The 58,461-nt window shown below is 34.1% G+C and overlaps 1 protein-coding gene across 2 annotated transcripts; it reads left to right on the top strand.

Annotated features, from left to right (window-relative positions):
• The first annotated feature begins 9,215 nt into the window (after positions 1-9,215).
• Positions 9,216-40,515, top strand: LOC143240288 (aldo-keto reductase family 1 member B10-like). Of its 2 annotated transcripts, none has more exons than XM_076482497.1 (10): positions 9,216-9,670; positions 12,476-12,643; positions 14,266-14,382; positions 17,134-17,211; positions 18,537-18,653; positions 27,025-27,131; positions 28,212-28,293; positions 29,010-29,093; positions 38,021-38,103; positions 40,169-40,515. In XM_076482497.1, exons 1-10 carry the CDS (start codon positions 9,596-9,598, stop codon positions 40,206-40,208), a joined length of 951 nt encoding a protein of 316 aa, XP_076338612.1. In that variant the 5' UTR covers positions 9,216-9,595; the 3' UTR covers positions 40,209-40,515. The 2 variants fall into 2 exon arrangements, with proteins under 2 accessions (XP_076338612.1, XP_076338614.1); XM_076482499.1 differs by lacking the exon at positions 9,216-9,670 and adding an exon at positions 9,905-10,154.
• Positions 40,516-58,461: the final 17,946 nt, after the last annotated feature.

The following is a 58,461-nucleotide window of genomic DNA, read 5'->3' as shown; positions in this document are numbered from 1 at the left end:
TTGTCAAATTAAACTTTTAACTTTTTGTAATGAATTGTGTGATATTTCATTAATAACTCGCGATAAGCTATTATAACGAGTTATTATAGGTTTCTTTATACAGGTTAATACCTTTATTTATAAGATGTATTATCCTATCGAGTGCTCAGATGTGAATCTGGCCCGACATGACCAGCTGGTTAAGGCACTCAACTCGTAATTTGTGCTAACCGTCCGTAATTTTAAAACAGTACACTAAAAGAAAGGCTGTTAGCTAACATCACTCATCGCCCACTCTTGGGTTACTCTTTACCAATGAATAGTGAGCTTGATCGTAACATTATAACGCACCCATGGATGAAAGGATGAGCATCCTCGGTGATAGAATTGAATTCCACGATCTGCGAATTGAGTACCCTAACCAGCCAGCCGCTACTACGTAAACATCTAGAGAACAACACCAACTATTTACGAGAGAAAAACGATTATCCTTTTTAGAAGCATTATTTGAAAAAAACAAACTATTCCCAATTTGACCAGAGGGCGTTTTGCTAAATCACTCTGAGCTAGTTAAATCAATGATTTTTTTTTGTATTTCCTGCAAATTTGTCAATTTTCAAGAAGAGTACTATTCACCAAGATTCGTTATTTTGTAACATGCGCAGTTTGTCTCTGACTTTAGCCATCACTTGTTCTGATGAAACTGTACTGATAACACATTGCTTCTATTCAAAAGCACTGACGTCAGCATTAAATTACATAAAGATGAATATAAATACCAAAAAAATGTATTGCAGGACCAACATACCCATGATTGTATCCTATTTGTTAAAAACACAACAAATCCGTTTCGTTTGTTGTTGTTTATAAAGTACGTTTTATTTGTTTGTTGCTAAGCGCAAAACCACCCAGTAAGCTTTCTGTGCTATGCCAACTGCAGATATTAAAAACTCAATTGTCTTAGTGTCTAGTGTCTTCAACTGTCAGAAATGCCTTTAAACCAATGGATAGTTACAATTTTAAAAAACACGTTTACTCATTCTGTTTATTGGAAAGTATCTGCGACGTCTGGGGAAAGACATACACTGCTGGCCAAAATCTTAAGGCCAATGAACATAAAGCAAAAAATATGCATTTTGCGTTGTTAGACTCAACCACTTGTTTGATTAGAGCTTCGAAAGATGAAAATAAGAAAAGGGAAAATAAAAATTAAAAAAAAACGTTTTTAGCATTTAGTAGGGAAAATGTGAATACTATGAAATTAACCTAAATACTAGCTGGTCAAAAGTTTAAGACCATATTGAAACGAAGCGTTAATCGGTAAACACGTAACGAAATTTAGTCATTTGTGTTCAAGCATTAGCGTTGTCAACATCTCTCACTGAAATCTCCTGTGTTACACTGGGTAAAAACATGGCAAAGGCTAAAAAGTTGACAGAGTTTGAACGTGGCAGAATTATCGAGCTGCAAAAGCAAGGTCTCTCTGAATGCGCCATCGCTGGTGAGATTGGGCGTAGTAAAACTGCTGTTGCAAATTTCTTAAAAGGCCCTGAGAGATACGGAACGAGAATTTCAAGTGGTCGGCCCAAAAAAATTTCACCGGCGTTGAGCAGGAGGATTCGACGGGTTATCCGGCAAGACACCAGTCGATTGTCGAACCAGATCAAGGCCCTTACGGACGCATAATGCAGCCCAAGAACAATAAGATGGCATCTGCGAGAGAAAGGCTTTAAAAAATCGTAAACGTCTTCAAAGGCCACACCTCTTTTCACATCACGAAACAGCTCGGTTAAACTTTGCTGAGACGCACCAAATATAGAACGTAGAAAAGTGTATGAAGGCTTTGTTCTCTGATGAGAAAAAAATTAACCTGAATAGTCGAAGTGGCTTCCAACGTTACTGGCACGATATGGATATCCCATCAGCAATATTTTCTACACGACACAGTGGAGGAGGTTCCATCATGATCTGGGGTGCTTTCTCCTTCCATGGAACAATGGAGCTTCAGGTAATACAGGGGTGTCAAACAGCAGCTGGCTACAATGACATGTTGGAGAAAGCATCCTTGTTGACTGAAGGCCTTCGCTTGTGTGAAAATAACTGGATCTTTCAGCAGGACAATGTTGCAATCCACAATGCCCGCAGGACAAAGGACTGTTTCATGGCGAATAACGGGATTCTTTTCGACCATCCAGCGTGTTCGCCCGAACTGAACCCCATTGAAAATGTTTGGGGGTGAATGGCAAGGGATGTCTATAGAAATGGACGCCAATTCCAAACAGTGCATGATCTTCGTAAAGCCATCTTCACCACATGGAATAACATTCCATCCAGCCTTTTGCAAACGCTTATATCGACCATGCCAAAGCGAATGTTTGAAGTTATTCGCAATGATGGCCATGCAACTCACTACTGAGACCTCTCGTTGGGAATTTCATACCCTGTTTAGGACTTCTTTTTTGGTATAGTCTTAAACTTTTGACCAGCTAGTATTTAGGCTAATTTCATAGTGTTCACATTATTCCTATTAAATGCTAAAAAAGGTTTTATTTTTATTTTCCCTTTTCTTATTTTCATCTTTTGAAGCTCTACTGAAATAGGAGGTTCAGTCTAACAACGCAAAATGCATATTTTTTCTTTATGTTCATTGGCTTTAAGATTTTGGCCAGCAGTGTATATTATATATATGTTTCACTATGTCTCATATCCTGTTTAGTGTAGTAACTGAAATAGTGATTAATGTCTCCCTTTCATAACGAGTGTAGAGCATGTGTATCTTTCGTCATGATAAGACATTCGTCATACAATCATTAGATTACTTATGTTAGTGACTATTCCAAATAACATATGAAAGAGAGAGAACTTCAAATTATCACTATTTTCACAAGCACATGTGTCGCCCCATAAGATAAGCCAAATACAAAAGACGTAGGTTCAAGGTGTTACAAGCTTCTATTTGGACAGCTGTTACAGTTGAAATAATTGCTGATTTAACTATTCATTAAATATTTTATAATATATCTTGAGAAAGACATATTCAGGTATTTTTTTCCAAATTTTCATGCAGATGCTTAATACAATTATTGCAATAATACGACATTTATCTCCCTTAGTTGAATGTTACATGATATAGTGCTCATCCATACAAATCAATGCAAACGTGGAAATATTTCTTTATTAGAACTGCTATATCTTGACCCTTTTTTGTTGCAAGGGGTCGGGTTTGATTCCCCGTCACACCAAACATGCTCGCCCTTTCAGCCGTGAGGGCGTTATAATGTGTGGGTCAATCCCACGATTCGTTGATAAAAAAGTAGCCCAAGAGTTGGCGGTAGGTGGTGATGACTAATTGCCTTCCCTCTAGTTTTACACTGCTAAATTAAGGACGGCTAGCGCAGATACCCCTCGCGTAGCTTATGAAATTCATAACCAAACCAATATCAAGAGGCAATTACGAAACCTATAGAAGTTGCTATGAATTGTGTATTTATCTCCTTGAATATATTATTTAAAACAATTCTTAATTTACTAAATATAAGGAGTGTGGGATATTGCACTGTAGTTCGAACCAGATTATAAAAGTGAGGTATTCATACAACTTACTATCTTTTCCATTCTTAAATCTTTTATTTCGAAATGCTTCTGTTACTCCAGCAGCCAATGAAAAGTTGCAAGAGAAAATGAAAACTATTTAAGTTAATGCAAGATATTCACTTTGTAAATAAATATTTTGTGTTATGTATTCATTTGTGTTCACTTATTTTACGTTTCTGTTCAAAGGGCCCCCCGCTAGTACAGCGGTATGTCTCCGGACTTACAACGCTAAAATCAGGGGTTCGATTCCCCTCGGTGGGCTGAGCAGATAGCCTTTGTGGCTTTGTTAAAAGAAAACACACTGTTCAAAGGTACCACAATCCTCCACGTAACATTATGCAAATAATTTGTGTATATTTAATGTATTTCTGCCAAGTGTTTGCAGAAACAGATTTAACGGTCTGTTAGGTCATCTAAAACTGATCAAGTCCCCTATTTGCTTTCGTTTGATGAATACTATTGGTGAGGATAGAGCCCTATGGCTCGCTTCTTTTTCTTTTAGTTGAATATGCATTTAGGTTTACATCTACTTCTGGATATTAGTGTACTTGACCACAAAATACATTCGATAAACCTTATCTTTATGGTCACGGCCTTTGTACATCTCGTTTAAAGGAATGTCATAACTACGTGCAGAACATGTACGCAAAACTACTTAATGAGGTATTTGTATACTGTCCACTTCGGGCCCGGCATGGCTAGGTTACGGCGCTCGATTCATAATCAGAGGGTATCGGGTTCGAATCCTCGTCGCACCCAACATGCTCGGACTTTTAGCCGTGGGGGTATTATAATGTGGCGATCAATCCCACTATTCGTTGGTAAAAGAGTAGTCCAAGTGTTGGCGGTGGTTGATGATGACTAGTTGCCTTCTCTCTAGTCTTACTCTGCTAAATTAAGGATGGCTAGCGCAGATAGCCCTCGAGTAACTTTGTGCGAAATTCTAAAAAACCAAACCTGTTCACTTTATGGAAATCAAACTCCAGGTTTTAGCTTACCACCGACTCAACAAGTGACACGTGAAAAGGAAAAACTAGCAAAAACTCGTTTTCAAAATTAGTGTTAACGTAGTATCTCATTAAAATACATCAAATAAATGAAATTTTTGGCATGAATTGCAGATCAACAGGATCAACAGAAGTAAAGTGAAATATATTACCACGTTTTCCTGACAGAGTGCTGGGTAAGTAGTACATGGTCGTACTATACGCTTTTGAACCCTTTAGTTAAAAAGTAAAATATTCAAATTATTTTTTCTTTCATAATTTCCTGGTTACACACACAGTAGCGCTCAAGTGAGTTGCTAATATCCACTTATATTAAGGTTAACAATACAGAAATCATTATAGGAATGATGCTGTTTTTAATTATTAAGCTGAATTATTCTTGTCGATGAAATGCTCACAGGCCAACTGATCTAACAAGCACGAACAACTCACGTTATGAATTTGAGGATTTATTTACGTATATAAGATAAATGTTTATTTGCTTGTTTTAATTTCGCGCAAAGCTACTCAAGAGCTATCTGCGCTAGCCGTCCCTAATTTAACAGTGTAAGACTAGAGGGAAGGCAGCTGGTTATCACCACCCACCGCCAACTCTTGGGCTACTCTTTAACCAACGAATAGTGGAATTGACATGTTACATTATAACGTCCCCACGGCTAAAAGGACGAGCATGTTTGGTGCGACGGGGATTTGAGCCCACGACCCTCAGATTACGAGTCAAACGCCTTAATCCACCTGGCCATGCCGGACCTTAAGATAAATGAACTCGTAAAATAATTTTACCTCATTAGGCGTTTACTTTACATGAAAGAAGTTAACTTAATTTCTTACTTACCTTCATTTTGTCTTCGAATAGCATTGTTTATGTTCGCTATAAGCGCACAAGTTTGACTTAGTTCCAAATTAAGTGTAAAACACAGTTAATAGTGTTGGTTCTTCCATTATTAGAATCGTTCGTAAGTGAAGTTGCTTTGTTGGTGAAGTATGAAGTTATTGTATTTAACGATTTCATTCTGCTCAATCTAACTTACTAGGAAAAGAAGCAGACAGACGAACAGAAGTAGTAATCTATTATGGTTTTTATTAATTCTTGCTGGTCTTACATTTTCAGTTAGAAACTTCAAAGCGCAGATGCTCGCTTGGCTATTGTACAGGGTGGCCCTTAAATCGGCCATATTTCTCTGAAAACAAAGAAAAAAATTATAATACATGCGTAATTGAATATAATATGATAACATATGGATGGGAAGGGACTTACGGCCCACCCGCAAAGCAGAAAAGGTAGGCCTGTTAATAATTGAAGGTTCCTGGATCTTGACATGGATGTGTATTTCTCAATGAATTGTGACAGTTAAGTTATAAAGAAACAAATAAGACAGATTATTAAAAACATCAAATATTTAACGATTCACAAATAACAATACAAACAAACAGCACTCCACCTATACAATACATAATTGTACAAGGTGGCTCGTAAGTCCCTACCCATCCATATATCTTATGTATCAAGTGTATCTGTGTGCTGTCCATCCGCAAGCTACCAATTGTACAAAAAGTGTTTTGGGATTGATATAAAATTATTATAAAAATGCCGTTTCAGCATGTTTGAATATTATAATTATATGAAAATGTATGTATATTTTAAATCTGTTTGTAATTTCTTTCCATTTTGACTGCTCACAATATCATTTCTGAAAGAAAAACATCCTACTGATAAACTCTAGAAGTACCTTAACATTTAACATAATGCAATATATTCTATTTTAAGTGTCTGTTAATTTAATATAATGAAATAATCTTTATCTCAAATACGCAAAAACAACTAAAGAAAAAAAAAGAGTATTATGTCAGTGTTTCTATCAGAAAGCTCAAATGTCAAATATCTATTTGTAGCAAAACCTAATAATATTACACTATAAAATCATGTTTTAAACTGAGAAAACGTACATTATTTACCAAAACCATCAGTGCCATTATTATCACGGTAAATATGCTACCCACATAAATGATAGTTGCTATTATTTCAAAACAGAAGACGTTGCAAGATTAAGTCATAATCTGACTTGCTAATGGAAAACATCGCTATCTACTTTTATGTAGTGTACTCTACTTTAAAAGAATTTTCCTCAAGAGAAAGTACGCGTGATGCTTAGATTGAGTGATCCAGTTAAGTAAATAACTTTATCACATAAAATCCAATTAACATATCTCGTGTATTGGTCAAGAACTTGAGGTAACGTACTGCTACAAAACACTTATATCATGTTGATATTTTGCACGTGACCAGAATAGCCTGTTTGCTAATGAAGATGGTATTTGTTTATTTGTTTTTTAATTTCGTGCAAAGCTACATGAGGGCTATCTCCACTAGCCGTCCCTAATGTAGCAGTGTAAGACTAGAGAGAAGGCAGCTAGTCATCATCATTCACCGCTAACTCTTGGGATACTCTGTTACAAACGAATAATGGGACTGACCTTCACTTATAACGACTGTAAGAGCGAGTCTGTTTGCATGGGGCGAAGATTCGAACTTGCAACCTCTAAGTACAGTCCGAGCGCCTTAACCTCCATGCCTAGCTCAGGAGGAGATACTTGAGAAGTTTCAATCTTAGTCTGAAAAAAGTCGTATCTAGACTGAGAGAGCACGGAATTACAAATATGATATATGAATTAATTGAAGAAGACTCTAGCATTATCACAGTCAGGAATTAGAGCTGTGTTTATCATCTTGTACTTTGTTTAATTTAAATGTTAGCTATAGGACACATGACATTATAATCAGGTAAATTTATAAAAGTATTCCTAGAATACCTAGGATGTTCGGGAATGTTAAGGATTTGGAGATTTTGCAAATTATTGAAAAGTAAGGATACACTATAAATACGAGAATTGGTAAAGCATTGAGTTTCATGTTAGCAGAATATCAGTCGAAGTAAAGTATTCCGAACAGAGCTGGTTAGCGCGTATATTCAACTAATTGACCAATTATTCATTAAATGGTAGAAGTAAATCTACCTGTACGTTAGTTGAAGGGGTATTAATGACTGAAACTTCTGTTCAAGAAAAAATATTATTGATTATCTTAGGACTCGAACTGTGTAAAAGCGATAGCAGTTTGTAGCATATTAAAAACATTTGTTACCACTATGTGGAATAGACTTTGCACCATTTTTTAAGATAACTTGGAAATGACCTTTCCATCGAAATAACACATTATAAAAACGTATACAAAAATATAACATACAGATAACCCTCAGCTCCAGGTTAGTTGTGAAAATAGGGCACACTAGAAGGGTGTGTTTTTCATATAGCAAAGCCACAAAGGGCTATCTGCTCAGCCCACCGAGGGGAATCGAATCCCTGATTTTAGCGTTGTAAATCCGGAGACATACCGCTGTACTAGCGGGGGGCCACTGGAAGGGCCATGCAACAATAAGTCCAAACTTGGAGCCCCCCAGTGGCTCAGCGGTATGCCTGCGGACTTACAACGCTAAAATCCGGGTTTCGATACCCGTGGTGGTCAGAGCACAGGTAGTTTATTGTGTAGCTTTGTGCTTAATTCAAAACAACAACAACCAAACTTGGATTTGAAACATCGTCTCACTTTCTCTGTCCAGCAAACAGTGTCACCTCATGATATCTTTTCTTTGACAACATTAGTCAGCTACGAGGTTCAGGAGACGTAAAAGTGGGTGTTCCAGTTTTAATTAAGTACTTTAACCCAGGCGCAAGATAAACTGAAATATCCTTGTAAACAGAAAATCGCAAGAAAAGAACAAATGGTTGAAGTGACTAGAACAAGATAACGTTACAGTGTGGACAATTTGGAAATAATAATTTATAGAACAAATATATTATACCACTTTTCAAACTATTTTAAAATTGTATGCCCGCATTCTACAAAAGAACAATGTCACAAAGATATTAAACTTATCAATTAAACATTAACATGATTAATATAAGGGGTATTTAACTAATAACTTATTTTGAATTTGTTAATTGTTATAGGCTGAGCTTGTCGATGGTAACTATTCTACTTGGCTTTTTGAACATGTTCTGCATTTAAAATAATTATATGCATATACATTTCTCAAAATTTAAACACAAAGCTACACAATTACTACCTGTACTCGCGCAATAATGGTATCGAAACCCAGTTTCCAGCGTTATAAGTCTGAAAACATTCCGCTGAGTCACTAGGGGTGTGTGTATGTGTTTTCTTATAGCAGAGCCACATCTCGCTATCTGCTGAGTCCACCGACGGGAATCGAATGCTAGGGGTGTCATATGTGTGTGTGTACATATAGCATTAAATTAGTGACCATTTACAAACTGCTAAAACTTTAAAAAAACAAATATGCTTTCTATTTACTTGTATGTTAATAACCTTATTGAATGTAATTATATACGAATATCACATATATGTATTTGTAATAAAATTGAATTATTACTAATAATTATATCACACTGAGTTATCTACTAATTACAAACTGGGAAAAAGTAAAACCTTGAAAGTTTCCTATCTACTTGTAATGTGAGATTTTGAGTGTGTATGTGTAAATAAAATACCATTTCATATGATTACTTGGTCAAAGTTTTTTTTTAATACTGAAATATATCATATATAACAGATAGTTTGTTTGTTTTGGAATTTCGCACAAAGCTACTCGAGGGCTATCTGTGCTAGCCGTCCCTAATTTAGCAGTGTAAGACTAGAGGGAAGGAAGCTAGTCATCACCACCCACCGCCAACTCTTGGGCTACTCTTTTACCAACGAATAGTGGGATTGACCGTCACATTATACGCCCCCACGGCTGGGAGGGCGAGCATGTTTTGCGCGACGCGGGCGCGAACACGCGACCCTCAGATTACGAGTCGCACGCCTTACGCGCTTGGCCATGCCAGGCCATAACAGATAGTCAGTGTATAAAATCCTATAGCGTATCGGTTGATAGTATACAAGAAGTGTTGAGCAGTTTGACAGGATCAGCGATAAGCTTTAGTGATAGTTTGTCATGGTCTCTCACGAGAAAATAGTGCTTCTTGCAAGTGGTCAAAAGGTGCCTATTATTGGACTAGGAACATGGAAGGTATTTTTTATTTACTCATTATGGATTGTAGCATTTATTTTTGGAGGGAAGCTGTGAAGCTTCTGACATAATTAAGTGTTCAATCATGAATGGTTAATTAATGAAGCTAAAATATATGGAGTTGAAGTGAAATTGTAATAAAATGTGTAAATGGAAAGTTATATATATCTCATGAAAAATAGCTGATATGTTAAAACTATTACGCATATTAGCCTTCAGAGTTCATATATCTCAACACAGTTGGTATGGGGATTGGAAGATTATTCTCTACTTTATTTCTTTAAAAGTTTTAATACCCATACCAGCCGTCTTGAGATACATTTTTACTTTAAGTGAGTTTCTCGTCATCGCGAATAGAGCATTCCGAAAAATTTTGTTAAAAAGGAAAGACTGCTTTACAAGCAATGATACAGTCTAGTAACATTTTCAGAACCATTTTAAACATCTAATTACAGCAAATCTACGCATCTTTTCTTTCGTCCAGGTAATATTAACCTTTCAGAAAGATAATAGATTAATAAATTAAGATTTTCCCTAATGATTCGATCTTAGTTTTCATTCATTGTAACGTATTTTACTAAATGACTTTGTGGGGTTTTATCAAACTTTCCAGAATTTTCACATTACAAAAGTGTCAATAACTGATCTATAATTTATATAGCAAGTCCTATCACCTTCTTTAAAAACTAAGTAACATTATTATATCCTTCAGACACCTGCCATTATCTCTTGACCTACCTACCGAAATAATTCTTATGGTTACAAAACATATAAAACCTCAGTCATGTCATAGTCTTGAATAAAAAAAAACAATAAAAATGTTTTCGTCAGTATCTTTTAAGTGTATGTGCAAGCCCCATTTTAATATTTTGCTTATCATTAGAATTCTTGGGAAAAAATTCAATTAATTTTACTTTTGTATTGCTAACAACTGGATTTTGATGCTTGTGGTAGATATAGCACAGATAGCTTGTTGTAGCTTTACACTTAAAAACAAACAAATAAATAAAATCAGAAACCACATGAAAAATAAACCTAGAAAATCAGATCAGTAGAAATTGTCTGTTTCCATTTTCTTATTAACAAAATAATATTGGTATAAGTGTAGTTAATAAATTTTTAAAGTTTGATCATATTAAACACTGGCTTTTCTACCTCTGTTTAAGATGTTTAGGATTAAAGAATGGCTTGTATAATTGAAGAGATGTGTAGCAAATGACATTTAATTGTGGTAATTACAAGGTAGTACATGTAGGTAATTAGTTTTAACATTCCATCTGTTTCTCAACTGCTTTGGGTTTCCTAATTTCCTTTTTTGAAATAGTCCATTACTTTCATTCACTTGAAAATCTTCCAACCTTTTTGTAACTAGAAACTTAAGGTCTTATGATAACTTCCCAATTGAAGTGAAAGGGGTTAAGGATTGTGCATAGAAGACTGGAAGCTAATGTTACATATATTTTTTTTTTGGAGGTGAAAAATAATTGATCATGTAATTGTAGGTCATTTGACATTACTTCTGTAGTGGTAAAAGTTTCAAAAACACTGATTAAAGTCACCTAGCAAAGTTCACTGGACAGCCAGCATGGTTTCATACGAGGAAAATCTTTTAAATCATCTTGCTCTCTTCAAAAATGTTACGTGTTAGAGATGAAGGATTGGGTTTGTTATACATTGGTTATCAGATGGCTTTTGATAGAGTGGTTATTTTTATAAATTGCTTATATTGAACTAAAACTACTTTTTGAAATTTCCTAAGTCTGCCCCATATCTTTTTTTTAAACTTATTTTCCCAATTCTTTAGCAAGTATAAGAAAAAATATTTATTGCTAAATAAAAAAAACTATGTAAGACTGGCTATTGAGCTTGAAAAAAGGAATGAAACAAAGTGGGGATGGAGTTTGATGCATCACTTGGTCAGCAACTAAACCATCTCAACTTTACATGGAGAATAAAATCCCCACATTACTGGCTTCGGCCTGGCATGGCCAGGTGGTTAAGGGACTCGACTCGTAATCCAAGGGTTATGGGTTCAAATCCCTGTCACACCAAACATGCTTGCCATTTCAGCTGTGGGGGCATTATAATGTGACGGTCAATCTCACTATTCATTGGTAAAAGAGTAGCCCAAGAGTTGGTAATGGGTGGTGATGACTAGCTGCCTTCCATCTAGTGTTACACTGCTAAATTAGGGACAGCTAGTGCAGATAGCTCTCATGTAGCTTTGCACAAAATTCAAAAACAAACCAAACAAAACAAACATTACTGGCTTCCCCACTGTGTATATAGAAAGCTTGGTGTTTAAATAAAATCCCATCTTTCATCATTATACTTGTCCTTTAGTTAATCTTAGGATACAACATTTATGATTATTTTACAGTAGAATAATATTTTATTATTGGAAAGTCTAGTTCTCTTTGTTTTGGTAGTGAAGAAGCCAGTAATGTAGGGATTTTATTCTCCATGTAAAGTCCAGATGACTTAGCCTACTACATGATCATTAGCCAATCAAGTGGTATGTCCTCTTTCATCCATATCTTGTTTGGTTCAGTAACTAGCCATATGTAACTTTTTTTTAGTGATAATTTTTTCCTAATACTTGCTTTTTTAATTTTTATAAGATGACATACATTGGTTACAAGTTATAGTGTATTCTAAAGCTTTAGAAATTTTCATAGAATAATAATAAAACAGCTAATCAAAGATCATACAGACTGTTTTACTCTGCCAGTAAATGTGTGAAACATGCATTTAATAAGATATGCTGCAGTAAATTATTTATATTTTTTAAAATTTTCTCTTCAGTCTGAACCAGGGAAAGTGAAACAAGCTGTCATAGATGCTATTGATGCTGGATATCGTCATATTGATTGTGCATTAGCGTACATGAATGAGGGTGAAGTGGGTGCTGGGCTACAGGAGAAGCTAACTGATGGAACTATAACCCGCAAAGATGTTTTCATAGTTGACAAGGTAAAAAGCTTCTTTGTCAAAATGGTATCTCAGGGATTAAAGTATATTAAACATTTTAAACCATACAAAATTATGCATTTTTTATTTATAAATTAGGTGTAAGAGTCTCGTGTTGCAAGTGTAATTTTTGTGAATAATTCAGTAAAAAATGCATTCTGTGAACCTTTTACATAAAGATATATTTGCAATGAATTTATTCCATTACCACTCACTATAAGAGGAACACTTGTCATATAATTTAAAACTGAAAGGTAAAATTTAAAGAAGGTTAGAAGTTGAATTCTATAAGACACTAAATTTCACCAGAGTAAAAAACTCTTCACTATTAAGTGGCTGTGTTTAAACCACATGATCTCCTTTCTTGTCAGTTTGTTTTTGTTATCAAGAAATATGTAATTATAAAAAGTAACTTTCACTTTAAGAACATTTATAATGATTATGTTAACATTAGGTTAGAGCAATATCCCAAGATTAATAGTGTTAAACAAATGGATTTAGAATGAGTAACAAAGATACAGATTATTAGCTACAGACAGTGCAAAGTGGTCACATCATGAACATAATATACAATAAGCTTAATCATTATTTAAAACTCAGAATTAATAACAATATGTATATAAGTGAAGTAGTGAAACAGTTATTTGGATTTAAATAACACTGTTGCTATTATTGAAAAGAAAGATAGGTCCAGTGGACAAGTGTATTAAAATTTGATGGATAACTATGAGTGAATCTTTGTAATGTAAGGATAGTCTTATAATTTCTGAGGTAAAGGCAGACTTCTCCAGAATTTTCCAGTGAATGCAGTAACTTTTGAAACACTATATTTACATTACACATTCCTATTGTTTATAAACAACATAAACCAAGAAATATGTTTACTGTGACTGTTATATTGCATTGTTTATTTGTGTTATAAAAATGAACAAGAATGTATAAAGCAGAATGTTCTAGGGTAGAATTGAACATTATATATGTTACCCTGAACAAAAATAAAAAAGGGGTGATGTGTGAAATCCATGTACATTTGACTTTCATTGTCATTAGTTCAACAGTTACACTGGTTAACATTCTATCCATCTTATCTTGTGAAGGTTACATACTTGTTTTTGGAAGAGTGCCAGAAACATCCATGGACAGATAACCTAAATAGATTACTGTGAAGAAGATACTGGTATTTAATCAAGTAGACAGCCTACTTCTATAACTTATAAAAACAGTACAGTAAATTAATTGACTAGTTAAATAAAGTACATACACCATAAACTGGTTACATTGAAAATCAAGTACAAGTATTGGTATAACATAAACAATTTTTTCATGTGTAGAACACTTGTTTTTATATTCATACATTCAGTATGAAATTAATGGCAAAATAATTGCAGTTTTCAAAAAGATTATGAAAGACGGATAGTTTTATTTAAAAATGAGTTGTTTTTAATATCAGGTCAGAATTTGTCCACTTTCTAATTTAAGTGTGTAAGACAATATTTAACTAATTTAACTTTAATGTTTGTTGGATTTTGGATAACTAGGGATTTGATTATTTTTCTAGAGCTATTGAAGTTTATTGAATTTAGAGTCAAGTTCAAATATATAACAAAAAATTATTTTTACTGTAGTGTTGGAATACCTACCATAAGAGAGAACGTGTAATTGAATGTTGCAAATTATCTTTGAAGAATTTGGGGCTAGAGTATCTGGATCTATATCTTATACACTGGCCATTTGGTTACAAGGTATGGTTTATATAGAGTTATATTTAATATGTGGTTCTGTATCTTACACACTGGCCACTGGTATTGAGAGTTTTTAGGTTTTGTTTCAAATAGTTCTGGTTTGCTTTAGTGTGTGGGACAGCCTACATTGACCACAAAGTAAGCCCTTGTTGTCTCAAAATATTATATTAGTTCAATTTAGAGTATTTGCCTGGTACATGTGAAGTTTTAGGTTTGATTTCAGTGTGTGTAAAATAAAGACAAATTATCACAACATCATCTACAAAATCATTTAAGGTCTAAACTAAGGCTGTGTTTTAATCATTTAGAGCTTATAAAGCCATATCCAAAACTATTACAAATTATATCTACATTGTGTAATATTTTCACTGATTAAAACTTAAAGAAGTGACAAGACTGTATTTGCTTTCTGTAATAATTTATGTTCAACTTAGCTGGCAAGTATTCCATCCAAAGGCAAGAAAGATCTATTCAAGTAGTTTCTTTTTATACATTTTTTTGCAACTTTTTCAAATGCCATAAATTTACAAAAGTAAGTTCTCATTCTACTTATCTTTCAAACAGTTTACTCACAGTTGTTTAAAAAAAGTGAATACTCTGATATAATCCTCAGTTAATTCATCTGTAATGCTGAGTGATCAGTTATAGTTTGATTTAATCACCGAGCCTATTGATAGATTATATTATCCTAGTTGGTTATTGGCACGTGAGATTTGCATAGTTGGAACAACCAAAAACAGTAATAATTGATTAGAATTAGTATATAATATTTGTTACATTGATTGAATCAGAATTTTGATTACAGGACTTGTTTTGATTAACACTGGTAATTGATTAATTAAGTTAATGACTCAGCTGTGTCTGCATGTCTTTTATATTTTAAAACATGCTAATGAATTTGAGAATAAACTTTTTTCCAGTTTTTGTTATAAGTTGATGGTCACATGAAAAATGAGGTATATAATACAATGAAACATTGACTGTTAAGTCTAGTTTACACAAGGAGCTAGCTAATACACCGTGCTATTTTACCACTGATGAAACACTAGTTAATACACTGTGCTGTTTTACCACCAATGAAACACTCACTAAAATGTCATTCTTTCTCTATAAACAGTAAAACATTGAATTTTATGATATATACTTTGCATGCTTATTGGACAGATTGGTTGTAGATGATCTGGTTAATATACCATATTAATTCACCTTTGAAACAATAATCAAAGTTTCTGTTCCTTTTTAAAACCAAAATTTTCTTGAAATGTGCTTTTCCTAATTTAAATAGTAAGATTATAGATTTTAAATCTAAATGCTTAGATGACCCTGTGTGGTGCTGGTGTTGTATGTCTGTCACAAACACCAGAATGTTTTCTGTTTGTCCTTGTTGACCTCAACAGATACCAGCAATGATGATATTCTGTTTAGTATTGCTTTTGTATTTTTGTTTCTCATAATTGCACATGAGAAACATTGTGGCATGTAATAGATGTTGAGGAACATTGGAATAATTTTAATACAGAGAACACACATCCTAAGGATTCCATAAGTTCACATGTGATGTTATTTTAACATAATATGTAGAACACACCCCCTAAGAATTCCATAAGTTCACATGTGATGTTATTTTAACATAATATGTGGAACACACACCGTAATGATTCCATTAGTTCACATGTAATGTTATTTTAATATAATACAAATCTTCTATATTCTTATATAATTTTGGTTCAGGTTATTTGTCTGTATGCTAAAAATAACATTTCTTTGGTACTTTATTTTACTTCATTTCCTTAGTTTTTACATTAGTGTCTTGTCTTGGTGACAAATGGCATTGAAACTTGTGTGTGAAAATATATGAAAATGGATAAATATGTGAGATGATTTTCTGGTAATTAGAGTGAAGATGATAGTATAAATATTACTGATAACAAAATGGTTTACAAATAACTGAAGAAGTCAAAGAACAAAAAGATTGGAAGATATGATGTTAAAGTCAAACCAATAATTTGATGAAAGCCTAAACTGATAACTAAAGGCTGGTTTTCAAACTGGTGAGGCTACAGAGATGTAGACATGAACAAGTAAATTAACTAAACTGTAGGTGATCCTTGGACAAGAGTCTACCCTCTTACATGGTTGAAGTATCAGATAACTGTGTTCACAGTTTGAGAGTATCTTTGTGTAGTTTAAAGAGTATAAACATAAGAAGAATCCCAAACTATCTGTTCTGTATGATGGTCAAAACCAGTACAAAACTGTAGGTAAGTGTTTAACTAGTTGTGCAATAGAAAGTAATTCTTCAGGTTAAACGTAGCACAGCATCTCAGTCAAGTTTGGTCTGTTCCAAATTATAACTTTGAAAATTAAAAATTTTTGTCAGTATGAGATGTATGGGTATTAACTGTAGAAGATTAAGGTGTGTAAAAATGTCCTATTTGCAAGGATAACTATAAATATAGTTGTTTTTTTTGAGACTCAAAACTGCTGCTAAAGTAACCATGGTTTGTTACTTTTTTTCATTTTTAAGTTTAGTAGGCCTGAAAATGTGTTATTTGCTCATCTGAGATATTCAGAGTGCAAAGGTCATTTAACTTAGGTTTTGGCTTTGTTGTTTTTATGAGATGGATGAGTATGGTTTACTAAAATAGAAGTTTACCAATCTTTTATTTGAAGTCTTTTTCACAATCTTACACTTACATCATTCATTATAAAACTGTTAAATATTGTTTATTTAAATCATGGAATTTACAGGAAGGTGATGTACTCTTTCCTAAAGATGAGGAGAACAAGCTTATAATAACCGACATAGACTATTTGGAAACTTGGGAGGTAGGAATGGTATTTGTAACTGATAATATCATAAATATTCTTGATCAACTTCTTATGTATATTTCTTTTTACAGTATTTAAATAATTGACTTAGAGCTCTTAATTACATTATCAATTGTTATGATGCCAGAAAAACATGTAGGCATTCCCAATTTACCCATGAAGAAGAAAGGTCCACCGTTTGAAAGAGCTTGAGTTATAGGGCTTTTATCACTTATTATCAGCAGTTAAGTATTTTTAACAAAAACACTATCTACATATGTATGTGTGAAATGTCTTGTTGGTTATTTCTACCTGTGAAAGTACATTTCGACCAGACCTTAGTTTTAATTTTTACGTTGAAGTGCTAATTATACTGAAACAAAGTAAAATGTTTTGTGTCAAATTTCCATAAAAACTAGATTATTATAACTTTTCTTGGAGTAGGAGTTGACTAACAGACCTTCTTGCACACATTCACAGATACTGTTGAATACATAAATGCTTTTTTTTTTTTTTTATAGTTTGTCCTTCCATGATGGACATTGTGTACAGTTGGGAATAACTAATTTGGTTATTGTGATTGTTTAAATAAAATGATCAATCATTAAACAGAGAGGTGCTGCACTACAGATGTCGTTATGTGCCACTAATTACTTATCATAATATACATACATTATTTAGAAAAAAGTGAGTATTTTCTAAAAAAAAAGTATTTATTCTGGGAAGTTCTGGACAAAGAAAGTATTTGTTTTGTGTGCTCTTTAGTCATATACAGAGCTTGAAATTTTACTGATATAAACTGTAATGTTCTTGTATATTAAAATTGCTACTCTTTATTGAAAAATAATAGTTGTAAAAATTTAATAAAACAACATCAATAAGGATATAATCAAACACTTCTGTACAGTCTGTGTGAAAGTAATGTCCTCTGTGAGGAGACTAGTTTTATTTAAAACTATATTCTGTTATAAAGAAATTGTTGTTTTACATACTACAGTTGTTTTTCTAATTTTCTGAATTTTAAATACCTAAATAGTGAAATTTTTTATGTATTGTTTTTGTGGTGCCATTCAATAGATTTATGATTATTCATTAATTTAATATACTGTATGTTATATTATTCATGATGTTAGAAAAAATGTTGGTTCAAGAGATCTTGATAGAAATGAAATAAAAAAAGCCCCTATAACCTGAGCACTTTCTAAAGATAGACCTTTCTTCTTCAGAGGCAATATTCAGTGCTTTTGAGAAAGTGGACTTCTTAGTAAAAACATAAATGATGTGAATGTCAGATTGCTGGTATAATAACTTTGTTTTGATTTTTTATCATGATAAATCCACAGGGCATGGAGGACTGCGTTAAGCTAGGACTTGTCCGATCTATTGGCTTTTGCAATTTCAACATTGAACAGATTCAGCGAGTTATGAAGAATTGTTCCATTAAACCTGTTATGCTTCAGGTATTTATATATATTTATTTTACTTGATAGTTCAGTATTAATATATATAAGTGATTCAGGTACTAAATGATGTTATTATTTACATGATAAAATTAAAGATAAACTTTGCAAGAAATTAACTGAGTAACATGTTAAAGGAGAAATAACAAATACATGAACATCATATAGAGAAAATAATATACTAGAGTTAACAGCCATAACTTGAGTTAGAAATGTTGTAGCAGATAAAATGTTTGTCATTGGTTTTCAACATATATGAATTCATCGTGATTGTTCCAGTAAGATATATCTGTAACAGTGTAATATTTTCAGTTTAGAGAAATGATGGTGTATGTAATAATAGATTCTAAGATTTGTTTATGTATAAAATTAATTTAAAAACAAGTGGTATAGAAAAGAAGGAGAAACAAGTTTGAGAGACAGCTAAATACTAATAGGCCTAAAAATTCTTATAAAAGTTATTTTAACTACCAGATGATCCATGTATTCTCAAGATGGCTGGTAAGGATATTAAAACTTTAATTAATGTTTCAACCTTCTTAGGTCATCTTCAGGTGAATAAAGAGAGTTTGCAACTGACCTTTGTCGATCGCTCGACATGATCAGGTGGTTAAGGCACTCGACTCATAATCTTAGGGCTGTGGGTTCAAATCCCTATCACACCAAATATACTCACCCTTTCAGCCATGGGGGCATTATAATGTGATGATCAATCCCACTATTCATTGGTAAAAGAGTAGACCAAGAGTTGGCAGTGGGTGGTGATGACAAGCTGACTTCCCTCTAGTCTTTCACTGCTAAATTAGGGATGGCTAGCGCAGATAGCCCTCAAGTAGCTTTGCATGAAAATTTAAAATAAACCAAACTGTTGCTTGGCACATGTCTTAGGGATGAGAGTGTAAATGGGCTCAGGATTGTAGGGGGCGTTACAGTATACGCTATGTTATAAGTAAGTATAGATATAAAGGTGGTCCTTTATATTGGTGTAATTTTGGTTTTAGTTTCCGTATAAGTAGGGGTTCTTTGATTTTGTGTTTGTTTATATTTGTTTTCCTACTTAATATCTGAGTGTTTTCTATGGTTATGTTGTGTTTATTTGACTTGCAGTGTTCAAAAATGTGTGATGGTGTTTTTTTGTGTTCTTTGAATCAGGTTTCCATTATTCTACTTGTTTTTCCAATATAGATGTTGTGACAATTATTGCATTGTATCTTATAAATACAAATTTATTCAAAAATCAGATAGAATACTAAACTGACAAACACAACACCAACATTATTTATAAAATACAATGCAACAACTGTCACAACTTCTTTATTGGAGAAACAAACAGAAAAATGAAAAACTCGCACGCAAAAAAAACCTTTACATGTTTTTGAACACTTCAAATCAAATGAACACAACATGACCATAAAAAACTCCCAGACTCTAAAGAGGAAAACAAATATAAACAAATGCAAAATCAAAGAAACCCGACTTATACAGCAACTGAAACCAAAATTAAACCAATATAAAGGAACACCTTTATACCTATACTAACTAATAATCTAATATCTAATTGCAATGCCCCATACAACCCTTTACACATCTACACCTTCATCTTTTAAGATTTGCTGAGCAACAATAATTTGCAAACTCTCTTTGTTAACCTGAAGATGACCTAAGAAGGTCAAGACATTGTTCTCTACTTTATTTTAATTTAGTAATATCCATACCAGATATCTTGACAATACATTTTTTACTTCAAGGGAGTTTCTTGTCACCACCAAAAGATTCCATGCATTGCAATGTTATGGTTTATATACCAAAAGATACTGTAGTCAGTTGGCTGTTTTTACATGTATGTAGTTTTGAATCTGTTGTGAATAATTTAGAAGAATGTGGGCTAATGTAATTTGTATTATAATGTTTATCCTATTGGTGCCTAACGTTTTTTCAAATTTTAGCACTTGGATATTAAAAGCTGAATATTGATTATTTTGTGCTGTAGAATTATTTTGTGTCTTCAGATTCAAAAGGTTAAATTAAGATAAAATGCAACTACAATAAACTTGAAGTCAAATACACATGAAAATGATAACACTTGTATCAAAATACTCAAGGAAAATCTTGTAAGAAATAATAATTAAATAAAACCATTTAAGATGCACAAAGCATGAAATAAAATTACTCTTTACATGTAAAAGTTTGGAGATGATTATGTACCAGTATGGTACCAACAAAACTTAGTTATCTGTGTCAGTCAGGATGGTACCACTGAAAACATGGTACCAACAAAACTTAGTTTCCTGTGTGAATCAGGATGGTACCACCAAAAACATGGTAACAACAAAACCCCTCATTGTGGATTCCTGTACATGGTGAGGGGACCTCTCAGGGAAGGTTCTGTTCTTTCAGGTTACCTCCTCTGGGATCTAAACATCCACCCATGTGTTTGCTGTGTGTGGCAACCTGTGAAGGGGAGGAGGAGATCCTAACACATCACTTGGCTTTGAATTCCTGTAGATGGGTGGCCTTTGGGTGGCCCCCCTTGGGTCAATTGGCTGGTCCACTTGGGCTAGAGTCAACTAAGTATCAGTGTTGGAAGTTCTCAACAGGTGTTGTGTGGACATTGTGTCTGAGGCTGGTGTTTGGGTATAGTGCTCACAAAACCCTCAAAGGGTAAGCGACCACGTCTTGAAGACTCTGATCAGCAATATTCAATATCTGTACCACCAGTTGTACCTCATTTTCTCATTCTACACTCTCTTTCAGAGAATCCTTTAGGGAAAATGTCTCCCTTTTTTATTCAGAAGGGACTTGCTGGCTTTCCAAAGTCACTAAAGAAGCTTTGATCTGGAGACATATTGGTTGAAACACCTACATCCCAACACAGTGAACTCCTCTTGAATTCAAAGGCAATTGGGGATGTACCTATTGAGGTTACCCTCATGCTACTTTGAATTCATCACGAGGAGTTATTGTTGAGAGGGATTTGAAGAACATCCCTAAGTCGGAGATTCTTGCTGGTCTCTCTACTCGAGTATCTGCAGTGAGGTGCATCTCCACTCGTAAAGATGGAGTTACACTGCTGACAAATATCCTCGTTTTGACATTTACATCACCATGTGCACCTGCCACCATCAAGGCAGGTTATCTAATTTGCAGGGTACGGCCATACATTCCAAACTCTCTCTGATGTTTCCAGTGTCAGAGGTAAGGTCACTCAAAGACGTCATATTGTGGTTCCCTGACATGCTCGTTGTGGTGGCAAGGACCACGATGCCTGTGAGTGTGAAATGGACCCACATTGTGTCAACTGCAATGGTTCCCACCTTTCCTACTTTTGTTCTTGCCCTAAATGGTTGGAGGAAAAAGAGGTGCAGTGTTTGAAAATGACTCATAACATTACTTATCCTGAGGCTTGGAAATTACTGTCTGCCACTTCATCTCAGACGTATGCTGCTGCACTTCGTTCCACAACTAGAGTGAGAGTGCAGAGAGATCTCTCTGTGCCTCCAAGAGAATCGTTCTCAAAACAAATGAAAAGCCTTTTGACCTCCATGGTTAAAAAAGTTGATGAATCAACTTATACACCCATATCTGTTCCTCCCATACATTCCAACAAACCCCAAGATCCACATCCTTTGGTTCCAGATACAGGCATTTGTTCAGATACATCTTTTTCTCCCACCCCAAGATACAAAACAATCATTCGTTCGCATTCTCAGTCACTGGAATCCACTTCCAACAACAAAGACCTGCCCAATTGACCCAGGGCAGGATCCATGGAGGTTGATAGATCTCCCTTGAATAAGGACAGTAAAGAAAAAAGACGTCGTAAACAGAGGGTTCTCCAGCCAATTCACCTACATGTTATTAAAAATGACCACCTTGATACAATGGAACTGTCAAGGTTTACGTTCTAATCTGAATGATATCAAAACACTGATTGCTTCCTACCATCCTGTATGTCTTTCCTTACAGGAAACATTTTTGAAATCTGCCAATACAGTCACCTTTTGGCAGTTTTCTCTGTACAGAAATGACAAGCTGTGTGATGGACAAGTACATGGAGGAGTGGCACTGGTCCACTTTCACTGCTCTCACAGAACTTGATCCTGCCATCGTCTGTCAGCCATCAATAGACGACTGTGTGGCAGTAGTAATGTACTGTATTATACAAGCAGCTGCTCAATGTATTCCTAAAACCTTGAACATTTTCCACTATATCCCTGTCCGTGGTGGAATCCTGCCTGCCACATGGCATGGAAGGCTCAAAAAGGGGCCTGGGATACTTTCTGTAGATATCCCACACTTTCAAACTGCATTGCTTTCCAGCAGGCCCGTGCACATGCTAGGTGGGTAAGATGTCAAAGCCAGAAGGAATCTTGTATTAAGTTCACAACTGGCGTATCTTCTACCACCAGTTCCAAAGTCATATGGGACAGGGTTTGAAAGGTCAGTGGGCACTACAGTTCTGTCCCCCTCTCGATTTTACTATCTGATGGCCAAGAAGTAGCTGATATCCAGAGCATCGCTGATACTCAAGGTGAAAGTTTTTGCCGCATATCTAGCACTTCTGCTTGTTCCTCGACCTTGTTGACCATCAAGACTCAGGCAGAGCATTCACCTCTTTCCTTTCAAACTGACTGTCTCTATGACTATAATCGTCCCTTTACACTGATAGAGCTAAAACTGGCCCTTCATCGGTCTGGCAATAAATCTGTTGGACCAGATGAGGTACACTATGAAATGCTGCACCATCTATCTCCTGCTTGTCTTGATATTCTTCTTATTGTTTTTAACAGGATCTGGCAGGAGAATGTTTTTCCTAATGCCTGGTGCTAGGCTATTATCTTACCTTTCTCTAAGCCTGGGAAAGATCCCAAGATTCCTTCAAACTACCGTCCAATTGCTTTGACGAGCTGTCTCTGTAAGACCTAAGAGAGGATGTTTAATGCTCATCTTGTTTGGATCCTCGCATCAAACAGCCTCCTCTCGCCCACCCATTGTGGGTTCCGATGACAGCATTGCACCATGGACCACCTGATTCGACTTGATACGTCAATCAGAGAAGCCTTTCTCAAACAACATCTTGTATCAATATTCTTTGACATTGAGAAGGCTTATGACACAACATGGAGGTATGGCATTTTGCGAGACTTCCACATATATGAGTTACATGACCATTTACTCATTTTTATTAAATATTTTTTAATGGACAGGACATTCCAAGTTTGTTTCAGTTCGACACTTTTCTGTACTTTTCTACAGGAACATGGAGTCCCTCAGGGCTGTGTTTTGAGTGCCACACCTTTCAGTATAAAGATTAATGCCATCACTGAACAACTCCCTCTCACTGTTGCAAACAGGCTCTATGCCGACGACTTTCACGTCTCATGCAAGTCATCGAACATGAAATATATTGAGCAGCAACTACAAACTGCCCTCGATCATGTACTGAAGTAGACCACTGCAAACAACTTTAATTTCTCTCTCTAAAACCGTTTGCATGCATTTTTGCCACCAACGGGGTATTCACCCTGATCCTGAACTTCGTATCGGTGAAGTTTTGCTACCTGTGGTCCCTGAGACCAAGTTCTTGAGGCTTATCTTTGACCATAAGCTGACCTTTATACCACACATTAAGCAGCTACAGGTCAAATGCACAAGAGCATTGAACATCTTCCGTGTCCTCTCTACCACCAGTTGGGGAGCTGATTGATGTTCTATGTTAAAGATATATGGTGCTCTTATTTGATCTTAACTCGACTATGGATCACTGGTCTATGGCTCTGCCAGACCCACAGCCTTAAAGATGCTGGACCCCATTCATCATCAAGAACCTCATCTACACCTTCGTCGTTTGCAACTGTCTTTACTATATTCTTCGAAACATCGTTCCTTACCAAAGCGTCCCACCTGGGGATGTGTTTTCCTTCCTCAGTTGGCCATACTTTTTCAGAACAGATGATCTGTCATTGCTCCTTTTGGCCTTCGCATCCAGACGCAATTGGATGAATTGGGTCTGTCCTTGGATAACATTGCAGAATCCATTTGTCAGCCCATCCAACCATGGCTTATTACAGTCCCCAAATGTGATCTTTCTTTAAGTCATCTGAGAAAAGCAGATACTCCCAAATGGAAGTACCGTCTTTTATTTATTGAATATCTTTCAAACAATCTTTCAATTCCAATTTATATGAATGGTTCCAAATCACGTGGCTCTCTGGGCTCTGCCATGGTTTGTTGAGGTTCGGTGGTTGTGCGCAGAATCCCCTCTAGAGATTTTGTGTTTACTGCTGAACTGTATGCCATTTCTCTTGCTCTGAATCATATTGAAGTGAAGCAGAACTCCAACTGCACTGTTTATACTGACTCCCTTAGTTCTCTACTGGCCCTGGAATCACTTCACGTTGGTTTACACCCTGTTCTCGCTGATATGCAAAAGAGACTGGCCCATTTCTCATTAACATCTACTCTATCCAGTTTTTCTGGATACCAGGCCATGTTGGTATTCGCGGGAATGAGGTTGCAGACACGGCAGCTAAATCTATTAGCTCTGGCACTATCACCACTGTGCCTATTCTGTACATGGACTATGGTCCTGTATTCAAGGCTTGGCTCCATGCTAGCTGGCAGTCGACTTGGAGTGAGCAATGCGAAAACAAGCTTTTCCAAATAAAACCCTATATTGGACTTTGGCTGTCTTGTTTCTGTAAGGATTGGAAGGAGGAAGTTGCTCTAACTAGACTATGCATTGGTTTCAGTTTTTTAACTCATCTTTTATCTGAAACTGATGCACCAGTGTGTAGTCTATGTAACACTCAGATCACTATAAGCCACATTTTACTTTCTTGTCATCATTACGACTCTCAACAATAGCACCATTTTAACACTGTTTTGTCCCAAGGTTTATCCATAACATTAGACAGTGTTATTGGTGATGGTGACACTGTTCACCTTGATAAAGTTTTTAGTTTTTTAAAGGTCATTAATCTTTTTAATGTCATTTAAGTGTTTTAAATTTATACATTAAACCTTTTTGAATGTGGTTCCCTTTTACGAATCACAATCTCTCTGGTTCGATTTGAAATTATAAAGTGGCCGTAACATTAAATAACTCGTCACCAGGACTGGAAAGGCCAACTTCAGATGACTAATGCTGCTGTTTGAACTATTCGTTTGAACTACCCTTTAGTCATCTTGGAGAGATATTATTACAATTTTGCTGGATGTGTTGTAAAACTTTTATTACTTTACTTTTCGAAAATGGCCATAATGACATATAACCAAGAACCAGGACTGGAAAGGCCAACTTCAGGTGACTGACGGTGGTTGTTGTACTTACCTGTTAGACTTCCTGAAGGGTTATGATAATTGCCATTATGCTACAGAAAGTCTTTTACAACTTCTCTTACTGTGGTTTCTCTCTTAACATTGTATACTAGATGTCAACATTGGTTTTGTGCTGTTTATGTTTTTAAATGCTGTTTTGTTTTATCTTCATTTCCTTTAATGAATTTCACTACTTTTACTTTATTTTTACCTTTTTACTGGATGTTTGGCACAGATAGCCTAGCTGCTTTGTGCCATAAAACACTAAATCAACCAACCAACCAACAAAACCTAGTTACCTGTGTGAATCATGATGGTACCGCTGAAAACAAACTATCATTATGTACCAGGGTGGTATCAGCAAACACCAACCAGTGTGAACCAATATCAGTTCTTTAAAGGAAAACCCCTTTGTTACCATGGTAAACGGTTGTTGGTTGTGTTTTCACCATAGATATTACATCATGTACCAATAGAGTATTTTAAAATGTTTAATTACTGTTTTTGTAAAGTTATTTGTTTGTTGGCATGCATTTGATGAAAAGAATTTTGAGCAATATTTCTGTAACAAATATATTTTTATTATCATATTAACAAATGTAAGTTTGTCTTCATTGAAGGTTTTATAACTTTTGTTTTTGTGCATATTTTGTTAGTAAGTTCCTTTACTTTGAAAAACAACACATAATGGCTAATTTCTGATGGGTTATTTTTTTAATCAAACAGCTCTTTCTGGAGGTTTTAAAATTTAATATTCTACAAATGTTTTCAATCACTATACAGTAAATACCACTTTATTTAATTATAGTACTTCAGTTTGTTTTGTGTATATTTATTTAGTATAAATTTTTTTCACTGAAAAAAGGAAAAATGATTTGTGTTTTAAATACTTAAATCAAAAGAAAATTAAATCTATCTCTTTAGACCAACAACTTGATGATTGGTTGAGTAAAAACACTACTCTTAACTTTGGAAAAAAAAAAAGCTTTTTACTAATTATAATTGCTAAAGTTGTTTATAGGGACAGTAGTTGTGTTTTATTTAACCGTAGGTTGAATGTCATCCATACCTAAACCAAAAGGAGTTGATTGATTTTTGTCATCAACACAATATCCAGGTCACTGCATATAGTCCCTTAGGCTCAAACGATCGGCCATGGTAAGATAGAAACTTTAACTTTAGCCATTTGTGTTAACTCCTTATAAAGAAAACCTGCTTTAGTATGAGTTCATGTAAGATGTGTAGCCATACAAAACTCAAGAGAAAACAGCCACTAATATATGAGGAATATGTTGTTGTTTTTTTCCAATGTAATGACTGTAGTGCTAAATTTACTTTTTGATTCTATGGATTTCTTCAGAAGCTTATTTAAGGTTGAATAGTATGTGGACCATGACAAGAGGCTTATTTCTGACAAGGGTATTGGCATATAATATCGCATTACATTCATTTGAAGGCACTTCCAATTTTTGCAATAATTGTCAGAGATATTTACTTTATGTGAAGTTCTGTTCATTTGGAAATATTTTAAATAACAAATAACTATGAGTAACTCATCAGTTTCATTTTCAGCATGAGTAGGTTTTAGCACTGTAAACAAGCTTTGTTCTTTCCCTGCACTATGTGTTTGTTTGTTACAAGTTCTCTACTGTGTAAGCTAGATTATCTGTTCCATGTATATAATAACTTATATATTTGTTCTTTGAACTTAGCTTTCTTTCTCACATTTTACTCTCTTTAACATCATGATGTCTTCATTTCAACATCACTACAGTTGTTTTGACTCCAGTCCAAAAGATTCTTCAAATGTCTGAAGATATTCCACGTGTCTAAGTATTATTCTCAAATATTACAATTTTTATTGGAACTATTTGAAAATAGCAAGTTAATATTCTTTGTATTTTGTAATATTTTCAGAAAGTGTGAGATGAATCAGTGTTTCACCTTAGAGTTTCTATTAAAGCTTTTTTTTCTGCATACACTCAATTGGAAATTATAAATTTTGACTAGTGTGTAAGTTCAACCAGATTAACAACCTAGTGTTATGTAACTGTTGGCAACTGTGTAAATCATAGCATATTATATTAATGTTCTTGTGTTACCTGAAGGCACATATTTGCCACAGAGCCAGTTTTTGATTGTGAAAATTTGTACTGTTGAGATGAAATTTTGAGAAGTGAGGTGTATAGCTCAGTTTATTCATTTTTTCTAATTAGTTAGTTTTTAATATTGTTTTAGGGCTAAACCTGATGATCCTAGTTTGTTAGAAAATCCTAAACTTCAGGAGATTGCCAAAAAAAACGGGAAAACAACCGCTCAGGTATTTCATTGTTTCTTTTAATGCAAGCATTAATCAGGAGAAAGCACATGTTTTTTGTAAACATTATTTACATTATTAAAACACTCATTTCTTAAGTTACATACCAGTGTTCCACCTTCTGATTCTGTCACAACTTCAGTTACCCTTTTTTCATTATTAGTTTGAAATAATAAAGTATTAGTTGGGGATGGTACTTCATAAATGTTTATTTTGATGTTATTGGTTAAAACTCAAATGCAGACTTCATTTGTTGGTGCTCCTAAAGTACCACAGTCAACAATCACCAATTTCATCTCCTGTTTTGATTTTACTCATTTCTTATTTATTATTTACTATAATTTTCAAAATAATTATTGACATTTGTATCCCTATGAAAGTTATTTTGAATTTAAGACTAACTGAAGTTCTTTAAGCCAGCTTAACCTCATGAGCAAAGTCTAACTAATGATTCAGTGCAAACTTATGAAACAACGTCTTTGATAAAATCCAGTAGTATAGAAGTTTCAATGAGTGAAATTCAATAAATTTGTAATCAGTTTCTTTTTTATAAATATAAACATCACCCATAAGAAACAATGGTTAGATTTTTTTTACCTTATCATAAATTTAGGTTTTCTGTTTCCAAACAAAAGTTTACGTTTGGTGGAATATAAATTTAAAATATTTCAATAATCTATACTATAAACATATTGAAGATGGTCTTTCCTTCACTTCAGGTACTACTACGTTTCCAGATTCAGCGTGGGGTTATTGTCATTCCAAAAAGTGTAACAAAAGAAAGAATTGTAGAAAACATTCAGGTTGGTTAAGTGTAATAAAAGTTGGTGATAAATTTACTGCAACTGAACACATTTAATAATAATTGTAAGGTGAACACATGTATAGCATGACACCTCACATTTACTTGCTGTCTATGTTAGTTGCACAACAACAGATAATGGCTTCACATTGAGATTTATTGCTTTTGATATGAAGATTGACACTGTAATATGTTACAAAGTATAATGATAAAATTAAAAGGAAACAGATGTGAAAAGGTTAATTATTAGAGCGAGTAAGTTAAATAGCTTTGGAACATTTGGTCAGTACTGCAAGGTAAATAAAAGTATTTTATATTTTCCAACTTTTATTTGACTATACATTGATTTTGCTATAGTTAATGATAGGTAGAGAAAGTAAGAAATAAAATATAAAGCTTTACTGAAGAATGAAACATATATATTAATTTAGGGGCTTCTATTGGTTATGTAAGTAAAATACAAAAACTGTAAGGTAAAAAGCAATATTTTAAATCATAGCAAGCATATCAACTTTTGCATCGACAGAATCAGTACAGGGTTTGGAAAATTACAAGTACAGTCATGTGACAAAATTAGAACACCCTATGAAAGCCTGTGTAATTTTGTAACAATGTTGGATATATGGATATTTAAACTCAATTTTGACAATGCTGAGAGATTAAAGTAATATAACTAAACAATTAAAACTGAAGAAAAGGCTTTTCAAGATCTTCTGTAAAATGTAATTCTACAAAAATGCATATTCTAACTGAGGAAAAAGTTAGGACACCTCCACATTTATTCCCACTGAAAATGGCTCAACTTACACACAGGTGTATCACACCAGGTGCACATGATTAGAAGATTGTTACTCAACATTTTGATTGGCCCTATTTAAACTTCAGACATTTAATTTGGTGTGCTCCTGACTGTTGAAGTGAGAGTGAGCACCATGGTGAGAGCTAAAGAGCTGTCTGAGGCCTTTAGAAAGAAATTTATAGCAGCTTATGACTCTGGTAAGGTATTTAAAAAGATCTCAAAAGATCTGTCCAAAAAATAGTCAACAAGTGGAGGGCTGTCAAAACAACTACCAACATGTCCAGGTCTGGTCATCCAAACAAGTTCACCCCGAGAGCAGACTGCAAGATGCTAAAAGAGGTCTCCAAACACCCTAACATGTCATCACGGGACTTACAGCAGGCTCTGGCTACTGTTGATGTGAAAGTGCATGTCTCTACAATCAGAAAGAGACTGCACAGGTTTAACTTGCATGGGAGGTGTGCAAGGAGGAAACCTTTGCTCTCTAAGAGAAGCATCAAGGCCAGACTGTAGTTTGCCAGAGAGAATGTAGACAAAAACCAGGACTTCTGGAATAATGTTCTTTGGACAGATGAGTCCAAAATTGAATTATTTGGACACCAGAACAGAGAACATGTTTGGCATAAACCAAATACAGCATCCCAGGAAAAGAACCTCATACCAACTGTGAAGCATGGAGGTGGAAGTGTCATGGTTTGGGGCTGCTTTGCTGCAGTAGGACCTGGACAGCTCACAATCATAGAATCCACCATAAATTCTACTTTGTATCAGAGGGTGCTGGAGGAATATGTGAGACCATCTGTAAGAAAATTAAACCTGAAACGGAACTGGACCCTGCAACACGACAATAATCCAAAACATACCAGTAAATCCACCAAGGACTGGCTGAAACCTAAGAAATGGAGAGTCCTAGAATGGCTGAGTCAAAGCCCAGATCTTAATCCCATTGAGATGCTGTGGGGTGACTTGAAACAGGCTGTACATGCAAGAAACCCCTCAAACATCTCACAGCTCAAAGAATTCTGCATTGAGGAGTGGGGCAAACTTCAGACTGATATCAGAGACTGGTAGATGGCTACAAGAAGCGTCTCACTGCAGTTATTTCAGCCAAAGAGGGTAACACTAGCTATTAGGGGGTAGGGTGTCCTAACTTTTTCCTCAGTTAGAATATGCATTTCTATTGAATTACATTGACAGAAGATCTTGAAATGTCTTTTCTTCAGTTTTAATTGTTTAGTTATATTCCTATAATCTCTGAGTACTGTTAAAATTGAGATTAAATATCTATATATCCAAAAATGTTACAAAAATACACAGGCTTTCATAGGGTGTCCTAATTTTTTCACATGACTGTAAATCTTTCTTAGAAATAATGTATTAAAAAAAGTTTTTTGTATACAACAAATTTATAATGTTTGTAAGAGCTTGCTATTTTCTGTGAAGGTAAAATTAATAATTATAGAATTATAGTGAACATTATATGGAATTGGTGAATTTGACCAAACCTTAGAACAAATGGTTAACTTTTCACAAAATCTAGAACTGTCAAACAGTCATTACTTTACGATAGTTTTAACTCTTCCTAATATCATATAAATCCCATTCTCAAAGCAAGCCTATGAAAAGATTCAGTTAAAATTTAATGATTTGGATTGACTCTGTATATCTGTATTTTGCTTAGTGACTAGGCTGCTGAACTTGCTATCTTAAACTCATTACTGAACATCCTAACTCTTTCAATCTCATTATTCATTAGTAAAGAATAGTCCAAGTATTGGGTGGTGTTGAATAGCTGCCTTTCTTCTATAGGCTTCCAGCAGAATATGCAATATTTAGATTTTTCACACATTTATGTGGTTAAACTTTTGTGGCAAAAATAAGGAATGCCCAGTGCAAATGGCCCTTGAGTAGCTTTACACAAAAGTCCACAAACAAAATCTTCATATATTTATCATTTGGGTTTTGTATACTCTTTAACCCTTTCACAACAGGCTTAGTATAAAACACATTAATTCACATACATTATTGCACATAGTAAGTGTTCATCCAATAACTTTTACTGCAGTATGTGTATCTTCATATAGTTAAGTAAAATTTTTACTACATGTTGCAAGTCTTTTGTATATAAAAAATCATATTTTTTGTTGAAGACTTGTTTATGAATATATTGCATTTGTCACAACCTCCTAAATACATTTCAGTCATTTGTTTGGAGTAAAAATTTATATTTTATTTATCTTCTGCACACTAACTCTCTATTGAGTTGGTCAAATTGACTGACCTCGTAATCATCATAAAAATTAGAAAATAAATTTAAATTATGCTTTTTTCATTCTAGAATGTTTCCCAGTTTGTAACCTGAAAACACAAATATTTAGTCTAAATAGCTTAAATCTGAAAATATTATACATACATTTATTTACTATTTTTATTATACTGACCTTCCAACCTTACAGAAGCTGCACTGAAGCAGTGCATGTGCATTTATGTTACTGTATCCTGTGATCTGTCTTGACTCTGTGTTAGTGGACTAATATTTTGTAAAATACAGTTACATTTCAGTTATAATACATTATTACTATTTACAAATAAGTTCTTAAACTTATTTTTTTCTTGAAACATAAAACAGTAAATAAAGTACAGCAAACAATTATATTTTCTAGTTATGAACTTATTGTTTGTTCACTCCTTATTGTATGTTGCTAAGCCTTATCAAATTTTGCATGTGGAGAATGTGAATTGAAATAATTTTATTAATGTTTCATATACACGTTTTTTAAATAACTAAAAATCATAAATTACTATATCAATACCATAGAATTCCACTATAATTTGTCAAAGGAAGTAACTAAGCTGCATTTTGGTCTGAAAAAATATATATTTCAAGCTCAATAAAGCCTGAACTTACTGCTTGGAATCTGGAACGAAAAGAAAGATTTTGCCATGCAAATTTTTCAAAGAAAGCAAAAAGGAGGACATTTTGAATTTTTGATTGGTAGACAGAAGTAGGTGTATGTAAGCATTTCCAAAAATGAAAAGAGGTGGGTGGGGCCACTGTAAATGTAGTGATTCAGCAAACAGGAAAGATAGAAGGTTCTTATTTTGTATTTTACTTTATCATTATTGGTAATTTAAGTTTCTAATATATAAGAAACTACAGACTTTGTATTCGAACATCAGAAACATCTAATTTGAATTAATGGTGCATTTAACATACTACGTGACTTGCAAAAGTCAATATCTAAGTATTTTTAAAATATTTGCTTTTAAATTAAGAAATTAACTTATGAGTGATATCAAAATTTGAATTATAATCCACAATTTTATACCAAACTTATTGATATAAATTTATGAAGTAGTAGTTCAATAAAATTTTGAATTTGAGTCAAGAAATGCAATAACATGGCTTTTGACCTGTGTTGATAGGGTTAAACATACAGAAAATGAAACTAATGATGAATATGCTTGAAATAAATATATTGAAGCTTTCTCTTAGCATCTTTTCGATTAAGTGGGTATGAGGTATTTGAAAATGGACAAAACTGAAGAACACATGGTGGTTTAGAATAAGATTATACATTTACAACTTTGTTATTAAAATCTTAATATAACACAATTAATTGATTCAAAGTAGATACATCATTTTTAGTATTATTTTGTCTATAACCATTTCATTATGTAAAACATATTGCATGATCTTTCCAAGCAAGTCATCAGCATGTGTTTTACCTTAACATTTGTTCACACAGCATACTTTTGTTTGGTGTATCAGACCATTAACTCTAAAATGGATTTCAAAAACAAGATTATTTTAACTGGAGATGAACATTTTTGTGAATTTACAACATATAAAATTCCAAAAGATTTAATTGTTAAATGTTTTGTAAAAAACAGTTTAAAATTATTATCTTTCTTATATATTGTAAAACTTTCTTAAAGTCTTCATTTTATGAAATATGAATTTTAATGCCTGAGTTTTGATTTTGAAACTATATGCATTTTATATGCAAGTTTATGATCACAGGCATACATAAAAGTAATCTTCTACTGTAAGAAAATTATAAGCAACCTCACATTTTTTTAAAACTATTAACGACTCAGTTTCATTTCCAATTAGGGTATGCTACCTCTCTCACATACATAGCTATTTTTGTTCTCTGCTGTCCTCTATATGTTAAAGTTAATGCATGTCACAATCCTTTTATCTCCCCTCAATTGAAATTAACTGATTCCAATGAGTTTCTCAAGCAAATCATCGTGTGTTCACGTTTGACAGTACTCATATTCTAACATTTAGTTTGTGAACTCTTCAAATGTTTTATTTTAATATGTTTCCATATCTTTTTATTAACTTCTCTTAACAAGTTTACTCTTTATTACACAGTAGTGATGTTTGTATCTTGTTGAGTTATTTTGAAGTGGAATTATTTTATATTTCTACTCAGGTATGCAACTTACTAGTTCATTATAAAACTTTTTATTGTTTCTTACAATACAGTTGTGTCTGGTTATTTGTTATTTGCAATACAGCTTGCCAACTTTGGTATGATAAGATGTTATACTGTTATGGTTTTTGTACACTTTTATTATTATTACTATTATCTGTTGTTATTTAGGTTTCGTAACAAGTTTCATTAGATTGGTTAATACTATAGGCTTTGCATGGTCTTTGTTATTGTGGGATTACCTGTAATTCACCTTACTGGGATATCTATCATTAATTTCATTATGTTGTTTTTATTCTTATTCACTTTGTTTGTATGGAACTCTTGAGCCAGGGTCCATGCAAACTTATCCCAATATTTTATATACTTATGGTTCAGTTAAGTTTGTCAAATAGGGCTTAGTGATATTCTTTGCTATGCATTATTCAATTAGGCTTTACAAGTGTTTATTTTCAGTTTACTCGTAATTCTACTGACACGTTAATCAATGATTAACTTGCGTATTTTGCTTGATTAGGCTTCATAATTGTCTGTTATTTTTAGTTTTACAAATGGTTATTCTTACAGGTTTATTGATATTTAGGTTATTTGTCTTTTCTTCAACACATACCATAGCATCCACATGTTTATTGCACAATACAATGTCTTAACATTTTCAATGTATTAATTATTTCATTTTCATCTTTATAGTGTATACTTTTTACCATTAATTTTGTTTGTGAGGACATCTGAAGGATAAGACCCACCCTACCTGCTCCCAGTCTTCCCATATAATGGCTGAACCCATATTTTCATGAAGTACCTTCCAGTGATCAACTGCAGAATATACCAGACCTATCTAAGTTATGTTTTCAACATGTTTTCTCCCTTTACTACACTTCTTTATGATTTTTTTTCTTCTTCCCTTACCCATTAGGTTTAGATTGTGATTTGATTGACCCTTTTCTCTTGTATCATTTTTCCCATCTTTACAACCTAATGTCTTCACTACTATCATGCACCTTCCTTTTTCCGTACATGTCTACCGTACCGTCAGTTGAAGGTGCCTCATCCATTGAGCCATGGGACTACATTTCATATGTTCATCTCCCATTCTCTGCTTTACAAAGCTGTTTCTTTCTTGTTGGGGTAAAGCCATTCACCTGTTGTTATCCTTCACTCTTTAAAAAAATGAAACTGTGACTGGCTAAGTTACCTTTTCTTATATATACCTCTTCTTTTTCATGGACATGTCCCTCTTTTTTTCTTTAAAGTGAATCCTTCTCTGTGGCAAGCAATGCCTGATCAGGTATTCCTTAAATGCTCAAATCTGCAATATTAAGCCAGTTAACTTTCATATTATAATTCCATGGCCATGTAATGCACACTGCATAGGTGAGGTGGACCAAGGAAGCTTCCTCCTGAATGTCATAATGAAATACAAACAAAATATAGAAGTTATTATAAAACCTTTCAATTGAGAGTAGGGTGGTGGTGTTCTCCTGGTGTTGATGATGTGATATTTTCCAATATGAAACAAAGAAACAAGAGAAATGTCAAAATTGCAATTCCCCCTTTGATTGGAATCTCTTATCCCCCCTACATTGGTGTTAGTTCCCAGTGTCATGGGTTTTGGATGTGGTTGACTTGCCATGTATGGTCCGTCATGCCCTAGCCATTCTACACCTAGGAGCACATCCACTTATTTCACCCACTTTTATGTTTATAGGATTGAGTTTCTTAAATATTATGTGGTTTGGGTCACTATCCAACCATAGTTCTTTCCCACTGAACATGCCCCTCTGTTTTTCTGCCCATATATGCAACATCTTTCTTAAATGGATAAAGAGTATACTTGTTTCAGAAGTGGTATAGTCTCTCACATCAGCTCTTTGAACCTGACTATCTAATTGTAGGGAGTGTCCTTCAGATGCTTTTGAAAGGTGCTTCTTTCTTTCTCTCACACTAGTCTCTTCACCTATTCAGTGTACGATTCTAACTATTTGTGTGAGTGGAGAAAATGCACTGAATTGGAAGCTATAATTTTCCTATACTGAAAATGTATTTTTTATAGGTACTTATCTCACATTCCTCTCCACTGAAAACTGGTGCTCCTATTTTCTGCCAAAACTCAAAGTGATAGTTCAGTAGAATTGAATAGAGAGAGTCACATGCATTGAGAGAGTGTGTTGCATTGTTATTGTGTAGGGTTGTTGCATGAGAATTGCATTGGAATGAATCAATTCTGGTTGAGGGGAAATAAAAGGTTTGTGGCATGTGTTTAAAAGTTTTTTTTGCATATGGATGGCAGAACTTAACAAGAATATTTAGCAGCATTCAGATCCAGCAGGAAAGGGAATTAAGTCCCTCTTGTCCTGGTTAGAAAACCAGTTAAGTTATAATAGTTATTGTCTGATTTGTACATATTATTGTGTTCTTAGCTCATTATCTAAACAAAAGACAATGTACTAGTGTCCTCATTACAAAAAGTAGGCTTAAACTCCATTTGCAACTGACAGCAATAAAATAAGTGGTTTAAAGGCAACTTGTATGTTTATTATTTTTGATGTATATCTTTTATTTATGGTTATAAAAGTATAAATGCTAACGTAAAGGGTAAAATAATGAAAAATAATAATAGAACCTCTTCATGAGATATCTTGCAAGTATCTTGTACATTACACCATTTAATACAAATGTATTCTACAAAATACATTTAAGTACCTTTTGAAAATAAACTTTCAGTATAAGAAAATTGTAACTTCAAAATAAACCTTTAAACCTTTATTTTTTCTTTGAAGCAGCTACTTAGACTGATGAAAATCCAATTTAAATATGGCCTTATAAACAGTGACATTGATAGGGTGTAACAGAAATTATGTATTTAAATATACTACATTTTGGTCCATGAAAAACATTTCCTTGGATAGTGCATCATAATTCAAATAAAACTTTTAAAAATCATTACAATTATAATTATTAACATCATATTATCAAGTTAAAGTTTTATCACTTTATACCAATCTCTTCTAGAGTCTCTGCAACATTGAGGGCCATAATGGCTTACATTATTGAATAGTATAGAATAAATGATCTCTTGCTATATGTTTAAATCAACATAGTGAAATGAAGGTTGGCTAAAAATGTATATATCTGCACTTGTATTGAAGTTTCGTTTTGTTCAAAACTATTATGGTATTCCTTCTAGGTGCCTATGAGCATCATATTGTGCACAGAAAGAAATAAGGAAATTCCAAAACATTTTATCAATATATACATTTATGTTTTCCTGGTTTGCAGGATGTATATGAATTGAGTTATCCTATTGTATCACTAAGTATTAGTGGTGTGTTTAGGTAGAGGCTAGAGGGGTCTAGCCCCTAGGCCCATGGTATTAATGGGGATCCATTGATAATTTTATTCTATTTAAAATTACATGGGATATAAGGTCCCAAAAAGTATTAGTCCCCTGGGCCCACACAACCATAAATCTGTCACTGCTTGGTATTCATTAAACCTGTAATTAATTAACAATAATAATGTGCTCAGTGGTTTTAGTTTCCTTTGTAATATACTTGTTTTACTGCATTTCAAAACTGGCATGTGCAACCATCCAGTTAGCTTTAGGTATTCCAAATCAATACACAATAGTAACAAATCTAATTCTTCTTATCAGTTTCATAATGTATAAATTTCTCATTGTAGTTATTCGACTTCAAATTATCTAAAGAAGACATGGAAGAGATTGAAAACTTTAACAGAGGTTATAGATTCTGTCACCTCAACTGGTAAGTCAATGGTCATAATCAGGATCACATTGCAGACGTAATGCTATTATCAGATAGTAAGATCTGTGTAGGTTCTTGAAGATTTTAGGTATCACAGACTAAAAGTCTGGTAAGGAAGTACTTAAATCAACTGTTTCTCAATTCATACCTGTGTGTCAGATAACTTACTAATTTTTAGTCTCAGAAATGTCCAATAAGGAACACCTGGTTGCAGATGTGTGTAGTTTAACATAGCTAGATCAATAAATGGTCATATTTTAATTAACAAAAAATCTGAAAGTGGGTTGTTATAGTAAATACAGTATAAGCTTTTGATAAATCCCAAATGAAGTTTATTTGTGATTCCATCATGGATGATACTCATCAAAGCTAGACAAGCTGGTAAAAATTCTTACCTTTTCATCAATGGATAGCTATATTTACATTTAATCCTCTCATCGTTGGATATGCTTAACACTTTCATTGTTAGTTAATTGTATTTGCACTTAACCTTCTTATTGTTGGTTAGTTGTATCTAGGCTTCATCCTCTCATCATTGGTTGGTTCTATTTAATGTAGATCACACTTCTCCATTTTGTCTGGGCAAGCTGCATAAGAAGCTTGAAATAGGTCATGGACTTCATGTTGTATTTAATAATTAAATGTTTACTCTCAAGAGTAATATCATTTCAATGAGTGAAAAGAAAAATGTGAAGTGTAAGATATTACAGAGAATTTCCAAGTAAAGTAGCAAAGTTTAAAAATGAATTTGGATTACCTTAAGTAAAATCTGAAAACCCTGAGTGTAATAAGTGACAAACTAATATGTTTTTCTTCCCTTGGAAGTTTTGTATTTAGGTAATGCATTATCACGTCCTTGTAATTAAATGTCAAATGGTTAATGTAATTTAAACCATTAAGTCTTGTGTAATAACCTCTACCAGAATAGTTGCTAAGACTATTCAATAAATTACAGTACAGAGTAACTTATCTTAATTTTGAATTACAGTAAAACTAACAATTGTGCCTTAAGTCAATGATTTGGTATACTTGCTGACTTGGATGGGTCTGTATAGTGATTTTTGAAGCAGAATCATCATGTTTGGTCGATATAGTTGTTATTTATTGTTTTATATTAAAATATCTTTGATGTAACACATATTGAATTAATTAAAATTAATATTCTAATTTGCATAACCACATATAAACTTGCACCATGTGGTAAATTCTGGTTAGATACCCACAGAACTAAAGCATGGGTTGTGTATATGATGCTAAAACATCTTGAATTTTAAATGTTTTTTTTTATTTGTTAATTTAATGTAAATGTACAGTTATTTTTTCTTACCTTTCAAATTTAGTAATTGCAATTATTAATTGGCCTATCTCATGATATGCTGGTGATATTTTTAAAATACCTACTCCCTCCTCTCCAGTGAGTGTAATAAGAGTCTGTGGACTTATAACATAAAAACTTGGGTAGATGTAGGTACTGCATAGATGTCCCATTGTGTAGTTGTTTTGTTTAATGACCAAAGTATATGATAAGAAGCCCCCCGCTAGTACAGCAGTATGTCTCCGGATTTACAACGCTAAAAGCAGGGGTTCGATTCCCCTCGGTGGGCTAAGCAGAAAGCCCTTTGTGGCTTTACTATAAGAAAAACACAAACACACATGTGATGAGAATGTGAAGTTTGTCATTAATAATAAAGATGCTCTTGTTTCTGTATGTAATACATCATTTATCATTGTTTTTCAGTATACTCACTTCTGTATGCTTCTTTCCTCTGAAGTCATATCTTTTAAATGCTTTTTGCTTTTGTTATAGTTTGTATTCTGATGTAAATATTTTTTGTAATAAAATCTATTTCTCATTCTACGATGTTTGGTGCAGATAGCCTAGTTCCTTTGCACCATAAAACACCAAACCAACCAACCAATTCTCATTCTTCAACCACTTCTTTTGAAGATTTGGAGGGGGTTATTTCTAAATAATTATTTAGGCTATTAATATTAACAATAATGACAATTCTTATTAACTTTTGAATATATTTTCCTCTTATATAAATCATGTTTATGTTTTCAGGGTAAAACATCACCCACATTTTCCTTTCAAAGATCAATAATGGAAGGATGAAGAGCTAATCCACCCGAGTGTGAAAGACAGTTTAACCACATTGATCTACATACTGTCTACAATATGTTTTGTGTTTTCTGAATTGAATAGGACCTGTTTGTTTTATTGATATTGCAATTTTATTGCATTGTTTAGGTAGTAGGTACTTCAATTTGTGTATGTTCAAAACATGTGCACAGTTTGTAATTTATTGAATTGATATAAAAAGGTGTCTACACTTCTCACTATAGGAGAGACACCTTCTGGTAAATATTGTTGATGCATTAAATAGTTTTGAACCACTATTGGTTGAAGAATCTCAGTATTATGTCTCTTTACTAGCAATTCCAGCTATCAGTATTTATAAAACATGTTGACTTTGTAATAATAACCTTTTCATCAAATTTCGTTTAATAAATAAATAGAAACATTACTTAATAATAGTATTGAGGATAATTTAACTTTTGTATTTTTAGGTGTATGGAGACAACTAAATATTTTTTGTTCATATTTGCGAAACAGCATATTATTGACATGAGCTTAGCTTTGCCATGAAACACATCATATATCAGCGTGACCTTAAACATCTAATAATAATTCATTCTCGGCAACCAGCACAACCCTATGGTTAGTATGTCAGACTGTAGCTGTTAGGTTCCATAACTTATGCCCTGATGCTACAAAAAATAAAATATCTTGCTCTGAACTTTGAAGCTGTGTTATAAGAATAACTGTGAAATCCAACTTTTTGGTCTAACAAGAGCAGGTGATGGATGGTGTTAACTAGCTGCCTTCCTATCACATCAGAATTAGTGATGACTTATGCAAGTAGCTCTTGAGTAGTTAAGCATGAAAATCAACAAGTGAACAGGTAGTTATCTTTACCTTTTCCTCTGAAGGTAAATGGTAATTTGTCATTTAGATATACTTCAATATTCCTCTAGTCATTCTTCACCTTTCAACTAAAAGTAAATAGTCTTTACATGCAGACATTTGAATATTGATTTATCATTTTTATAATTTCTCAACTTTTTCCAGTCTTTTTTTTTTTGTGAACTCTACTAAATGACTTTGAAGAAAAACTGAGTTGAGGATATATATTTATTACTTTATCTCAGTTGTTAACTAGATATCCCTACAATCAATTTAATTTTTATCCAGAAAGAAGTAAACAGTTTTAAACCAAACAACATGAAATTAGTTCTTGATGAAGAGAAACCCACTTGAAATAAAAATGTATCTCGGAACGGCTGGTATGGGTATTAACACTAATTGATAAGGAGAGAACAAAGTTTTGACCTTCCTAGGTCATCTTCAGGCTAGGAAAGTCAAAATGTTGTTCTCTCCTTATCAGTTAGTGTTAATATCCATACCAGCCATTCTGAGGTACATTTAAACATGAAATAAGCTAAAGATAAGCATGTGATAGATCATAATAAATTTAATAATCAGAGTGATTTAATTTAGATTACTCAGAAATTAACTTCAATGTTAAGCATTAAAAATAAATTATTTGAACAGTTTCACATTGTCATATGTCATTTTTTACGTTTATAAGCATAATTTTGTACTTTAATCAGTTCTCACCCAGAATAACCAACACACCAGAAAGTATGTAAATAGTATTTATATTTTTGTTTTGATATATATACTAAAAAGCTTGAAGTAGTGAAATAATGTTGTTAAAGGTAGCTTAATTATATACCATAGAAAATGTTTATGTGGGACACTGAAAATAAATTGAACCAAAGATAGTTCTTTGTAGTGTAAAAAAAATGTAGAAATGTCAAAAAACAACACAGAATCCATCACTTTTATCATCACATTCCATAAATTTTAGACATTTTAAAATAACCCTACAAGAAAGTTTATACAATGGGTAATTTACAGATTATTAAAATTTGTAAACTAGATATCATATCTTTGTAGTGTTTGAATATTACTAGATATATGTATGTATTGTGTGTGCATATGCGCACAGAAATAAAGCACAGATAAAGATCTTGAAGAAAGAAAAATACAGAAACAGGATAGGTAATCTAAAATGAAAATTCGCAACAAAAGTAAAATAAGCTTAACATTTGAGACATAGTGTTAATGTTATTTTCTCAAACTATATACATCTATTTTAACTCTGCTAAATATTAGAGCTCTTAGACATAGAGTCAAAGTCGAAACTGTAAAATATGGATATAAATAAGCATTTTTCTCATTATATTCCATAAAGTTGTTATATTTTCTTCTTTCTCTGCTGGTCATGGTTTTGTTGCAACTGGCCACATTTCTTATTAGAGTGATGTTTTGCATATATTACAAAGTCAGAAATGTGTTATTAACAATTATGAGTTTGTTATATTAATATCTCTTACCCTTTCCATTTTTGATGGCGTTTGGATCGGGGTAGTTCCACGAACCTTTTGCACTGAGATGATCCTAAACTCTGGTGAGCCATCACTACTCATACATTATCTGACTCTAAATATTTTCTGAATAAAATATATAACTATAAGATTTCTGCTTCACTTTTGTCTAGAATTGTCATCTCCTGCTTGAACAATTCTTTCCGCTCCTTATAGAAAGTTTCAAGGACAGCTGCTCTTATTTCCAGTATCTGTAAAATTTTCAATCATGCATTGTTGGCTATAATTTGATAATTACCATCAACTGTCACCATGATCACCAGTCTGATGCTTGAAACTGAGTTCAATGCTGTCGTTCAAATTATCATGAACCACTTTGATGGTTCGTGATATATAGATATCTGAGGATCTGTCAATTTTACCATTACTGTAGTTCAAGATGTGTGTATACACATAACTGAGAATCTGTCAAAAGTGCCATGGTTCATGAAATATAGATATCTGAGAGTCTGTGAACATTACCACTACACTGGTTCATGATATATACATGAAAATCTGTCAACATTACCATTACCATGGTTTGTGATATATTTTTGAGAGCACTCAACAGCCCTGTTTTCAAGGTGTTCTGAATCGTCAACATTAATGACTTTAGGTGTGTATAATTAAAAGTAACCATCTCACACTTGGATGTACCTAAAAATTTGTTGGTTTCCAAAGATTTGAATAAAAAAGAAGTTTAATTGTGAACATGACCATAATCACTCAGTGTAAGTAGGTTTCTGTTATTGTACGTGAGATAGAGATAAGATATGTGGTTAATAGTAAAACAATCTAAACTTAAGACTGATGTTAGTGGTATAGATAAAACAGTCATGAAACAGTCACTTCTGAAATAAAACTTCATTGTAGGTCTTTTTTTCCTTCAGAGCTGAAATAAAAGCATGAAAACTGGTTTTACAACCAATGTTCAATCTATAGCTGAGAAATCATGAGAATAGTAACTAATTTACTAATATATGCATATATTAATCTTAATTTTGATGTTTTGGTTAAATATGTATTTAGACACTTGTGTAACTTGTACTGTTAAACGTATGTTGCAAAATTCTTGCCTGTTTACTACATTTGTAGAAGATTCTTGAGCATAAGAATCAATAATGTATATATCTGTGTAAATATCAGCATTGTTGCCTTAGCTAAAATTTCTAAAAAATCTTCTCTTAAGCTTATAAAAGGTAACCCAACACAATGCAGACAGAGTGATATATTGCTGGTTTCCTGTAGTTAGTATGCTATAAGCCTCTGAAGATATAACTGTGATAAACACTTATCAATCAGCAAATTATGTGAGACCAGCCAAAATTTCATAGCTCATTATGAACTGTCAAAAAAGTATTCAATTCCAGATCAGATAGAAGACATACTATTGTTTGTAAGTTTGTACAACTTTTGTGTATAAATTATTATATGTAATAACCATTATTGTTAGAATATTAAAATATATATGTATTAAGAAAGGAAACTGTGCATATCAATTTTGTGGGCAAATATCTTAAATTTGATACATAGTGTCATTCAATTAACTTCGAGATTAAACTCTCAGGTTATTTGAAATCGTAATACATAACATATTAAATTGAGGGCTTGTCTGGGATCTGAATCAGAGACAAAATTTGATCCATTTAAAATTTAAATAATAATTCATTTTATATTTTTTAGCTCTAACCCTTGAACAATAAGAAAAATATGACAAAATTGAATTGTCCAATATTGACAACATTTTAGAATTAGAAGTTAAGAAATAAATGAGAAAAAAAAGAGAAGTAAAGTGTATTGTTGAAATATTAGTCAGTGACAATTCTCTCAGTTGTATTAGAGGAATACTTTAATATCTCCATTAACCAATGAGAATTGGGTGATAAAATAAGTTAGAAATCCAGCTAAAACTCAAACAAATGGAGCTTGGACAAGCCCATGTCAAAGCCAAAAAAACTGAAAGAGAAAGTAAATGCTTGATGTCCAACAAACTAGTACAGATTATAATGAGATTAAAGTAGCTATTATCAGAGTGTATGAGTTAGTACCAGAGCCTATCACAAGCAAGTAAATCAGACTTTATATGGATTTTGCCCACAAAAAAAAAAGGTTTATTTTTATTGATAGTGTAATTCTTAAAATATTTCAAAAACTAAGACAGTTATGTATAATTAAGGAATTTAAATGCTGTATAAGTGGAAAAACCAAACCAGAATACCTTGTCATACCTCTCAACTGGTTCAAAAAATCAAACCAAAATACCTCCTCATACCTGTCAACTGGTTCGAAAAACCAAACCAAAATAACTTCTCATACATGTCAACTGATTTGAAAAACCAAACCAAAATACCTTTTCATACCTGTCAACTGGTTCAAAAAAACAAACCACAATACCATGTCATACCTGTCAACTGGTTCGAAAACACAAACCAGAATACCTTGTTATACCTGTCAACTGGTTGGAAAAAGCAAACCAGAATACCTTGTCACACCTGTCAACTAGTTCAAAAACCAAACCTGAATACCTTGTCATACCTCTCAACTGGTTCAAAAACCAAACCAGAATACCTTGTCATAACTGTCAACTGGTTCAAAAAACCAAACCAAAATACCTTGTCATACCTGTTAACTGGTTGGAAAAACCAAACCAGAATACCTTGTCATACCTGTCAACTGGTTGGAAAAAGCAAACCAGAATACCTTGTCATACCTGTAAACTGGTTGGAAAAAGCAAACCAGAATACCTTGTGATACTTGCCAACTGGTTGGAAAAAATAAACCAGAATACCTTGTAATACCTGTCAACTGGTTGGAAAAAACAAACCAGAATACCTTGTTGCACATGTTGGTTGTAAAACCAAACCAGAATACAATGTCATACTTGTCAACTGGTTGGAAAACCAAACCAGAATACCTTGACATATATATATATACTTGTTCGAAAACCAAACCAGAATACCTTCTCATACCTGTCATCTGGTTGGAAAAACCAAACCAGAATACCTTGTCATACATGTCAACTGGTTGGAAAACCAAACCAGAATACCTTGTCATATATATATACTGGTTCGAAAACCAAACCAGAATACCTTCTCATACATGTCATCTGGTTGGAAAAACCAAACCAGAATACCTTGTCATATCAGTCAACTGGTTGGAAAAAGCAAACCAGAATACCTTGTCATACCTGTCAACTGGTTTGAAAACCAAACCAGAATTTCTTGTCATACCTGTCAACTATTTTGAAAACCAAACCAAATACCATGTCATACCTGTCAACTGGTTTGAAAACGAAAGCAGAATATCATGTAATACCTGTCAACTGGTTTGAAAACGAAACCACATACCTTATTATACCTGTCAACTGGTTTGAGAAACCAAACCAAAATACCTTGTCATACATGTCAACTGGTTGGAAAACCAAACCAGAATACCTTGTCATATATATATACTGGTTCGAAAACCAAACCAGAATACCTTCTCATACCTGTCATCTAGTTGGAAAAACCAAACCAGAATACCTTGTCATACCTGTCAACTGGTTGGAAAACCAAATGAGAATACCTTGTCATACATGTCAACTGGTTGGTAAACCAAACCAGAATACCTTGTCATACCTGCCAACTGGTTCAAAAACCAAACCAGAATACCTTGTCATACCTGTCAACTGGTTTCAAAAACCAAACCAAATACCTTGTCATACCTGTAAACTGGTTTGAGAAACCAAACCAGAATACCTTGTGATACCTGTCAACTGGATGGAAAAAGCAAACCAGAATACCTTGTGATACCTGTCAACTGGTTGGAAAAAGCAAACCAGAATACCTTGTCATAGCTATCAACTGGTTGGAAAACCAAACCAGAAAACCTTGTCATTCTTGTCAACTAGTTGGAAAACCAAACCAGAATTTTATTGTCATACCTGTAAACTGGTTCAAAAACCAAACCAGAATACCTTGTCATACCTGTTTACTGGTTCAAAAACCAAACCAGAATATCTTTTCATACCTGTCAACTGGTTCAAAAATCCAAACCAGAATACCTTGTCATACCTGTCAACTGGTTCAAAAATCCAAACCAGAATACCTTGTCATACCTGTCAACTGGTTGGAAAACCAAACCAGAATACCTTGTCATACCTGTCAACTGGTTTGAAAACCAAACTAGAATACCTTGTCATACCTGTCAACTTGTTTAAAAACCAAATCAAATACCTTGTCATACTTGTCAACTGTTTGGAAAACCAAAGATATTACCTTCTCATACCTGTCAACTGGTTGGAAAACCAAACCAGAATAACTTGTCATACCTGTCAACTGACTTGAAAACAAAACCAAATATTTTGTCATACTTCTCAGCTGGTTGTAAAACCTAACCAGAATACCTTGTCATAGATGTCAAGTTGTTGGAAAAAACAAACCAGAATACCTTGTTGCACCTGTTGGTTGTAAAACGAAATCAGAATATTTTGTCATGCCTGTCAACTGGTTTGAGAAACCAAACCAAAATACCTTGTCATACCTGTCACCTGGTTGGAAAACCAAATCAGAATACCTTTTCATACATGTCAACTGGTTGGTAAACCAAACCAGAATACCTTGTGATACCTGCCAACTGGTTCAAAAACCAAATCAGAATACCTTGTCATACCTGTCAACTGATTTGAAAACAAAACCAAATTTTTTGTCATACTTGTCAACTGGTTGGGAAACCAAACCAGAATACCTTGTCATACCTTTCAAATAGTTGGAAAGCTAAACAAAAATACCTTGTCATACCTGTCAACTAGTTGGAAACCCAAACCAGAATAACTTGTCATACCTGTCAGCTGATGTGAAAACAAAACCAAATATTTTGTCATACTTGTCAGCTGGTTGTAAAACCAAACCAGAATAACTTGTCATGCATGTCAAGTTCTTGGAAAAAACAAACCAGAATACCTTGTTGCACCTGTTGGTTGTAAAACCAAACCAGAATATTTTGTCATACCTGTTTATTGGTTGTAAAACAGAAACCAGAATACCTTGTTGCACCTGTGAACTAGTTAAAAAACCAAAACCAGAATACCTTATCATACCTGTCAACTTGCTTGAAAACAAAACCAGAATACCTTGTCATACCTGTCAACTGGTTTGAAAACCAAAGCAGAATACCTTGTCATACCTGTCAACTGTTTCAAAAACCAAACCAGAATACCTTGTCATACCTGTCAACTGGTTCAAAAACCAAACCAAATACCTTGTCATACCTGTCAACTGGTTTGAAAACCAAACCAGAATACTTTGTCATACCTCTAAACTGGTTGGAAAACCAAACAAGAATACCTTGTCATACTAATAAACTGGTTGGAAAACTAAACCAGAATACTTTGTCATACTTCTCAACTGATTGGAAAACCAAACCAGAATACCTTTTCATACCTGTCAACTGGTAGGAAAACACCAAACCAGAATACCTTGTTGCACCTGTTAATTCTGAAACCAAACCAAATACCTTCTCATACCTGTCAACTAGTTAAAAAAACCAAAACCAGAATACCATGTAATACCTGTTAACTGGTTTGAAAACGAAACCACATACCTTATACCTGTCAACTGGTTCAAAAAAACAAACCACAATACCTTGTCATACCTGTCAACTGGTTCGAAAACACAAACCAGAATACCTTGTCATACCTGTCAACTGGTTGGAAAAAGCAAACCAGAATACCTTGTCATACCTGTCAACTGGTTCAAAACCAAACCAGAATACCTTGTCATACCTCTCAACTGGTTCAAAAACCAAACCAGAATACCTTGTCATAACTGTCAACTGGTTCAAAAAACCAAACCAAAATACCTTGTCATACCTGTGAACTGGTTGTAAAACCCAACCAGAATACCTTGTCATACCTTTCAAATTGTTGGAAAACCAAATCCGAAATACCTTATGATACCTGTCAACTGATTGGAAAAAGCAAACCAGAATACCTAGTGATACATGTCAAGTTGTTGGAAAAAACAAACCAGAATACCTTGTTGCACATGTTGGTTGTAAAACCAAACCAGAATACCTTGTCATACCTATCAACTGGTTGGAAAACCAAACCAGAATATCTTTTCATACCTGTCAACTGGTAGGAAAACACCAAACCAGAATACCTTGTTGCACCTGTTGGTTTTGAAACCAAACCAAATACATTCTCATACTTGTCAACTAGTTAAAAAAACCAAAACCAGAATACCATGTCATACCTGTCAACTGGTTCGAAAACCAAACCAGAATACCTTCTCATACCTGTCATCTGGTTGGAAAACCAAACTAGAATACCTTGTCATACCTGTCAACTGGTTCAAAAACCAAACCAAATACCTTGTCATACCTGTCAACTGGTTCGAAAACCAAACCAAAATACCTCGTCATACCTGCCAACTGGTTCAAAAACCAAACCAGAATACCTTGTCATACCTGTCAACTGGTTTAAAAACCAAACCAAATACCTTGTCATACCTGTAAACTGGTTTGAGAAACCAAACCAGAATACCTTGTGATACCTATCAACTGGTTGTAAAACAAAACCAGAATATTTTGTCATATTTGTTAATTGGTTGGAAAAAACAAACCAGAATACCTTTTCATACCTGTCAACTGGTAGGAAAACACCAAACCAGAATACCTTGTTACAACTGTTGGTTCTAAAACCAAACCAGAATATGTTGTCATACATGTAAACGGGTTGGTAAATCAAACCAGAATACCTTGTCATACCTGCCAACTGGTTCAAAAACCAAAACAAATATTTTGTCATGCCTATCAACTGGTTTAAAAACCAAACCAGAATACCTTGTCATACCTGTCAACTTGTTTAAAAACCAAATCAAATACCTTGTCACACTTGTCAACTGTTTGGAAAACCAAAGATATTACCTTGTCATACCTGTCAACTGGTTTGAGAAACCAAACCAAAATACCTTGTCATACCTGTCAATTGGTTGTAAAACCAAACTAGAATACTTTGTCATACCTGTCAAGTGGTTGTAAAACCAAACAAGAATACCTTGTCATACCTATCTATTGATTGGAAAACCAAAGCAGAATAACTTGTCATACTTGTCAACTGGTTGGAAAACCAAACCAGAATAACTTGTCACACCTGTCAGCAGATGTGAAAACAAAACCAAATATTTTGTCATACTTGTCATCTGGTTGTAAAACCAAACCAGAATAACTTGTCATACATGTCAAGTTTTTGAAAAAAACAAACCAGAATATTTTGTCATACCTGTTTATTGGTTGTAAAACACAAACCAGAATACCTTGTTTCACCTGTGAACTAGTTAAAAAACCAAAACCAGAATACCTTATCATACCTGTCAACTTGTTTAAAAACAAAACCAGAATACCTTGTCATACCTGTCAACTGGTTTGACAAACCAAACCAAAATACCTTTTGATACCTATCAACTGGTTGGAAAACCAAATCAGAATACCTTGTCATACATGTCAACTGGTTGGTAAACCAAACCAGAATACCTTGTCGTACCTGTCAACTGGTTCAAAAAGCAAACCAGAGTACTTTGTCATACCTGTCAACTGGTTTGAAAACCAAACCAGAATACCTTGTCATACCTGTCAACTGGTTGGAAAAAGCAAACCAGAATACGTTGTCATAGCTGTCAAATGGTTGGAAAAAGCAGACCAGAATACCTTGTTGCAACTGTTGGTTGTAAAACCAAAATAGAATATATTGTCATTCCTGTCAACTGGTTTGAGAAACCAAACGAGAATACCTTGTCATACCTGTCAACTGGATGGAAAAAGCAAACCACAATACCTTGTGATACCTGTCAACTTTTTGGAAAAACCAAACCAGAATACCTTGTCATACCTGTCAACTGGTTCAAAAACCAAACCAGAATACTTTTTCATACCTGTCAACTAGTTAAAAAAACCAAAACCAGAATATCATGTAATACTTGTTAACTGATTTGAAAACGAAACCAGAATACCTTATTATACCTGTCAACTGGTTTGAGAAACCAAACCAAAATTCCCTTTTCATACCTATCAACTGGTTGGTAAACCAAATCAGAGTACCTTGTCATACATGTCAACTGGTTGGTAAACCAAACCAGAATACCTTGTCATACCTGTCAACTGGTTCAAAAACCAAACCAGAATACCTTGTCATACCTGTCAACTGGTTGCAGAATACCTTGTCAAAAGTAAACCAAACCAGAATACCTTGTCATACCTGTCAACTGGTTGAAAAACCAAACCAGAATACCTTGTGATACCTGTTATCTGTATGGAATAAGCAAACCAGAATACGTTGTGATACCTGTCAACTGGTTGGAAAAAGCAAACCAGAATATCTTGTAATAGCTGTCAACTGGTTGGAAAAAGCAAACAAGAATACTTTGTTGTACCTGTTGGTTGTAAAACCAAAACAGAATATTTGTCATATTTGTTAACTGGTTGGAAAAAACAAACTAGAATACCTTGTTGCACCTGTTGGTTGTAAAACCAAACCAGAATATTTTGTCATACCTGTCAACTGGTTTGAGAAACCAAACCAGAATACCTTTTCATACCTGTTAACTGCTTTGAAAACGAAAACTCATACCTTGTCATACCTGTCAACTGGTTCATAAACCAAACCAGAATACTTTTTCATACCTGTCAACTGGTTCAAAACCAAACCATACCTGTCAACTGGTTCAAAAAACCAAACCAGAATACCTTGTCATACCTGTCAACTGGTTCAAAAACCAAACCAAATAACTTGTCATACCTGTCAACTAGTTTGAAAACCAAACCAGCATACCTTGTCATACCTCTCAACTTCTTTGAAAAAAAAACCAGAATACCTTGTCATACCTGTCAACTGGTTTGAAAACGAAACCACATAACTTATTATACCTGTCAACTGGTTTGAGAAACTAAACCAAAATAAATTGTCATACCTGTCAACTGATTGGAAAACCAAATCAGAATACCTTGTCATACATGTCAACTGGTTGGTAAACCAAACCAGAATACCTTGTCATACCTGCCAAGTGGTTGAAAAACCAAACCAAATACCTTGACATACCTGTAAACTGGTTTGTGAAACCAAACCAGAATACCTTGTGATACCTGTCAACTGGTTGGAAAAAGCAAACCAGAATACTTTGTCATACCTGTCAAGTGGTTGTAAAACCAAACAAGAATACCTTGTCATACCTATCTATTGATTGGAAAACCAAACCAGAATACTTTGTCGTACCTGTCAACTGATATCAAAAATTAAAACAAATATTTTGTCATACCTGTCAACTGGTTTCAAAAAACAAACCAGAATATGTTGTCATACATGTCATCTGGTTGGTAAACCAAACCAGAATACCTTGTCATACCAGCCAACTGGTTCAAAAACAAAACCAGAAAACCTTGTCATACCTGTCAACTGGTTTCAAAAACCAAAACAAATATTTTGTCATGCCTGTCAACTGTTTTAAAAACCAAACCAGAATACCTTGTCATACCTGTCAACTGGTTCAAAAAGCAAACCAGAATACTTTGTCATACCTGTCAACTGGTTTAAGAAACCAAACCAGAATACGTTGTGATACCTGTCAACTGGTTGGGAAAAGCAAACTAGAATACCCTGTCATCGCTGTCAAATGGTTGGTAAAAGCAAACCAATATACCTTGTAGTACCTGTTGGTTGTAAAACCAAAACAGAATATTTTGTCATATTTGTTAATTGGTTGGAAAAAACAAACCAGAATACCTTATTGCAACTCTTGGTTCCAAAACCAAACTATAATATATTGTCATACCTGTCAACTGGTTGGAAAAAACAAACCAGAATATGTTGTCATACCTGTCAACTGGTTGGAAAACCAAACCAGAATAACTTGTCATACCTGTCAACTGACTTGAAAACAAAACCAAATATTTTGTCATACTTCTCAGCTTTTTGTAAAACCTAACCAGAATACCTTGTCATAGATGTCAAGTTGTTGGAAAAAACAAACCAGAATACCTTGTTGCACCTGTTGGTTGTAAAACGAAATCAGAATATTTTGTCATACCTGTCAACTGGTTTGAGAAACCAAACCAAAATACCTTGTCATACCTGTCATCTGGTTGGAAAACCAAATCAGAATACCTTGTCATACCTGTAAACTGGTTGGCAAAAACCAAACCAGAATACCTTGTGATACCTGTCAACTGGTTCAAAACCAAACCAGAATACCTTGTCATACCTGTCAACTGTTTGAAAACAAAACCAAATTTTTTGTCATACTTGTCAACTGGTTGGGAAACCAAACCAGAATACCTTGTCATACCTTTCAAATAGTTGGAAAGCTAAACAAAAATACCTTGTCATACCTGTCAACTGGTTGGAAACCAAACCAGAATAACTTGTCATACCTGTCAACTGATGTGAAAACAAAACCAAATATTTTGTCATACTTGTCAGCTGGTTGTAAAACCAAACCAGAATAACTTGTCATGCATGTCAAGTTCTTGGAAAAAACAAACCAGAATACCTTGTTGCACCTGTTGGTTGTAAAACCAAACCAGAATTTTTTGTCATACCTGTCAACTGGTTTGAGAAACCAAACCAGAATACCTTTTCATACCTGTTAACTGCTTTGAAAACGAAAACTCATACCTTGTCATACCTGTCAACTGGTTCATAAACCAAACCAGAATACTTTTTCATACCTGTCAACTGGTTCAAAAACCAAACCAGAATATCCTGTCAAACCTCTCAACTGGTTCAAAAAACCAAACCAGAATACCTTGTCATACCTTTCAACTGGTTCAAAAACCAAACCAAATAACTTGTCATACCTGTCAACTAGTTTGAAAACCAAACCAGCATACCTTGTCATACCTCTCAACTTCTTTGAAAAAAAAACCAGAATACCTTGTCATACCTGTCAACTGGTTTGAAAACGAAACCACATAACTTATTATACCTGTCAACTGGTTTGAGAAACTAAACCAAAATAAATTGTCATACCTGTCAACTGGTTGGAAAACCAAATCAGAATACCTTGTCATACATGTCAACTGGTTGGTAAACCAAACCAGAATACCTTGTCATACCTGCCAAGTGGTTGAAAAACCAAACCAAATACCTTGACATACCTGTAAACTGGTTTGTGAAACCAAACCAGAATACCTTGTGATACCTGTCAACTGGTTGGAAAAAGCAAACCAGAATACTTTGTCATACCTGTCAAGTGGTTGTAAAACCAAACAAGAATACCTTGTCATACCTATCTATTGATTGGAAAACCAAACCAGAATACTTTGTCGTACCTGTCAACTAATATCAAAAATTAAAACAAATATTTTGTCATGCCTGTCAACTGGTTTCAAAAACAAACCAGAATATGTTGTCATACATGTCAACTGGTTAAAAAACCAAACCAGAATACCTTGTCATACCTGTCAACTGGTTCAAAAACAAAACCAGAAAACCTTGTCATACCTGTCAACTGGTTTCAAAAACCAAAACAAATATTTTGTCATGCCTGTCAACTGTTTTAAAAACCAAACCAGAATACCTTGTCATACCTGTCAACTGGTTCAAAAAGCAAACCAGAATACTTTGTCATACCTGTCAACTGGTTTAAGAAACCAAACCAGAATACGTTGTGATACCTGTCAACTGGTTGGGAAAAGCAAACTAGAATACCCTGTCATAGCTGTCAAATGGTTGGTAAAAGCAAACCAATATACCTTGTAGTACCTGTTGGTTGTAAAACCAAAACAGAATATTTTGTCATATTTGTTAATTGGTTGGAAAAAACAAACCAGAATACCTTATTGCAACTCATGGTTCCAAAACCAAACTATAATATATTGTCATACCTGTCAACTGGTTGGAAAAAACAAACCAGAATATGTTGTCATACCTGTCAACTGGTTGGAAAACCAAACCAGAATAACTTGTCATACCTGTCAACTGACTTGAAAACAAAACCAAATATTTTGTCATACTTCTCAGCTTTTTGTAAAACCTAACCAGAATACCTTGTCATAGATGTCAAGTTGTTGGAAAAACAAACCAGAATACCTTGTTGCACCTGTTGGTTGTAAAACGAAATCAGAATATTTTGTCATACCTGTCAACTGGTTTGAGAAACCAAACCAAAATACCTTGTCATACCTGTCACCTGGTTGGAAAACCAAATCAGAATACCTTTTCATACATGTCAACTGGTTGGTAAACCAAACCAGAATACCTTGTGATACCTGCCAACTGGTTCAAAAACCAAATCAGAATACCTTGTCATACCTGTCAACTGATTTGAAAACAAAACCAAATTTTTTGTCATACTTGTCAACTGGTTGGGAAACCAAACCAGAATACCTTGTCATACCTTTCAAATAGTTGGAAAGCTAAACAAAAATACCTTGTCATACCTGTCAACTGGTTGGAAAACCAAACCAGAATAACTTGTCATACCTGTCAGCTGATGTGAAAACAAAACCAAATATTTTGTCATACTTGTCAGCTGGTTGTAAAACCAAACCAGAATAACTTGTCATGCATGTCAAGTTCTTGGAAAAAACAAACCAGAATACCTTGTTGCACCTGTTGGTTGTAAAACCAAACCAGAATATTTTGTCATACCTGTTTATTGGTTGTAAAACAGAAACCAGAATACCTTGTTGCACCTGTGAACTAGTTACAAAACCAAAACCAGAATACCTTATCATACCTGTCAACTTGCTTGAAAACAAAACCAGAATACCTTGTCATACCTGTCAACTGGTTTGAAAACCAAAGCAGAATACCTTGTCATACCTGTCAACTGTTTCAAAAACCAAACCAGAATACCTTGTCATACCTGTCAACTGGTTCAAAAACCAAACCAAATACCTTGTCGTACCTGTCAACTGGTTTGAAAACCAATCCAGAATACTTTGTCATACCTCTAAACTGGTTGGAAAACCAAACAAGAATACCTTGTCATACTTATAAACTGGTTGGAAAACCAAACCAGAATACCTTTTCATACCTGTCAACTGGTAGGAAAACACCAAACCAGAATACCTTGTTGCACCTGTTAATTCTGAAACCAAACCAAATACCTTCTCATACCTGTCAACTGGTTAAAAAACCAAAACCAGAATACCATGTAATACCTGTTAACTGGTTTGAAAACGAAACCACATACCTTATACCTGTCAACTGGTTCAAAAAAACAAACCACAATACCATGTCATACCTGTCAACTGGTTCAAAAAAACAAACCACAATACCATGTCATACCTGTCAACTGGTTGGAAAACACAAACCAGAATACCTTGTCATACCTGTCAACTGGTTGGAAAACCAAACCAGAATACCTTGTCATACCTGTCAACTGGTTCAAAACCAAACCAGAATACCTTGTCATACCTGTCAACTGGTTCAAAAACCAAACCAGAATACCTTGTCATAACTGTCAACTGGTTCAAAAAACCAAACCAAAATACCTTGTCATACCTGTGAACTGGTTGTAAAACCCAACCAGAATACCTTGTCATACCTTTCAAATTGTTGGAAAACCAAATCCGAAATACCTTATGATACCTGTCAACTGATTGGAAAAAGCAAACCAGAATACCTAGTGATACATGTCAAGTTGTTGGAAAAAACAAACCAGAATACCTTGTAATACCTGTCAACTGGTTGGAAAAAACAAACCAGAATACCTTGTTGCACATGTTGGTTGTAAAACCAAACCAGAATACAATGTCATACTTGTCAACTGGTTGAAAAACCAAACCAGAATACCTTGTCATACCTATCAACTGGTTGGAAAACCAAACCAGAATACCTTTTCATACCTGTCAACTGGTAGGAAAACACCAAACCAGAATACCTTGTTGCACCTGTTGGTTTTGAAACCAAACCAAATACATTCTCATACTTGTCAACTAGTTAAAAAACCAAACCAGAATACCTTGTCATACCTGTCAACTGGTTTGAAAACCAAACCAGAATACCTTATTATACCTGTCAACTGGTTCAAAAAACAAACCGCAATACCATGTCATATTTGTCAACTGGTTCGAAAACCAAACCAGAATACCTTCTCATACCTGTCATCTGGTTGGAAAAACCAAACTAGAATACCTTGTCATACCTGTCAACTGGTTCAAAAACCAAACCAAATACCTTGTCATACCTGTCAACTGGTTCGAAAACCAAACCAAAATACCTTGTCATACCTGTCAACTGGTTCGAAAACCAAACCAGAATTTCTTGTCATACCTGTCAACTATTTTGAAAACCAAACCAAAATACCTTTTCATACCTGTCAACTGGTTGGAAAACCAAATCAGAATACCTTGTTATACATGTCAACTGGTTGGTAAACCAAACCAGAATACCTTGTCATACCTGTCAACTGGTTCAAAAACCAAACCAGAATACCTTGTCATACCTGTCAACTGGTTTAAAAACCAAACCAAATACCTTGTCATACCTGTAAACTGGTTTGAGAAACCAAACCAGAATACCTTGTGATACCTATCAACTGGTTGTAAAACAAAACCAGAATATTTTGTCATATTTGTTAATTGGTTGGAAAAAAACAAACCAGAATACCTTTTCATACCTGTCAACTGGTAGGAAAACACCAAACCAGAATACTTTGTTACAACTGTTGGTTCTAAAACCAAACCAGAATATGTTGTCATACATGTAAACGGGTTGGTAAATCAAACCAGAATACCTTGTCATACCTGCCAACTGGTTCAAAAACCAAAACAAATATTTTGTCATGCCTGTCAACTGGTTTAAAAACGAAACCAGAATACCTTGTCACACCTGTCAACTTGTTTAAAAACCAAATCAAATACCTTGTCATACTTGTCAACTGTTTGGAAAACCAAAGATAATACCTTGTCATACCTGTCAACTGGTTTGAAAACCAAACCAGAATACCTTGTCATACCTGTCAACTGGTTTGAAAACCAAACCAGAATACCTTGTCATACCTGTCAACTGGTTGGAAAAGCAAACCAGAATACCTTGTGATACCTGTCAACTGGTTGGAAAAAGCAAACCAGAATACCTTGTAATAGCTGTCAACTGGTTGGAAAAAGCAAACAAGAATACTTTGTTGTACCTGTTGGTTGTAAAACCAAAACAGAATATTTTGTCATATTTGTTAACTGGTTGGAAAAAACAAACTAGAATACCTTGTTGCACCTGTTGGTTGTAAAACCAAACCAGAATATCCTGTCAAACCTCTCAACTGGTTCAAAAAACCAAACCAGAATACCTTGTCATACCTTTCAAATGGTTCAAAAAACCAAACCAAATAACTTGTCATACATGTCAACTAGTTTGAAAACCAAACCAGCATACCTTGTCATACCTCTAAACTTCTTTGAAAAAAAAACCAGAATACCTTGTCATACCTGTCAACTTGTTTGAGAAACTAAACCAAAATAAATTGTCATACCTGTCAACTGGTTGGAAAACCAAATTAGAATACCTTGTCATACATGTCAACTGGTTGGTAAACCAAACCAGAATACCTTGTCATACTTGCCAAGTGGTTCAAAAACCAAACCAAATACCTTGACATACCTGTAAACTGCTTTGTGAAACCAAACCAGAATACCTTGTGATACCTGTCAACTGGTTGGAAAAAGCAAACCAGAATACTTTGTCATACCTGTCAAGTGGTTGTAAAACCAAACAAGAATACCTTGTCATACCTGTCAAGTGGTTGAAAAACCAAACCAGAATACCTTGTGATACCTATCATCTGGTTGGAAAAAGCAAACCAGAATATTTTGTTGCACCTGTTGGTTGTAAAACCAAACCAGAATATATTGTCATACCTGTCAACTGGTTTGAGAAACCAAACGAGA

This window comes from Tachypleus tridentatus, chromosome 13 (genome assembly GCF_004210375.1).
Source record: "Tachypleus tridentatus isolate NWPU-2018 chromosome 13, ASM421037v1, whole genome shotgun sequence".
In the NCBI taxonomy this organism is placed as follows: Eukaryota; Metazoa; Arthropoda; class Merostomata; order Xiphosura; family Limulidae; genus Tachypleus; species Tachypleus tridentatus.
Note: the sequence above shows the minus strand (reverse complement) of the source record. Positions and strands in the feature narration are given on the sequence as shown.

Bases quoted from the DNA above. Each gene is read 5' to 3' on its own strand.
- LOC143240288 (XM_076482497.1), top strand. From the start codon at position 9,596: ATGGTCTCTCACGAGAAAATAGTGCTTCTTGCAAGTGGTCAAAAGGTG. The intron at 17,212-18,536 runs GTAGGAATGGTA...ATAAATCCACAG, and splicing joins ACTATTTGGAAACTTGGGAG to GGCATGGAGGACTGCGTTAA. The intron at 29,094-38,020 runs GTTGGTTAAGTG...TTCTCATTGTAG, and splicing joins GAATTGTAGAAAACATTCAG to TTATTCGACTTCAAATTATC.